Source organism: Thunnus albacares, chromosome 20 (genome assembly GCF_914725855.1).
Source record: "Thunnus albacares chromosome 20, fThuAlb1.1, whole genome shotgun sequence".
In the NCBI taxonomy this organism is placed as follows: domain Eukaryota; kingdom Metazoa; phylum Chordata; class Actinopteri; order Scombriformes; family Scombridae; genus Thunnus; species Thunnus albacares.
Genome location: NC_058125.1, coordinates 7,757,128 through 7,829,216, shown reverse-complemented (window position 1 = coordinate 7,829,216; position 72,089 = coordinate 7,757,128). Strand labels below are relative to the sequence as shown.

Sequence of the window (72,089 nt, the reverse complement as noted above, 5' to 3'; positions counted from 1 at the left end):
TCCTAGTTTCTGTTCTGACATGGTGCTGACACAAGTTAAGGTGCATGTCTGAACACCAGTTGTGCAAAGATTACATTCATTCATCACACATATGATGATGTGGCAAGAGGAAAAATTGGATACAGCATCTTTTCACCTGTTAACAGAGAGGCTAGAACATGTACATTTACATTTATATATACATTTATACACTGTAGTTGTTATGTTGTTGTTTGTTTGGTGTGTATTAAAGTGAGTGAGATTTTAGATCATTTGCCTTTTATATGCATGGTTGTATTTTCCATGTAGTCATACTACACCTACACAGTTTCTTTCCTTCTGTGGTTGTTTCTCTCTTTTATTAAATTTCAATTGTTCCTGTTTTTCTCTCTGGACATTCAGGCCACAGTCACTGATAATATATACAGAATATATCTAGAGAGTACTAATTACTCTTGTTTCAACAGCATTTGAATGATTACTTTCCCCTCTACTATACAATAGACAGTTATCTAAACAAAGCTGAAACAGTCATATAACCCAGAGATTCCTCATTACATCCACAAATCCACAACTGTTAAATGCCAGATGAAATTTCATGAGGCAGTGAGTTCTCCTCCATTTATTTTCTATGAGAAATGAATAAGCATGATAATAGGGTAGGGGGATTAATTCAAACCAGGCCTGCAACACACCTAGAAAACTTGGAAAAATGTGTTTGCACATGAGTACAAAAGTGGAGACTGTGGGTGTCCTGGCTGCTCAGATGGCTGAGGTACCCACCATTTTAATGTCAGATTTGCATCCGGTCCTGGAGTCTGGTCACGTCATGCCCTGACTGTCTCTGCTTGTGTCTCCTGTGTCCTGAGGCGCCACAAGCTCCTTCCACAACTCAAAAAAGCTGCAGACTGTTGGTCTTCTTTGGGTATTACAGCTGGAGAAGTCTGAAAACTCTTTAGGGACTGTACAAAAACTATTAGGTGGGGGAGTGCTGGTCAGAAAAGGGGGACGGTTATATATATTTTTTTCTTCTGGCTGATTTATTATTTGGAATTCATGATAAGGCAACAAAGATTGTGCAGCTTAAACCTATCAGCAGCTTCAGAGTTGGTATGTTTGCCATAATTTTCATTTCCACTTCTAATGTGTGATTTGGCAGCTCTGTGAAAATTATTGTTCTATTAAAATATTAAAATTTAAACATGGGGACACATCTTGAATTCTATATGTACCTTTAGTTATTAATCATAAAATGGACTGTACCAACGCGGGGAGGGCCTTGCTTTTTGCTAAAGTGAAACATACAATTCAGCCCCCCTCCCTGCTGTGTATTTTTTGCTTTTTGTGGTTGGTGATGGTATTTGACTGTCACTGCAGCAACGATGTAGAATTCATGCAGTCTGAATTTGCTTGTGTTTCTTGGCCGTACACCAAGGTGACATCTTAGTAAAATCAGTAAAATGGAAGGACTTGTAAGGGTTAGTTTTGGATCACTTCCTGAATTGCTTTACGCTTGTGTGCTCTACAAGAAACCTAAAAATGTTGAGAGCTCTCCACAGTTATTTTACTGCATTTGTTCACACATCAGATTTCTGTACATTTTTACTGGAGTGTTTTACACAGAATCAGTCCTGGTTCCTGTTCTGACATGGTGCTGACACAGCTAATTGATTTTCAGGTTAAGTTGCACGTCTGAACACCAGTCGTGCAAAGATTACATTCATTCATCAAACATTTGATGACGTGGCAAGAGGAAAAATTGGATACAGCATTTTTTCAGCTGTTAACAGAGGGGCTAGAACATGAGTACAGTACAGCACAGAAACAACAGAGATGGTATTCATTTCTTATAAACAGTAGATTTATACATTGTACTTTAATATATTGTTCTTTGTTTGGTGTGTGTTAAAGTGATTGACATTTTAGATCATTTGCTTTGTATATGAGTGAGTGTATTTTCCATGCAGTCATACTACACCTACACATTTTCTTTCCCTCTGTGGTTGTTCCCTTTTCTTAAATGTCAGTTGTTTTTTCTTGATTGTTCAGGCTACATTCACTAAATATATATATATATAGAAAGAGTACTAGTTACTCTTGTCTCTTCCCCTTTATTATACAATAGACCATTATCAGTGGTGGACTCAGACTGTCTGAGGAGCAGGGGTGAAAAAATATAAAGGGCACCTGATACATTTTTAGAATTTGCTGTTTTGGGCAGTCTTTTCAGGGAAGTGAGAAACAAGATTGGTGAAATAAAAGGAGAATTCATTTGGCCATGAGTTTGTGAGTGTTAATGACCTTGTATGGTCAGTTGGGACGTCCCTCTCAATGGACAACAGCAGAAGATCTGAAAGCATCTGTTTCTAAGCTGGGTCTTGATCAGCTTCGATTTGGAGAATGAGCACTCGACTGAAGCAGTTGTCACTTGCAATATAGCATTTATTTTGAGGAGTTTTTTCAGCTTTGGGAAGACTGTGTCCACATCATTTTCTTTAAGGCATGTAAGCGTAGCTTGGACAATGCTGATAGGGAGAGCACAGGAAGAGTGGAACACTTTAAGTTCAGTGACAATACTGTCTTCCTGCGTGTCATGGAATTGGCAAACACCCTTGACAGATTAGGCAGCCTTGTCATTTGTCATGCCTGTCCTGTTATTTGGGGTGGTAAGGCACTGAAATACAGCACTAGAACTGCACTAGTAGGGTATGTTTTTATCCTGACCAAAGAAGTTGTTTTCACTCCTTAATGTTTGTTTGTCTGTTAGCAGGGTTACTCAAAGGGTTTTCTTCCAGATTTCATGACAGGATAGATTTTTAAAACTTTTTAACATGCCTAGACAGAGGTTTAAGTTCTACTGGACATCCTTCTAATTGCTAATGGATAATGCAAATGTACCTTTATCTTTCTCATCTCCTCCTTTGCTGTCTCTAGCTGCATTTTGTAGATCCCTTTGTATTGTCTCTTCTTGGTATTCTGTAGTCATAGGGTAACCCAATGCTAATCTCCCTCTCTACAAGTGCAAGTTAATCCAAGCTAAAGGGTAGTAAACACATTTGCATAAAGAATACCCCAATGACTACCTTGTAGCCTTGTATCCACCCTTTTTTTTTGGAATTTTCACCCATATGAATAACAATAACTAGGACATGCTTTATGCCAGAACTATACAAATCACCACATATCTTCTACATCTTGTCAACCACACCTGTATAAAATTTCAGACCTCTAGGCCTAACCTTAGGGGTTTTTTTTAGTTTGTGGTGTCACTGGTGTCCCTGAACCTCTCCAAAACGTCTCCAAGTAGCCAAATTGCGCCAATTGCTTTTACTCATTATTGCGTGATGCTAAGCTGCTTACAACTGGCTTAAGTGGGTTGCTGATGACCCGGTGATTGTTAAGAGGTTAAGGTTTTACTACACCACATTGATTTCCAGTTTGTACCAAGTATTTAGATATCTAGCTAGCTAGCTACTATCCATCTAGCACATTGTTTAGCATGTTATACAGCTTTGGTCAGGCCTAAACATAAAACCAACTTTAAAAATACAGTCTACATACAATAGTAATGCATCCTTAATCATATTTAATCCATACACTCATTTCAATTGCAAAAAAGCCTTGTTATGTGACCTACCTCACAAATTGTTGTAAGATGAAGGTTACAGCTTAGACTGCACTGACCCAAACAATCTAAAGGGAGTATGACTGAGCAAACTAGTGAGTAGTACTGTACTAAATCAAATGAATGGAATAATGTCAGTTACAATAACTACAACATGTTTTTAAGGGTGCTTTATTTTCCTAATGGTCAGCCTACATAGAGGATACATTCATTTCTAGCATAATGGCCAGTTTACTCCATCATAAAGGCATCTTATAGAGCAAAGTATCTTGTGTTCTTCAAAGGAAAGGCACTTCATTTAAGGGGGACTGAATTCTGCACTTCAATATGTTAGACTTTGGGGAACCCTAAATTGCACTTTTTCCATTTGTTCACTATAGAAGGGCACCCATACAAAACCTCCAGCTCACCCCATTACAACGGCATCATAGGACACTGTATTACATCCTATTTAAGGGCACATCATGTTTTCTCGTTTCTGGGGGTTCTTTACAATCCTATTTTCTTCCACTGAAAGGGCCCATGAGGGCAATTAATTCCAGATTGTCACATATAGAGGCCCTCTATAAGGATATTTAATCCTAATTTACCCATAACTAGATAGTCATTACAGAACTTTGGTATGTTTTCTCCTTTGTGCAGCCACCTTAGAGGCCATTTTAACATACTGCATACCGAGTCCACCAATGACAGTTATTTAAACACAGCTGAAACAGTCATATAACCCAGAGATTCCTCATTACATCCACAAATCCACAACTGTTAAATGCCAGATGAAATTTCATGAAGCAAAGAGTTCTCCATTTATTTTCTATGAGAAATGAATAAGCATGATAATGGGGTAGGGGGATTAATTCAAACCAGGCCTGCAACACACCTAGAAAACTTGGAAAAATGTGTTTGCACATGAGCACAAAAGTGGAGACTGTGGGTGTCCTGGCTGCTCAGAAGGCTGAGGCACCCACCATGTTAATGTGAAATTTGCATCCGGTCCTGGAGTCTGGTCACGTCATGCCCTGACTGTCTCTGCTTGTGTCTCCTGTGTCCTGAGGCGCCACAAGCTCCTTCCACAACTCAAAAAAGCTGCAGACTGTTGGTCTTCTTTGGGTATTACAGCTGGAGAAGTCTGAAAACTCTTTAGGGACTGTATAAAAACTATTAGGTGGGGGAGTGCTGGTCACAAAAGGGGGAGTTTTATATTTTTTTTTCCTCTGGCTGATTTATTATTTGGAATTCATGATAAGGCAACAAAGATTGTGTATCTTAAACCTATCAGCAGCTTCAGAGTTGGTATGTTTGCCATAATTTGTCATTCCTACTTCTAATGTGTGATTTGCACTGTGAAAATTATTGTTCCATTAAAATATTAAAATTTAAACATGGGGACACAACTTAAAACTTTATGTACTTTTAGTTATTAATCATAAAATGAACTGAACCAACTCAGACAGAGCCTTGCTTTTTTCTAAAGTGAAACATACAGTTCAGCCCCCCTCCCTGCCCCAATAATTTTCATACAACCCCTGAAAGACTGCAGTTATATCAGATTGTTGGATTAGCTGTCCCGAATCACATATAATAGCTGTAGTGAAGCAACATTTTAGATGATATTCTCCATATACTGCATATATTTATGATTTGGGCCTATGTATGACTGAAACAAACAAATGGAAAAGCTAAAATCCAAATCAGGCCTCCACAGACAGAGAAACATCTTCAAGAAACAACTTCTGATGGAACAACAAGACGTTATTTTCTTAGTCTGAATGTACTTTAGCTTTATCTCCTGTGTACTTTGTTCTGTTTTTCTCTCTTTAAACCAGGCCACCCTTATTTCTCTTGTTCCCTGCGAACCAGCTCTGTGTGTGTGTGTGTGTGTCTATGTGTTCGTGTGGGGGTTTTGGAACAGGCCTTGATCTCTGTTTATCTTTCTTGTCTTCCCACTTCCTGGTTAGGGGGTTGCACAGCAATAAAAGTTTTAAGGTACACCCATGTTTACTAGAGACAATCTGGGTCAAACTGAACTTAACCTGGACAACTGTCAGTGTTTCTCAACAAAATATTCCAGTTACTAATCATTTGGCAGTACAGCAGAGAACAATGTTGTTTTCCCAGTGTAGTGCTCTGGAGAACCATTTTAGAGAGTTCAAATAGCTTTTGACAGATTTGTTATGGTGCTATGAAGAAATCATGACGTGAGCTGGACTGGCACTAAGTGATAGTGAATATATGTCACTGTATAGTCATTAAGGAGCTGAATATGTAATATAGAGTAGATGTGAGGTGAAGAAAGGATGAAGAGGAGGTGGGGAAGAGGATTCTGTGCCACACAAGTTGCCCCTGGGGCCTGAGTGGTCACGTTGGCTTTGGCAGGAAAAGGGAGGAAAGAGGGAGAAGGGGTGTGTGTGTGTGTGCGTGTGTGTGTGTGTGTGTGTGTGTGTGTGGAGAGGGGGTGGGGGGCTGTTGAAGGCAGCTCCTGGTGCCACGTTTGCATCACAGAACTGTAATTCCTTTCACCGCTGAGCAAAGCAGAGCTGGCACCATGGCTGCTATACTTTTTTTTAACCCTTTTTGACCGGTTGCTGTTACACAGACGCACAAAGAGTGACATGATTATGACGCGGTGTGGGTTTAACTTCCATAGTATTTGCCATTTACCGTTACTCATGTTGCTTTCTGATCTTGCACAAGGCATGCAGTTTCCAGAGAAACAGATTAATCAACTGAAATTCTTGGGAACAATCTGCTTTAGACAGAAGTAAACAAAAGCAGGCTTCTCTTTCTAGTTAACAACAATCACTAGCACATTTAATCATTTGTATATGTGGTGAGTTTGTCTGAGGTTACTGGAGTGTAAACTACTCTAAATCCAAAAGAAGAGGACAGAGTTGCTAATGTTACCCTAAACTCTATACTCTATTCTAAAGCTAGTTGACACGTAGTTAATAAGTCTGTCCAGACATAAGTTTTTTCTAACGTAACCTGTACATTAATAACATAATAACATAGTTATCTAAAGATGTGCTGCATGGCTTTGGATGTAACGCTTGGTTACTCATGTAGGCAGTGAGCTAGTTAGCCAGGTATGCTAATGTTTGTAGCTTATGCTAGAGCAGACCAACACAGAGTTTAATCCATTCCTTACACCTTTGCTGTTGCGTTTCTAGTTTAGAGAAGGTGATAAAAAACACAACCATTCAAACTCTTTAAATGCAGACTATCACTCTTACAGCCGCCACAAATAAACCATTTCAACATGTGGAAAAATTGACTGTGTGTAATCGAGCCCAAGGTAGGAAATTAGCACCAGCAACCAGCCAAATGCTGGTAAAATATGAAAGTGTCTGGTAGATTTCAGACACAAAATGATGATATTGATTTACTATTGAGTCGTTGGTGAATTTGGTGGTTAGTAGTTAGTTGGTTTAAAAAGTTAGTTTCCTACCCTGATCTCACGTTCTGTCTGAACACACAGTGGTGGTTACTAGCTATCACTGGACAATCGCTGTATGGAGGAGGTTTGATGAACAGACATCTGACATTTAAGTATATCATTTACAGACAAAGTTGAAGTTGTGACAAAAGTGTGTTGGAAATAGTTTTGGGTTATTAGATTTGACAAAAACCCCTTAATACGATGTCACACTACTAATTTTGCTGTCAATGACAAAAACAAAAACCACAGATCTCACACACAGACAGACAAATAAACACACAAACAACATGCTGACAGCAACTGGCACAAAGACACACACACATACACACACTGAAAATAACCCAACAGCCCAACTGTTGTCAACATCTCTGCCTGTTGATGCTATGACACTGTTTGTGCATCTCAAGATTCATGAGTTGAGGAAATCGCCTGAGATCAAGTTTAATTGGGCCCATGCAGACACGTCAGGCAACATGTCTGTAATTGTCACATCTGTGTTTTTGCTGGCAGGAATGTGTCTTGATTTTTTTTATCCTTGTTTTTGACCGTCTAACCGGAATATTGTGTTGTCAGATACCAAGGAATCGTCTGTGCTATTGCTCAAGGATCTTTGCATGCAAGTAGAGTATGACAAAACTGGAAATAAAAGTAATATAAAATTTAAGCATGAAATGCCTTTTAAATAAACAGGAATTAAGAAAAATGATTTAAGAAATAGAGTTGTTTTATTGTTTTAGTCTTTTGCCAGCTGCTACTGTGAAATAATTGCCACTATATACATAAAACAGCCCACTCCAAACAACACTCCACTCAGCCATGTCCATCAATAAAACATTAAAACATAAATTAAAACAAAAACTGAAAAAGCTGTAAAATCAGACTAATGCTGGCACACACACACACACTGTTTACAGCACTGTGAGTCAGCAATATGGACGATTTGGTTGGCGTCTGTGCCACTCGGGGGTTTCCAAAGTCCACAACATCATCTGTGTTGGAAAATTACTGAAGAGCAGCAAATGTTTTGGTTCAGAGTTGACAGCCAGGTGGAATGAATTCGCCCTATCTGTGAAAAGGCCTGTTTTCAACAAGACCACTGAGATGTGTTGCAACCCATACTCTCACACCAAATACACAGATTGTGTGAAATCAATGGGGTGTATAGCTCAATAACTCAGAAATTCAGTAGTGTTTCCAGCATGATTCATGTTTATTTTTGTTTTCCCTGCACGAACTTAGTCAGTCCACAGTTTTCATTGCTAAAAAGGGGGGAGGGAGCGATGTTGGGAAGAACAGAAAACAACAACAACAGCAGAAAAACAGCATCAAGAATCATCTCGTGTTAATCTTGTAGGTGAATTTATCTGCCATCACTAGACTGACAAGCTTATAATGGATAAAAAGAGCCAGATGAATGTGCAAGGTTTTCCCATGTAGCAGTATATAGAGGGTTCAGAAACAGTGAGTATGGTCGTATAAACTCAGCTTTAACTATGAAAAAACCACCACCGTGCTTACAGGACAGCTTTCCATCTTTCCAGCCGGCTGTTTGCACTCGAGCTAGTTACTGTGGATACCAGGGGCATCAAAATACAGGCACAATGACAAATACCAGCATCTGTGTGTGTGTGTGTGTGTGTGTGTGTGTGCGTGCATGCGTGTGTGTGTGTGTGTGTGTGTGTGTATGTGTATGTGTGTATGTTGGGTCAGTGAGGTTCAGTCTGGGCGGTAATGTGAGACCAAGATGAAACACTCAGCCATCAGCACATTCCTATGGGCCTCGGTTTTCTTCAGTCCAGGAGAGAGAGAGAGAGAGAGAGAGAGAGAGAGAGAGAGAGAGAGAGGCAGAGATAGAAAAGAAAGAAAGGAAGAAAGAAAAAAAAGAAAGAAAGAAAGAAAGAAAGAAAGAAAGAAAGAAAGAAAGAAAGACAGAAAGAAAGACAGAAAGAAAGAAAAGAGAACAAAAAGTGATGAAAGAGGAAAAGATAGAAAGAAAGAAAACACAAATATTACAGAAGGAGAAAACCAAGCAACAGTAAACATGTCGTCCACTCTAAATGATACAGTTGCCTCATGGGCCATTCAGTAACAGTTATAATCACACAGCAATATCTCCTCCTCTCATTAGAACAGCATGTATAAGTGTGTATATTGTTGTAGACTTTATATAATGACATGTTTCACGGAGGCTTTGCACAAATCTCCCTGCAGCCTCGCTTGCTTCATGATGGTGGTTAAAGGAGGAATTCACTCCCCACAAATATTGTCTGAATATCTGTGAACCAGACTAAAAAACAGAGAGCTGAAAATGCCTGTTGTGATGTGGCTGTAGAACCATTTAATAACCACTTATAATCACGCGTTGCCAGACCTTTGTTTGTGAAAATAAATTAAGATCCGAACAACTTAAAAAATCCACAGCCTGCCATTCAAGCCAGCTGTCAGATGCTAGAAACAACACACGTGATTCTTTCAATGGAGTTTTTTTTCTCATACAGGCAACAAGTTTTCAGCTGGTAAGTTGCTTCTTAGGACAGTAAAACAGTGTGAGACAGTGACACATATTTATAAAAGACAAGTCCACCCACTGCAACTCCTCTGCTCACCACAACCCCCACGATCTATCACAATGAATGTAATTATTGAATCATGCACATACAAATGCCCACATGGACTTGTCATCAAAAGGACTGTTGCAGTGGTGAAACATTGGTCAGACAAGAACAGCATAAGATTTTATAAGCCATCAAGAGGAACTCATCGGAAAAAAACCTTTTTTTTTTACCAAAAAAGGTAACATTTACCAAAAAAGTATAGTCCTTAAATCAATATATAATGGACAATAAAACATGACATGGACTTCATATTCAGTCTCACCAATATCACACAACAAACAAAGTCTTGATGGCTACAAGTCTTGATGGCTAAAATGAATGTAATGAATGAAAGTAAATGCAGAGATTATACACCGACAACTGAATGACACACATTACTATTCTCGCATTAACTCAAATCCTTTGGAAAACATGAAATGTCAACTGATGGAAATTCTGAATAAGGTAAAAGCAGAACAGTGGATTACAGAGAAAGAGTATGCCTTCCTACTAGAAAAAAAGACTGCCTTGTTTCTACATGTTGCCAAAGATTCATAAAAATCTGTCAAATCCGCCTGGCAGACCATCATCAGTGGAAATGTCTCAATTCTGGAACCAATCTCAAAATTCACTGAATGCCACATCAAACCTTTTCTTCCAAACCTGCAGTCTTACATCCAGGACACTACTCAAGGTTTAAACCAAACTGATGAAATCAAAAACATGGGAGATACATACATGATTACAATGCTGTAATTATTGTACACAATTGATCATGAAGAAGGTTTACAAGCTATGCAACATTTCCTACAAATGAGAGATGAGCCAGGTCACCCAGCAGATTTTATTGTTGAAATCACAAGATGGACATTGGAGAATAATGTATTTGTCTTTCAGGAACAGCTGTACAGATGGTCGAGGGGCACAGCAATGGGTGTGACCTATGCCCCTTCCTATGCCAACCTGTTTCTAGGAGTGTGGGAGGAGAAATTCATTCAGAGCTCATACAACCCTTACTTGGACAAAATAAAATGGTTTGGACGCTACATAGACCATCTAATATTCTTTATGCAATGTGAAGAACATGTAGTACTTGAATTTCATAAATATCTGAACACCACCAATAATAGCCTACAACTATCTTTGGAATACAGCAAAAAGGAAATTTCCTAGATGTGAAAATCACAAAAACAGATGATGGGGATTTACATACTCTGATCCATCGAAAAACCACTGATCGAAATATAATCTTCAGGGCCGACAGTTTCCATCCAAAGACTCTTATAGACAACATTTCATTTGGTCAGTTCCAATGATTAAGACGAGTATGTGACACAGAGGAAGAGTTTGATGACGAGGTTACAGACATGACAAACCACTTCACTGAACCAGGATACAAAAGAAATACAGTGAATAAATCACTTCAAAGAGCCAAGTCCTTAAATAGAAAACAGTTACTTGAAACCAAAAAGAAACCACACCAGTTTTCAAAAACATATTTTATGACACAATATAGTAAACAAGCATCTCAAATAAGAAACATCATTAAACACAATTGGAGCATTCTTCAGAACAATGTATCTCTCCAACCACTGTTCACAGAACCACCTGTATTCTTATTCAGATGTGCACTGACCCCGAGAGACAAGGTGGTACGGAGCTGTTTTCCCCCTCCCACACAAACAACATGGCTGCAAAAACCCTGTGGAACTTTTAAAGCCACTGGAAACCCAAATGCACAATAGCTTTCTATCTATGTAGTTTAGGGTCTTATGTGCATAATAGTAATCATCTAAAATGTATTAGAAATTAGTTTCAATCCAAATTCAAAATATTGACATGTAAGTTTTTGTAATACTTTCCTGATATTGGGTTTGGATTGGGTATGGTTATTCTCAGACATTTATTACGAAAATTCCGCAATAAATTCTGCAAACCAATCATAAATGACTTGACATACTGTGGTAAGTGTATTGTCTCATTTCCTGTTGCTGGAGTTTCTGTGTTACTGGTAGTATTTCTGCATCTCAACCCAGTTAATTGTGCTATATTCTTCATTACTGCGGCTAATTAGCTGCTGTACATTTAAACATATACTAGTTTTGCTCAAGCACTCTTAGTTCTCTCCTTATTTTAGTGACTTTCTCGCAAGTTACACAGTTGTTTACACGCTTTTCAGATCTGCTAGTTACTTTGGTGTTATAAAAATTATGATTACACTGTGTATGTGTGTTACTATTTTAACCTGATCATGATGAATTGTTCCTGTCTTGTACTGCAACTCTGCAACATCAGCAGACTCATCAGCTAAGGTTAAAGGAAGTTCAGCATTATATTTGTAAAGAGGAAGATGTAGAAATTAAAATTCGTTGGGAACAGGGTGAGACATGTCATCTGGGGGTGAATTGGGTAGGATGGCTCCTGGACAGGGGAACTGAAAACGGCTTATGTTATGTTCTATTATAAGCGCTCCTGGGAGCCTTTTTCTTTGTAACCTCATCCTGTGTGTTGCACTGCGAAACGTTCCTTCTTGTACAAGAAAATAAATTCTGTTAAGTTTTGATACTTTGGCTCCGGTCTCTATTTTCATTGATCGAAGACATTCTTTTAACATTTAGCCTAGCAGTTAGCAAGGGCTTTCCTCTCGCTCTTCTGCTTTGAAGTTATCTGTATGTAACTCCAGTTCATACAGATAACAATTAGCTGTGTGTAGCTAATTGTTATCTGTATATCTCAAATTGAAGTCAAAAAGTTATGATGTGGAATATGATTAAGTATTGTGGTGGGGCTATCAATGTGTGAAATCAGATGCTGAACTATATCAAAACAAGGGGTTGCTTTCAACCCCTTATAAATCCAGCTTTAAAGGTGCAGTGTGTAGAATTTAGTGACATCCAGCGGAACGGACCTGGCAGAAATTGAGTATAAGTAGTTTTAAGTAGTGCATAATCACCTGAAAATAAGAATCGTCATGTTTTCGTTACCTTAGAATGAGCCCTTTATATCTACATAGGGGGTGGGTCCTCTTCCCCGGAGGCTGCCATGTTGCACTGCCATGTTTCTACAGGAGCCCAGAATGGACAAACCAAACACTGGCTCTACAGAGGGCCTTTCATGTTTTTCAGAAGTTTTGCGGCCACCATAGGTTCTCCTACACACTTGGAAAGGGAGGGGGAGGGGAGGTATTCAGTTGGTTGCAATCTGCAACCTGACCTCTAGATGCCACTAAATTCTACACACCGGTCCTTTAATGTCTTCAGCACTACTGTATTTTCTGCTCTGAAACACTCTTGAGTTACAGCCTGATAAGAATAAGCTTATTTTAAACATGGACAAGCTGTGTGCTCATTTAGAAAATTAATGGTTCAACAGGCACTCAATCAAGGACAACACCTGACATGGAGAAGGGATGTAGGAAATATGGTTTGTTAAATTTTTAAATGTTGACCTGGAACTGTAGTGCCTCACTTTGGGCAAATTGGAATAAATATATAAACACTTGAATGTGTCACAACTTACACTGTACTGTACATTATCCCCCCAAAACATTACAAGTAATGTCTGAAATATTGTGAATGGATGAATGCCTGCACTGCAGTTCAACACATTTTGAAAAAAACCCAACAAGAATGTGCTGAGTTTGTGGCATAAATATATTTGCACCAAAAAAATTTCACACTTTTGGAAAATGAATGCTTTCAGAAAACAGTGCAGCCAGTGAAACTGCTACTGACAGCATCTCAAATATCATCATGAGCCTGCATTTCCATAGATTTTTACACCACACTCTTTTAATATCTGTTGCAAATATTCAGCGGGATTGACCACACACAAAAAGATTTTAATGACTTGTTTCACATTTCACAATAAAATTTGTAACCATAAAGAAATGACTGAGATTTGAGTGGTTGTGACCCATGTGACATTTTGTCTTTTGGTAACCAATGGTAACTATGCATACATTCCTCCATCGCATCATGTCAAGTCATCATAGCGTCACGGTCAAAGAGTGCCACTTCAGAGAGCTGCAGTTATAAACAAACACTGTTTGTCTGGAACCTTTGTACAGTGTATAATGTAGGCAAGCAGGGTCCACCCTGGAGGTATAATAATTAATGGATTTTGTTATTGTTGGAAAAAAACGAAAAAAAAACGAGGTTTTGTTTTTATGTCATTTTTTTGTTGTTTTTTTTCAGTTGAATTTCTCCATCCAACCAGTCCAATCTTCATCCTTCCTTTTTATTTTATTTTATTTAATCAATCATCATTCATTTTCATTTCCACCTCTGGGTCACGCCTCCCTGCCCCAACACCCCTGCATTGGCCTACCCACAGCTGAACCCAGTATCCACTGGTCACTAGACAGGGGCCTGCATATCAGCCGCTGCCAAACTAGACTGTTATATATTATTAATGAATACTTTAGCACCTTATAACTGATCAAGATCAGAATTACTAAGCCTGCCTAAGGCTTGCTATATTACAAATATGTCTCAAAATAAATCTTTTTATAAATTTTTTTACTCTGTTCATAAAGGCTTTGATAACTTGTGAACAGATTTATTACTAACAAAGTAAAGATATAACCTTCAAACCAAAAGGTTAATAAAATAAACCAAAAGTCAGGCAAAATTGAAGCAGAATGAAGACAGAGGAGGAGCTGGGGTTTGTGAAGGTGATGGAACTGCGAGGCAGAGTCACAGCTGCTGTTATTCTTGCTTTTTGCTTTGTTCAGCTCCCTCCCTCGTCCAGCGTGTCTGTTTAAAGGACTGACTTCTTGTCTGCCTCATTTTCTCCATTCTCTTCTCTATTTTTCTCATTCAGCCCACCCCGTTCAACATCCCACATCCTTCTCTCCTCTGCATGTGGAGGGGAAAAACGCAGACTCCACAGTAATTATCCAGCTGGAACTGCTCAGGAGGGGCGATTCTGGCTGTATTAAATTCATTACCAACCAGAGAAATAGATTTTGAATAATCCCTGAGCACATACAAGTGGTTTTATATGCATTAGGTTATTAATGTAACACTTTGATTGTTGGCTAAAGGAGTTGTGTCATGTTTGGATACACTGCAGCAAATGGACCTAAATTTAAAGTCCAGTAGTTACATCATTTCCTACCTACTAGCTGTCTCTTGGTGATTTGGGAGGTACAGGTCAAAAGGTTAGCATTAAGCTTGTGACCGGATGATAGCCTGTGGTGAACCCAGCCCAGCCGTGGCAAGAAGTATTTGGGGAAATTCACTGGATAGAGCTCTTCCCTCCATTAGCAAAGAAGAGGAGGAGGATAAAAGGCTTTAGAAAATCCCCCAAAGCGACACCGCTTTCCTGGTTCTGTCTTCCATAAGTGGAACTTAGTGAATGGAACTCATTACAGCACAGTGCAGTATATTTGTGTCCCTGGCTAACTTCACATGCTTTCACAACTCATGTTGCTTTGGGCTGCTGCTCAAAGTAATCACTCAGATGCAGTAACCCAGTTAAATAGAACGTATGATACTGAACTTTCTTAGGATGTGAACTTGACCATGACATCAATGAGCAAACATCTTACTTTCACTTCTGTTTTTCACCTTCTGTAAACTCAGATTTGGACACAGATTCTTTAAACTTTTAGATATACAGCAATACTCTTTTAGCCTCTTTTAATAACTCTCTTAATACTTTTTTAGCCATGTTAGCAACAATGTTCTAATGCCATCAACAGCTATGGGATGGATTGACATGAAAAATTGGCACTAACACTCATGTCCCCCTAAGCTGAATTATAATCACTTTGATGATCATCAGGTCAAAATTTGTCCAATACATAGTTTATGGCTAAATATCTGGAGTTTCCACTCAGTTGTACTTATTTTATGCTAATTAGCAGATGTTAACATGATAACATGCTAAACTAAAAGGGCAGTGTTTCCCCTATAATTGTACAGGCCTGGCTGGCAGCCAGACCAACATGGACTCCCACCAGGCCAATGCAAAAAATAACGCCAAATATCCATTCATTTGGAGATAGCATTTGGGAGCTTCTGTGCAGCGCTGTTCTGAAACTAGAACCAACCTCTGTGTCATTGCCTGGGAAACTGTTGTTGGGGTAGCTGCTTTTAAGTAATAGAGCAGTGTGTAATATGTGTATGTGTAGCGAGTGAGTGGTTGAATGAGAGAGCAAGCAGCAGAAAAGTGATGGTGAATGCAAACAGAGAAGAGGAAAAAGTTAGCTGAAAGTTGTCAATCTCACAGCAAATGTACAATAAAGACAATAGTGTGTCAGTTAATAAATGCTGCAGCTTCTCAAGACCAAGAAAAGTCATGTCTGTTGTTTCCCCAACTGCTGGAAAAGTGAAGGGGGTTAGCTCCAACATTAGCAACAAGGGCTTAGCCTAACCTGACAACGCTAAACAGAGAAATAGAGAACGGGAAAATTTGTGCTGCTGAATCTCCCGAGTTTTGCTCAGCGTCCCGCAACACACTGGCTCCATATGCATTTCTCTTTTATTTAGATGATGTTTCAGTCCTCAGGCCTTCTTCAAGATCACAGCACTGATGAACAAACATACACACAGTCGTAAGTGGTGCATACACTTTTGTCAATTGCTCCTTTCAAATGGCTGATATTATAAGTAGCCAAACACAGGTGTAACTAATTAAAATCAATATGTCTGTATCCCATGGAGGTGTTCTTGTTACAGGGCATGCTAGCTGGCTCACTCTTCAGGATGCCTGAAACCTAAATTTAACACACCTAGTCATTAATGTTAATTAGTAAATAGTTAAACCTGTGCTTTTCTTGCTATGTCTGTTAACGTGCATTCTTGGAAAAGGGGAGACTCAGTTGCAGGTATAAGAGTTTAATGTGAATAAGTTATGCTGAATATGATCTCAAAGGCCCTGAACACCAACACAGCTGTTTTCAGTCATTTTTAATTCCACAGACTGAAGTTAGGTGGAGCTATGCTTGGAAATACGTGAGGTCACCAAACTCAATGTACCAGTAAGAATTATACACAGTCCTGAGAAGGAGTTTAATCACGCAGTTAAAATGTCTGTGTGTGTGGACTGTGAGAGTTTAAGACCTTTAGCTGGAGCATGGCCAGGTCATTCTGTGCCTATGAGGTTAGCTAAAATGTGTGTGTGTGGGCTGTGTACAGGGATAACCATGAATGGTACAGTTATCCACTGTCCAAACCTGCAAGGGTGGAGCTGTAAACGGGAAATCAGACACTGGATCCTGTATTGCACATGGCTCAAAGCAGAAATCACACACATAAACTTTCTGGTAGAAGCTTGGAAGTCAACCTTTATTGATACTGTTTAAAAAAAGTCATGTCAACCAACAAAGAAAATCATATACGTCTTTCATATTTGCTTCAGTACTGCTGTTTATACATGTAAAGACATTGATTAACATAATGCATCTCATCTCTGTTTGGTAGGCACTGCGAAAGTTCCCCTTAAAGCACTGATCTTGCATTTATGCAGCATTTAAACTGTCATCGGTGAACTGAATTAGCTCTTACAATAATTCTTTGAAGCCTTATAAGTTCAATAATTTTGTGCTGTACTTATATTGCTTTTCCACTGCATGGTATAGCTTGAATCGACTCTACTCGCTTGGAACTGTTCTTTTTTGATTTTCCATGGGTAAAAGTTGTGGATAGTACCAGATACTTTTTTTGGTATCACCTCTGTCGAGGTTCCAAGCAAGCTGAGCCGCTACTAAAAGGTGAAAACACTGCAAACCACTGATTGGTCAGAGAGAATTGTCACTAGAATCATCACTTGTGTGACACGGGACATCCTGCACAAACCCGCCATTTTTAAATAGCCAAGCTACAATAGCGGCTGCAATTTTTATTCACTGGACTACCTGAAACACAAAACTCTTCTGTTTTTTTCAGCAGTTTTTTGTCTTGCTGCCTTCAGCCTCTTCTGAAACAAAGCATCTCTCCTTGCTGTGACAAACAGCCATATACCGAGAATAAAGAACACCATCGCTTCAATATCCTCCATTGTTCCTTTGTGTGTCGCGATGATGACGACATCACAGCAGTTTCATGTGGCATCACTATGATGACCAGCTACATTAAGGAGGTACTATCTGCAGTGGTAAACGAAATCCAGAGTAGTACCAAAAGCGAGTAGAGTCGAGCCGAGCCAGTACCATGTAGCGGAAACACTGCATAAGTGGAACATCTACACCAGACACCATCTATTTGTTCTGATCAGAGCAGACAGTTCAAACAAAGATATATCCACTGATGAGGCCAGGATAACATTGTTTTGCATCTCTAGCCAAGCTCTAAATTGAGTAAGTGTTGATGTGTATTTCACAAATGAAATACATCTGTTTCTCCTTTCTCACTTCCATGGTGTCACCAATAAATGTAAACTGAGGTGATGACATCTGCTTTTGTTTTGCTTCCTAGAAAGCTTAGATTCCTCAGCAACTTAGATGCAGTTTGATATTGCAACAAATTTCAATGCAACACAATAAAACTGTGTTTCTTGGTTTGGAAATCTGTCTGACTTTTCTAAGACACAATCAAACTTACCTGTACCGACTGACAATCAGATATGAATATCAAGATTATAAAATGCTGTGTAAGAGTTGCGACATGTTTTAACTTCATGAAGTGATGCCAAATACATGAGATCTATCACATTAGTATAATTACTATGAACACAAGACTGAACACTGTCTTGCCCAAGTGTCTAATTTTGTTCATGGTAATTATACCAATGCATCATAATTATTTAATGATTGCTACATGTAGCTCCTTGTCATTATAAGTTGTTTCAGCTAGGATATAGGTGACATTAAAAGGCATTTTGAGTGAAATGAAACTTTGTGTGATGGTTGTACTTTCCTTTAGCTAGCTCAGCAGTGAAACAGCTTTAAGGCACTGTGACCGATTATGAATGCATGTTGTAACACAACGGTACAGGACATAACTGAATGACGTACATTAAAATGAAAGGTAAAAAAACAAACACAAAGAAAAATCCAGAAGGCGCTGGATATAGAAGAAATACCAGCATTTTTCAACCCCTTTTCTACACCATGAAGTCAAAATCTCATTTGTCTTTTCTCTCTTGTTCATTTTTTGTTTTTATTTTCTCTAAATTAGCATGTGGTCACTGCTAACATTGTCATTGTTAGCAGTTGTTGTTATCGCTAGCTGCGTCTCTTTTCCTGCTAGTGAGGAGCTTCAGAGTGCATAACGCACAATTACATCCACACAATTTCTAGTGTTTTTTTCAATTTACACAACATAAAATGTAACTAGATCACTTTCAGTGTCAACAAAGGTTTTTTTAAGTGTAGCTGAGGGGATGGAAAAAGCTGGTAGGCCTTATTTGACTTTTAGCTGGCTAGCCGTTGTGTTTCTAAATTCTGCGCACAGTGTCCGTCTTGGTGGTTGGACACCTTGTCGATATTCAAGTACTCTCCTCTGTTTCTCTCGGGGAGTAAAATAAATTAGATGCTCTTTGAACTGCCCTGCAGTTGCAATGTGACCGGTGATAAAACTGAAGACATAAAACACACATAATGGTATCAAAGTACAGTATCAGGATTGTGAATAAAACGTGAGGAGAGACGTTGAGAACCTGATTTATGGCTGCTTGATTTGATGAGTTTCAATGTCCATATGCTAACAAAAACAAATACATACTGTAGTTGCCCAGCAGTCTATGTGCGCAGATACCAAAAAAACAAAAAAACAAAAAATATATATGGCTGTATTCTAAATTCAACTACATGAAAAGGTGGTTAAGGACAAATCCAAAGCCTCAAATATATCAACCAACGTAGCATTCAAAAACGCATCTTGAACATATATTGTAAAAACATAACTTCCATAAAACATCTGTACACTTCCCTGTCACTGAATGGTACAAAAACTGGACCACAAATCGTGTAACTTCATAATTTTGCTAATTTCTGTATCAAAGGGTTGGAATTTGTTGGCTTTGCATGTTGTTGGATACAAGAAACATCACAAAAAGGTACAAAAAGTTGAGAACATAAGTAACAAGCTCCAAAATGCAATTTCCAAAATGCAAAATTTCAGCAAAATCAGACGTGTTTCATCTTAGTTACTCAACCCAATCCATTCTCCAAAACTTTTTCATCTCAGATTTTCATGTACTACCTACTTTTCACCTTAATTCTTGATCACAATGGCATAACTCAGTAGTTGATAAAGACAACAAAGAAATTTCATCCATTGCAGTATTCTTCTGTGGACTTTTGTCCCTACATGCTTTGCTGTCCAGCAACAATCCTCCCCGATCTCACAAATGCCAACACTAAGTAAAATATTTCCCCTAATTACCCCATTCACTCTGTATGAGACAGATTGTCAAGTCAAACAGCTTGTCAAAGTCATGAAGCAGAGAGCACTGAGGTTAGCAAAAATACATTTTTCATGAGAAGTTTCTCTGCTATCTTTACACTTTTGTCCTCCAGAATTTACCATGTGAAGTGGCAACATGTACTGGTCAGTGGATTACACTGTATGTACAAACCACTCAAAGGTGACAAAAAGCAAAAATTGTTCTTGAAAAAGCCTCAAATCATGTCATATGAGTGACCTACCTTTCCTAATATACAAAGTGCAGATTTCAGCTTGAAGTTTGACTTGACAGTCTCTCCAATACAAGAAGTTAGAAACAGAGAACGACACAAACCAGGGATTCAAAATACTGCTGATCTTTGGCTTATAGCAGGAGAATCTTTGGCAGCGAGGACCACAACCTTCAAACTGAAAGAGCTGGTCAACAGAGGAGTAAGTCTGTGATATATCGAAGCGGGTCCGTGGGGGATGGGAGGGGTTTGTCTGTGTAATTCATGGTCGGAGGCTGGGTGGTGGGCGTGATGGCGGTGGACAGGGGAGCCCAGGGGGTGTACGGGCTGGTGGTGGTCCTGGGGGTAGCTGACCTGATGGGGGTGATCTGGCAGGAGGACTGGAGGTGGTGGGAGATGGGGTGCGGGTCTCAGGCTGGTAGTCCGGTGGCGGTGGCGGTGGAGAGGGTGTATGGATCGGGGTGCGAGGTGGGGCCTTGGCTGCTGCTGACTCCTCTTTCACTCTTGTGAAGTTGATGCATCGACCCTGAAGGAAAGGAAAGAGACATGTAAGACTAAAAAAAAGTTTGGGTTCAAAACTGCAGTTGATTTGATGTAGTTTTTAGCCAGTTTTGGTCCAGATTGAGATAATGTCAATGTGTACTGGATGGACTGCCATGGCATTTTGTACAGATAAACCTACTAAACATCTGCATGTTAGCATTGTTATTGTGAGCAAGTTAGCATTTAGTACACTAATGTACTATTCCCTATACTTATATTAGACACTCAATAGTTTTTTAAATACTGAGCAGTAAACTGAGATTGTGGACACTTCAGTCATTTTGCATCATTGCACATATTGCATCCATAAAATGTGAAACATTGCAGTGAGCTAAATATAGTGATTTTGGACACAGTCAGATTATAAACAAAAAGAATAAAATTAAAACTAGGTACTGTACGTGTATGACATGAAACCACAAAATATGACATGAAATGAATATGAATTCCTATGGATGTGGTATGAGAGAGGAGAATACATCGAAGTTAAAATACAGTGTGCATGCAAGTTTAGGCAGTATATAATAGCTGGATTGTATTAATGTAGAACTGGGTTAGCTTTAGAAAACTAATTCAAATCTAGAGCAAAATGCACACACATATACACTCTTTCAGGTACAGACACACATACACACACACGCAGGTGTCTAATCCAAAGTACATCTGGGCTAAGAAGGTGTTGACATCAGTCAACCTCAGGTCGTGGTAGGTACAGTCACTGCTCTTTGTACGTATGTCTGTATGTCTATGTCTGTGTGTTTGTGTGTGTGTGTGTGTGTGTCTGGCCAGCTGGTGTTCCAGATTACATTTAAATCCCCTCTTTGACACCCCCACTCCAAATTATCCCGGTTAGTCTAATGTTCTGTACCGGGAACTGCAACACTGTGTCTCATTTACAAAAGTTCCCCTAGTCATGATGAGACCACATGGAGAAGAAAGGTATAGGGAAGGATTGGGGTTGCAAGGTGTGACTGCTGCACAGGCATGCTTGTGTGTGTGTGTGTGTGTGTGTGTGTGTGTGTGTGTGTGTGTGTGTGTGTGTGTGCGCGTGTGTGTGGTGGGGATAGGAAGGGATGAAAGGTTAGATATCGGTTGGAACCATACACCAGTGTAAATTTGACTTATCAGACTGTAAAACAACCAAACTTCTGGAATAAGTCACGTTTCACTCATAAGCTACTTGTAAAATATCACATTAACAGAGGTTGCTGTTACTATAGAAACTCCACCCTTTCCTTTTGCATGCGGTTGGCTGCCACTGGAGTGAAGTAATGTTAATCTGCTAATGACCAGTATCAGTGATTGGAGCCACGGGACCATGGTTTTACAGAGTGGAAAATAAGGGAACGGAAATTGATGTCACTCATAAAGCTGTGAGGAAGGCAGTTCATTCCATCTTAAAAATAACCTTCGGCACAAAGTAAAAGAACGGAGCTGGAGAAGAGAAAACAATACCAGAAAGAAAAATGTATTGAGGCAATTCTCTAATATCCCACTCTAAACTTTTGCCCTCTACTTCAGCTGACCAATCCTGTCTTCTTCCATTTAGCTGAACATCTCTAAATCTACCGCAAACATGTCTGCAACACTGAAGCTGAACTTCAACTCACTTCTCATCCGGTCAAATACAGATTACAGCCACTGGTGTAATCCGCAGAAGTTGGATAATCAAAATGTATGACTAAAGCTGAGCGACTACATGTAGAATGTGCTGAGACATGCATTAATACACTGTCTCTCTCTCTCTCACATGAACACACACTCGTATACACGGTATATATAGTCACACAGAAGCAACATTGGCAGAAAACCAATAAAAACAGTCACAGAGGACACATTCCATTAATCCAAACTGGTAAATTAGCTGCTGAAAGCTAAACAAAAAAAATATGAATAAACAGAGGAGAAATAGGACAAGAATTTAGCAGCAACCACCAGTTTCTGGTCTGTTACCACTAATCCAGTCTGGCATTCCTAGACATGTGAGCAAAAAGCATGTGTGCAAATCTCCTCAAATTCTTAAAACTATTTTCTTGCCTCATGGATATCCAGGGGGAGATGTCTAGAGACTGATTTCTTTTTGTTACAGCTTATATATGTATTCTTTGAACTACTGCTGCACTTTGGCTCCATCCAAGTGAGGAATTGTTGAGAAGCAAATTAACTTTTTGTCTTTTTTTTGTTTCCAGCTGTTAAAGATTATAGCTGGTCTGGTAAACTAGTTGACCCAGAGTTCTGTGTCATACAAATCATTCAGCACCACAGAACAAGTTGCAGTGCTAATTTCATCCTCTGAATATTATGAAGCTCTGTTGTTTGCATTAAAGCAATAATTCAACATTTTGGGAAATGTCATTAATCATTGGCATTCTTGTCTATCTGTCTGTTAAAGCTACAGCCAGCAGCTGGTTAGCTTAGCTTAGCACAAAGACCGGACACAAGAGGAAACATTTAGCCTGGCTGAATACCAGCACCACAAAAGCTAACTAAATAATATGTTGTATGTTATTTGTTTAATCTATGCAAAAACAGAGGTGTAAAAATTACTATTTGCCATTTTATTGGGGATTATGGGCAAGGGTAGAAATGCTGGCAGGCAGAAATGTTACCTCCTGACACAGCTAGCTGTTTCCAGTCTCTCTATATTTAACAGACAGACATGAGAATGGTATCTGTCTTCTCATCTAAGTAACCTCCAGAAAATGAATAGACATACTTCCCGTTGTCAAACTATTCTTTTTAAGTGGTTTTTCACTCAACAATAAAGACTATACAGCACATATTCTTCAGTAAGCAACTCGCTAGTGTTGCTGTTTGTTTCATGAAGTTAAAGTAAGATGTAAAGTGTGTTTTGAGACTACATGCAGGTTTTTCAGAAAACATCACAAAAACTAAGATAAAGGCAAGTATAGAACTGAGAAATGTATATGCATATGTAGTGACCTTTTTAAAAAATCTATCTTCGCCTTATGTATACATCGTTCTGTTAGCGCCTGGCAGTGGTTTGAGTCTCTAAACAGTTTCCTGGATTAGAGAAAGCCACACTCGCTCGTTCTTTCTCGCTGACCTCCTCCACTGTCTACAGTCTCACCAAGGTCATAAAATTGTCTCGGCCTGGTCAAAACATGTTGGTGTGTGTGTGAGAAGTGGTCAGTCAGTTGGTGGAGACAGCCCTGGCAGTCATCTGCCTTAGGTATTACCTCATGTCCTTTAGCCAGCTAACTGCTTCCCGGGGGAGGCACGTGTTTATGTGAATGAGAGAGAGAGAGAGCAAGACTACAGTGTGTATAAGAACTTCAGCAACTGTGTATGTGTGTGTGTGTGCGTGTGTGTGTGTGTGAGTGTGTGTGGACTAGCTCTACCTCATACTGTACACTCTGACGTCAGTATAATGGATGTGGTTTGGTGACACACATGCAGAGGGGGTTACTGGGTTTATTGCTAGGGGAGAGAAAAGGAGTTTGTGTGTGTCTGTGTGTGTGTGTGTGTGTGTGCGTGTGTGTGTGCCTGTGTGTGTAGTCAGTACAGTGCATGAACACCACAAGAGAGGAGCTTAGGAATCATTGATAAGAACTACCCACATTACTAACTAAAGCAACAGAGATCACAGATCGACTGTGTGTTCACTAAACCATCGTTACACTTGGTTTGTGATTTTGTGATTTTACTTTAATGACTTCTTGTAGACAAATTGTTAAAATAACGCAGCAGTAAGCAGCGACATAAATGAATAACCATTGTACAGGATTGTAGCCAGGCTGATCCCAGGGGTGACATTCAGCTGTTGCTGTGGCAAACGGCATGGCGATGAAAAACGCGCTATGGCAACAGAACGACCAATTAAGAATCCAGGCTGAACTCTGCCAACTTGGCCTCACCTAGAGTGTGTGCTCCTATTACAGTTTTTTTTCGACCGCTTACACACTATAACTGGACCTATTAACTAAACATCCAAAACCATGACGCCATCTACCAAAAGACAGACCCATTTCCCAAAACCATAAACACCATTCCCATGTTTTCACTCGTGCCCATTTAGAAAGCACTGCCATTCAATATCCTTAACTCAAGTCATCACAGCTGGAACCCAATTAACACACAATTCTCCAGGTGGAAACACTAATCAGAACAAATTGTTCACACACCAATCAGAACTTTTTGAACATTTATGTGTTGTGTCTTTATATTGTGTTCATCATGTAAAGAGGTTGTTCTGGGGGAAAACCATTAGGGCCATTATTGATTGCAGTGACAGGTTTTTACGGTAGTGTTTTGAATTGATCTCACCAGGGTGTAATGGCTATTTTGTAGTGTTTGTGTATTTGATGGCTTTTGTGTGCTGTCTGAAGGTAAAGCTTGGTTTAGATATAAGATTACATGGTTTTGAGTGGATAGTTGGGTTTTGGAAGTTTGAAGTTTGTGAAGATGAGCGTGTAGTTAAACATTTGTGTTTAGAGTTTCTGGAAAATGGAGCATAATTTCAAGAAATGTGTCTTAGCATTTGAGGAAAAACTGTAATTTGAAAGTCTGCCAGATTTGGAGTGTGGGACGTTGCTCTATAAGGTCTGTTCAGAGTAGGACTGAGGCACGAGCAGGAAATTTAAAACGAAATACACTTCAGGTAACACTTAAAGCAAGGAAAGAGGTGTCCAATGCTTGTTTCCACTCTTTCCTCTGTGAAATAAAACATTACACTCCCTGGAAATGAGCCGGCCTGCTGGCCTGGGAGATGTTTCTGCTGCTTCATAATGAACCAACAATGACTTGAGTGGAAAGAGAGACATGATTTCTTCAAGAAAATTAACATTGTGTCATGCAGAGGTTACCTATACAGCAATCACTAAAAGCTTCCCCAGGTGAGAGAGATTTGTTGATGAAGGAAATTAAATCCATAATCTTATTTATCTGGCTACCAGTTTGCTTTGGTAAAGATGTAATCATAAGCTTATGGTGACTTGTTTGTCTCAAAGGGCTGAAAGCGTATCTTGCGGCAATTCGTGTGTCTGTACCTGTTTCTGGTGCCAAGAAAACACTCTTAAATGTGGAATTCCTGTTAAAAAAGGATTATTGGAACGCTTTCTGCTATTGAGGCATAATTTTAACTAGCGCTTGGGATGGGGCCTGATTAGCGGTATTAGTGGTCTGGAAGAAAGTGAAAAATAGAAGTTAATGAATGATGATGAAGATTATCATATTGTTTCATCTGACCTGCATCAAAAACCAAACAACCTAAAATAATTCACCACTGACAGGATCACCAGAGCACTTTAAACATTAAATTGTCAGAGGGATTTATACATCCGCTTTCTAAACCCTAGGGCTTTTTGATACAAAGACTCAGGGCATTAAAACTAAGCCATGTGGCTGATCTGAGAAGAGGAGAGAATTTTTACCAGCTTACACACATGGACATCAGAAAACACCCCTATCAAGCTATGAGGATGTGTCTGAGTGCGAGCTGCGGCTCTGCTTTCTATCTGATTTATGGTGACTAATGTGAAGCAGGTGTGAAAACGAGTCTGGCTCAATGGGATGGAGACGGGCCAGCTGAGGTGTTAGCCAACACAGGAACACCAGGAGTGAATAAAGATGGAGAAACAGATAGAGGGCGGGATGACTAATCTCTACAGATGACTGAGGCAGTTTTAAAAGTTTTAGTCCCTCAGACATGAGTTTTCTCACCCTACTGTGGATTTTCACACACTTGACTATATAACTGAAAAATCCTTCTGTTACTTGATTCATATTAAATGACACAACCTCAAAATGTAAGAGCTCTACCATGTATGTGTATTATTATGCACATAAACTGCTGTTAGTGTGATGCTACTTTATGTGAATGTAGGCTAATGTTAGCTGGTCTGTCCTGCTCTATTGGATTTGGGGACGTTTGCACTCCCAACAACTCCTTATTCAAGATAACGTTACTTTCACCAATTGTATAGGTTAATCCTCATTCTAAAAGCCTTTTCTTTTGTAAGAAGTGAAAAAAAAGTGAAAATATACTGTTTGAAAATATGAGCAATAAAGCTTAAAGTTGAGATGAAATTTAAAAAATGCCTTTTTAAACCTTTTCGATCACATCCCCGGTCATATTATGCACCTATTTCACAATATATGCCAAAACAATACAAAAACATCCATTTCTTGGTATTCTCATATCAAAATGCAGTCATGTTTTCTTCCTTTAAAACAGAATGATGATGTGTGCTTATGTAGGCTTGAATAAACCAATTTCAACCAATAATATCAAGACATCCACCCATCAGTCAATCTTCAACTTTTAGTGGCACAGAGCTGAGATTCGTTGTCAATGTTATGTCCCGCCTGTCTATCCTGTTTCACTCGGAAATACATCACGATACGGAAGTTAGATACTGTCCAAATGCCATTTCATCTAACCTCTGTCTAGCTTGTTAAAATATGTGAGCTAAGTAGCCGAACACTGTTAGGCTAGAATGAAATATTAATTTGACTTTACATTTTTCTTTATCAAACTTATGACACTAGGACTACACTGCATAACAAGAAAGATGCTGTTTCGTTATTCCCAGCTTCAGGTTTGTAGCATGGTGTAGCGATTAATTGCTTATTTAATACCGTTTTACAGGGTTCCCATATCAAAGTGAATCAGCTAGAAACTTTAAAAAGTCACTTGGAGACGACATTTTCAACCAACTCATAACTACAGCTAATAAAATCTGCTGGCAACAGTTGTCAATTTAGCCGTCAAAATCGATGGTTGTTGACTAGAATTGAGAAACTGCTTTTGTCTACCTCTGTTTGAAATTAAGTACTCATTGTTTAAAAAATTACTAAGAATTTTGAGTGGTAGAGAACGGAAAGCTTGACAGGCATAGCGACAGTAATTAAGGGGGTGAGGCTTAGTAAATGCTCAATTGGATTAATTCTGTGTTCAGTTGTGAGACATAGGAAAATAAGGTCAATTTACATATTATCTCCCTTATTGTTGGCCAGAAAACAAAGCAACTTTTGATCCTAGTTACACAGTGAACTCAACAAAATGTCAAAAACAAAAGGAAAAAAATGATATATGAGATACAGGAGGTTGACAGAAAGGAAGGAGAGGGTGTTACAGCTGTGGGTCAACGCAGGTATAAAACACTGCAGGAGGGAGGAAACGCAGGCAGAAAATGTGGAAGTGAATGCGAGTGGGTGTGAGTGAAAGCATTTGATGAAATGAAATATTTCCATGGTGCACTGCTGAGATACTCACATGATCCCCAGGCTGGGGTCTCATCAGAGAGACCTGGTCGTACCCGCGGCGAAACAGAGCCCAGATAGCATCCAGTTTACCCTGAACAGAAGACAGAAAAGAGGGAGCGATTTAACAGCAGGCCACATCTGGACACCAAACCTATTCATATTGTTTCTACTGTATCAGCAAACTTTCGGTCTGTGGCCTCAACTGTGTACCATCAAAGCCAAGACTCGGCAGGTTTTAATCCCATCCAAACTCTGCAGCAGCTGATTTCACTGATTAGTTCCTTCCTCTCTGGTTGAAATTTTGCTGATTATTTATTATAGTTACATAAAGACTACTGGTCATATTTTATTTCTGGTCAGAATAAGTTATGAACACATGAACCTTTAATTCCCTTTAAATAAGTTTCTCTGCTGTCACAAATAAAGCAGTCAGTTTTGATTTTTTTTTTTTTTTTTTTTTTTTTTTTTACAAATAATACGATCTTCCAGGGAGGAAAAAAAAATGATAAAAAGGTTTGGCAACTGCATGGCAGCTTAGTTTTAATACACAGGAAAGACATGTTGATCCCAACAATAACAGTTACAGTAACCCTGGATACATATTGCAACGAGACCTCTAAAAATACTGAAACTCATATAACTTTTGACTGAGCTACAGGTCATGTCACAAGTTGAGCCAAAATTTGGTGATAACTGGATAAAGAAGAAAATTCTCCTTCCTTAAATAAGTTTTGTACAGTCAGTAGTTGACTGGTCAGTGTGTACTTTTCCTGCACTGACTGTGAACAGTGTTGAGTTTCAGGATAGCAGTAAGTACAGCTACTATATGAAAGGCCAGTGTTGTTACACAGAGCTGTATTGTATAGTGATAAAAGCACAAATAGTACTGACGCCAAGTCTAATAATGTCTCACTGCCTGGAGTAGATGTTATAGTAGTAGATATATATTCCTTTGGTTACGTGTTCACCTTGATAGCTGGTGAATTTTGTGTTTATGTAACTAATTATCCTACATAAACATGATGAGAACATACTTTATTCCTCCCTGCTGTCTTGTGAAAACTTTGCAGCTCTAGTCTTGGTGCTTTTCATTTTTTAATGTCAGCTGAAGGATTTCAGGCTTCTCTGTGGGTTGAGAGATTTCTGCCACCCTCAGTTATTTGAAACTCACTGGGCACAAGCTCAAAAATGCACAGTGGTCAAACTGTAAGGACAGTATAATGCAATCACACACATGAACACACTCTAAGATGCTTCCACAGATTCTGTCTAAATAAGTCTAATAAATGCTGTTATATTAGCTGTCTATAAGAGTTGTGGGTACAAGTATTTTTAACTCTACAGTGCCCCATTGTCTGTTGGGTCCTGAGGGAAACTGAGTTTCTGTTTACCCGAATGGGTGTGTACCACTTCCGGCTCTGAGGCGGCTTCTTGTTGTGAGACTTCTTAGGTTTGGGCTCGAAGGGTTCGTACTCCTGCTCCGGCATTTTCACCACAGCGTTCTTCGGCTTCTCCAGTTTTGCCCCCTCCTCGGTCGAGCCCTTCCCTCCCCAGCGCACCTACAAAATCAAAGTAGAAGCAGTGAAAATAAACTAAAGTGGTCTAATTTCCATCGGTTGTTTGGGGTTGCAGATTTAGTGATGATTGTCTGTTAGCGATATGCATGTGAATTTGTCATTTTGTCACCTCCATCCTCTTGATCCCTCCGATTCCTCTTCCTCCGTAATATGAGGCATCCACAGTGGGCCACTTCTTCTTGGGCAAACCGTCTTCATCGTCAGACTCCTAAAACACAAATAATTACACAAAAACTGACTTTTTCCCCTCTCTAATAGACTTTCTAACATACAGATTCAGAGGATGTTGTCATAAACTTTTGAACATACTGACTACAAGTCATTTAAAAGTGTCAAACTTTGCTAAATACTACTTACTGAGGAGAGATCTGTATATAAACTGGAATTATCCATTACTAGTTTATATAACCTTTGTTATGTGTAAGTACTACAGATAGTTATGGAAACACAGAGATATAGTCATGACTTTTTACACCCATTCTTGCAAAATTGATTGTATATTGGATTTTTGAGCGCTTTTTAACTCTCTATCAGACACACATTCCCATTCAGGCTTTCTGGTGGGTAAATGTGCGTGTGTGTGTTTTAACTCACAGGCTCAGGAGGAGGTGGAGGAGGTGGTTCTTTGATCACCTGTGAAAGAATAAGAGACATGACGCGTTCATGAGCGGTGGAAACAACAGGTATCGTTTAGCTTTTCACAAACACATAAATCATGTCAGCTCCTCACATGGAGCTCTCAGAGGAACTCTTAAGGGTTTTTATGTTTTGTTTTTTTTGTGTGGGGACCTCTAAGTTGCTTATTGGCCCTTTGGAGCTCTGGATAATTTTAATTTAAGTGTTGCTGTTAAAAATTGACCACTTTGTGAATGTAGTTTGTGTTTCTTACCACAGTGCAGCAGAGAGGCCAGAACCACCACATGAAGAGCAGGGCTAGCAGGAGGAACAACACCAGCAGGGTGATCAGGAGGATGGTGCCATCAAACTGGGAAACACACACACACACACACACACACAGTTGTACATTACTACACTACCACATGTACAGAACCTGGATACTATCTACCCAGAGATGGCTGATGGCTGTCACTGTTAATAATCATGTTTTTTGTTTTTCTCGATGACAGTGGTTGATGTAAGTTGTGTGATCCACGAATGAATCCGTCAGATACATTGCTTATTTTCAACGAGGCAGGCGTCCATGAGCCAAACATGGTTCTCATTACAGACCACAGATGAGGATCACATGTGGTTAGACTTTCCCCTATCTATCTTGTGGCAAAGACACTGGGGTATTTATCTGAACTCAGCGGTGGGGTCCATCCCAGAAAGCCCAACACTGGAATCAAATTACTACGTCTTAGAAATCTCCTGATCAGCAAGTTTGTGATTTTTTTAAACTTTCTGTAGGCCGGTAAAATTTGTGAAGTAATGGTTTAGCAAACAATGCAGAAAATTTAAACAGCGGCCACATCTCTTGCACATATAATGTGTATGTGTTTTCCCATGATATATGGGTGTATTTTGTGGACTAACAACAAAGGCTGGAATCCTTCAGTGAAGCACTTTGGGAGGATTTGGGGAGGGGACGCAGGAGTTTGTTGGGTTTGTTGAGTTTGTTTTTAACCTCAACTGTTTTCATAGGCTTTAATATACTTATTTTCATAGACTAGCTTGTGTGTTGTTTATTGAACAAGACCTACCAATCTTAAGTTAGCAACTTGTCGTGACTTCTTAACTCTGGTGTGACTTCAGCCTACATGGTTTAGTTTAGTGGCGAGAGGCAGCTAATTACAATGGTATGTATGATTGAGCTCTATATATCATGAACCACAACACAGAAGTTTGAATTCAATGTTTTCATGGATATGATGGCACATGGACTGAGGTTGAGTGGCTTCAAAGAGCATGTCTTCTCGGTTGGGTGGGAAGGCGCTGTGGCTCCAGCCCATGTGTTCAAACATACGCGTTTTATTTATAAAATTGCTTTAAATTGTCTTAAATTGCATCTTGTTTAATTTTGTTTTTTAGGAAATGAAGCCCCGCCCTGCTTCACATTCGAACAATTGCATACATTCATATAACTTGGAGCTACAAGAGTCTCTCAACTCAGCTCTACTTGAGGAACTGATCTGTAAGTGCCTTGCTCAAAGGATACTTTAGATATGTCTGCATGCTTCTACTTTTAGTTCAGTTTCCGAAACGTCCAGCATTGAACTGGTAGCTTTACGGTCATGAACATGTTTCTCAAACATCTTGTCTCCTGCTACCCCTGGGTAGGGGGTTTGGGGGGCCTTTTTTGGGTGTATTGCCACTCCAAACCCCTGTGGTTTGGCTCCAGAAAAAAAGGGGAAAACAACAAAATTGAAAAAGGGAAGATGAAAGAGATAAAGGGAGTAAGGAAACTCACTGCAGAGAACAAAACAACAGACTTCTAGGAAAAGAAATGTGGTTGGAGAGGACAGACGAAGAAGAAGGTGGAAGAGTGGAAACTGCAAGCAATAGATGAAGATATGGAAAACAAGATAGAATCCATAATTTTATTTTTGGAGAAACTGTCAACTCCAAACAAACACAATGTTCAAAGTCACTGTAATGTAAAGACATTCAGGTACAAAGAAGACACTTTTAGAGGAAACTCTTAATTTAGTTTTTTTGTTTTTAACATGTACATTTCACACTATGCTGTATTTTTCTGCATCCCAGAGAAGAACTGTACAGAACAAAAAGTTTGGTTGGTTTCAGCCATCAGGCATTTTCAGGGATGGTCAAAACTTCAAAAAACCACAGATGTTTTGATTTAAGATGATCTAATATGATTCTACTGAACCACACATTGAATAATCTGCAGTACTAGTATGGGTTAAGTACACAAATAGAAAACTTTCACAATAGCCACAGCTGTATAAGAAATGGTCACTTACACACTCTGTGGTGGTGATGTGCACATTGCTGCTGATGAAAGACAGACCACCATTCATGCTCACTTGAAGATAAATCACCCTGAAACAAAACAACAGACACAAACACAGACAAGCGTGTATCTTAATTTTGGGATGTAACATTACAGTCCACACCAAGCATGTTTGGGGCGGTCTATTTAGGCTGAAGCATTTCCCCCTCAAGCTCAGTTTGTTTGACCAGGATGATGTCATTTGAACTTGGGTTCAAACCAAATGATGCCACCAAACCGCCTGACTCTCAATTCTCAAGAAAACAAACCAGAGAACTGTGACGTGTGGTTCGTTACAGGCGAGTATGTAATCTGAACCGAGAGGAAACGACCACTAAATACAAAGGATTATGAAGTTCTTATGCTCAGAAAGTCAAGTAGAACAAAGTGATGTCTGCACTGTTCAGCTTACAGAAAATGGAACTGAATTAGTTTTGAGTCTTTGTAGCTGCCAACCTGGCAGACGGACACGTTACCAAAACTATGTCCAATAAACGAACTACTTGTGAATCGTGTGACTTTTGTTTACGAGCCCTGTTTACTTGTAAATGAGCAATTTAAACGTAAATGAACCAAATGCAAAAGTACAACAAACTTTTCCACTGTGGTTGAAAACCAGAGAAAACAAACTGCAGGTGTGATCGTGTGACCCACTGAGCAGCACAACAGGCATCGAGGCCAAGGTAAGGATAGATGAAGTTAAACAAAATGGAAAAAAAGACAACCTGCCAATTCAGATTGTGTTTTTATAGTTGTGGGCAGGTTGTGTATTTTTCCAAGACATAACAGCATACTAATTGCAGCCTAAGGAATGACAGCAATCTGTAACAGCCGCCCTCTTTACAGTCTATGATCTCATGGAGCTGCAAAAGGGTTTGTGAAGAGTGAGAAAATATGGCATGTGAAAAACAACACCCAATGTAGTAACATCTTCAAGGGAAAGGCAAGGTACAGTTTTTAAAGGTCAAAAACACTCTCAAAATAAAACAAAAACAATGGATAAACATGCTTCTGCTCATTCCAGTCCAATCCAAACCTCATCCATCTTATGACTTCTTTCGGGATTTCATAGCCTCTAAGGGGTTTTTTTGGAACTACAAGAGTCTTTCATGACGGTCTGAATCCCTTCCTCCTCCAAGTGGGAAAAACAATTCTGAGAATTTCAAGGGGCCTCCGGTTGACCCGCTTTGGAGCCTGTTCTTGTTCAGTTCTTAAAAACATGTGGATGAAAGGCATGCTTTTTAAACACTCCCCCCTCCCCTCCTTTCCACAGTTCTTATTTGGTAGAGAACCAGGTGGATATGAATGAAGTCTGGCAGATGGAAAACAGGCCATTTGACCGATAAACCTGTCTTTACTCAGACTCAGAGAGCTGTCTGGGTTAAGAGACTGAGGGTAGAGAGAGAGAAGAGAAGAGATGGGTTAGTGGGTGAAGTTCATGATCAACAACATGCTGCACATACCTCGCTGACAACAAACAGCTGAGCATGAGCATGTGCATTTGATTTGTTTGTTTGTTTGATGCATCTATGTTTGTGTGATTGAAACTGATTGTATGTGTGTTGAATGTCAGAATGCACACATATAATGACAGAACTAGGTTAGGGTTTAAGTGTAGGCAAATAAAGTCCATGTGTTAAGGTAAGAGTTTGGTATAATTAGCAATTAGAAATAATCCACACATGCATCCTGCCCAGTCTCAATGGTACAGACTGATGGTTGTAGTCAAATAACATTTCTCAGTGAACTTCAGATTTCTTCAGTATTCTTTTATTTTCTGCCAGTTGGCTCTTTTAACACAGCATTGACATGTTATCACTATAAAATCTGACTTTATAAAATCAGTGTTATTTGCTTATTTACACATCCAGCAGACCTGGTGAAATAGCATTTATTTGGAGTCATTTGGAGTTTGTGGCCACCTGACAAAAGTCCAATATTCACTCTCCTTTTACCTTTTCTGGTCTGTTAAAATGCTTAATATGAGCGGTAAAGCTGAGCTAATTCAGTAAAACCAAAACAATAAGGTAAAAGACACTAAAATGCTCAGTAAAGCTGAGAAGAACTGCAGATTTAGGTGATAATTCTTTGTTGATTTATCACTACAAGCAACCCCTACCACACCGCACTTAGTCATTGGACCAATTCATAATAAAAAAATGTTGATTTGTGCAGCTTTAATACCAATTCAGCATTAATTAAACTGAACACTGTTGCAAAATACATTGAAGTTGATTAAAGGTACCCAGTGGGTTTTTGACTTCTAGTAGCGCTATGGAGCAGTTTCTTTATGAGTGGGTCCCCTTTTTGGTTGCCTCATTCGCACACACAAAAGGATTAAAACAAGACCAGATATGAGAGCCTGAAAAGTTGTCCAGGAGGAAAAGTGTACAATGTATTGAATTAAGTATTATATGAATTTAAAACTGCTCTATGCTTGAAATCAGGTGTGGTGCCTGAGAACTTAAAACGCTGCACACATGCTCATACATGTGAACACAGGTGATACAAAAACATTCCTAGGAATGGTTTCACATGATTCTACTGATTTACAGGTGGTGATAACCCGCCAAGATATTCAGGCAGTAAAGAAGCAAGTAAACATGAATGTAAACAATGCATTATTGAAAATACCCTATTAGAAAACTCCAAAGGACACATTTAATTTGACTTCTCCCAGTGTCTGGCTACTGACGATTAAAGGAAGAGAAAGGATGATACTAAAAGGAAAAGATGATGAGAAAAGGAAACCGACCATTTGAAGATGTGACGGGACCAAAGCTGTAGGGCGGAAATGTCGGGTGTAGAGCACAATGTCAGACTATTGTTATAAAAGGAAATGAAAGAGACAGGGAAAACAGCCAAAGCATGAACAGACATGCTTGCATAAGACAGGACAGACACAACAGTTTGTTTGCCATTCATTAGATGGAGTGGGTCTTCCTGCCTCAAAGGAAAAATCTACTTTAAAACACTTTAACAGGTAGCGTGACATAGACTGCTTCGCTATTTACTCTTCTTCTTCCTGTGTATAACTGGCCAAACATAGATGGCATGATGTAACGTCCAGATATTTCCAGCTGGATATATTTAAGCGATCTAAAACATCAGTGGTACAGTAAATGCCTGGTTTTGGCATCACTAACTCAGAATAAAAGAGCAAAGGCTTCTTTCTAGAATTGACTATTTGAACCAACATTTACAGAAAAAAAACACTTTTCACACAATTCAATTTAGCAACAAGATAGGCTGGGTTTTGAGTAAAGTGACAACAAAATAGTCAAAATCACAATTTCATGATATTAAGAGCTGCTTATCAGTCAAAAAACAACTTCATTTAGTCTGGATTTCAGAGGAGCAGTCTTAAAAGCTCTCCCAGAGGATTTTCCACCCTGTCGAGAATCAAGCTGCATACAAACACACATGGCCACACACTTGAAAGACCAGGCTAGCTGCTACCCGGCTTTGATCAGCCAAACTGGACAAGCAGACAGTTGAAAGAGAGTGGGAGACTGACAGGGGATGAAAGAAGGAGTTTCTGTGTGACACACACAAATAAAAGAGAGAGAAAGAAAAATGAGCGGACAGGCAGGCAGAGAGGGTTTAGGGACTGGAAAAACAACCCGGCGAGCTGGTGAAAAGAGCCACTGTGGCGCCAAAAGTAAAGACAGAGGTGGAGAAAAAGGGGGAAGGGGAGGGGGAAAAAGATAAGTGCGGGATAGGAGAGTCGTGAGGTTAAGTGTTGAGGCATAAAGGGATGGAAAGTTTGAGAGACCTAAGGCAAGAGCAGAAACGATTTAAATGGTAAGCTCGCTTCTTTGTAAGTCAGTGAAACACACGACGTAACCTCAGTTTTACGACCCTTCTGCCAAGGTATTGATTAAAGCTTTAGAGTGCGAGTCAAGAGTCCAGGTTGTTTAAATCTTTCCCCACTGCAATCCTTCTCCTTCCACACCAATGCCAGTGCAAATATGAACTGTAAATTGAATTTATAACTGCCATGGGAGAATAAAATGGAGGAATTTGTATCATAATTACATGAGTACGCTATCGCCAAAGGTCAAGAACGTAAGTAAAGCGTGGCTCTAATATTGGTTGACAGGCCTTCTCCTCTCACCTCTTTGTCTCTCTGTGTAGTTCTAGTCTTTTACCACCGTCCACTGAACCTTCTAGTCTGTGGCCTGCTGTACTTTTCTTCCCATAAAGAGTTAGGTTAGAGAGGTTTGTGGATTGTTGATGTTGGAACATGGCTGGACTCTAAAAGGAGAATGGGGCCAGCTGACGAAGAGCAATTCTGGCCACTGCTAGGGTTACACCAGAAAATTGTGTGACCGTCGTGTGGTGAATGTTCGAGTAAGCTAACCTCAGTTGTCTTAGTTTTCACATCCCGCCACCTCCCCCTTTTAAACATTGAAGTAATTGAAGCTCTTTTTAAGGCATATGTCAAATATAATCGACTATAATCAAATTTTCTCAGTCTAAATATGAGAATCTCAAACTACACAAGCACAAATGTTAATAAATGTAAATAAAATGCACAGAGCAACAACCTCAGTTGTGATGATGGTTCAACCAGGATACAATGATGGCTGTACCATCATCACAACTGAGGTTGTGTTGGTGTGTTCTCACAGTGTGGAAGGTTTTCAATCATAGAAGCAATGCACTGGGTTTTGATTAGAATAGAATTTTTCATACAATCCTGTTGTTGACAATACAAGCAACCAATATTATACTTTGAGGTATTAAATCCACAAACATTCTCCAAAATAAAGCAAGGTACAGGTACCAAGGACATTGTCATATTTGACAGTAGTTTGAAAGCCTTTGAAGCCACAATATTAGTAAATACAAGTAAAGCTCCAGTATCAAAACCCACCAGTGCATTGAATTGAGTAAGGGTGTGTGGAAGAATGTATGACTTCTTATGTGAGAAGTTACATAGCCTCACTTTAAAGCAGCACAATCTGTAAACACAATATGTTAACAATGCTAAGGTGTATATAGTTGCTTATTTACACATCCAGTTGACACAGAGCAACATTAACAATCATTCGGAGTATTTTTCCTGACCACAGGACAAATACAAGTTCAACATCTACTCTCCTTCTTGCACTGTTTTGGTCTCCACTAACTCCTGGGGAAACATCTGGCTCTTTAGTTGCTAAATGCTCCACAATGTTCACGAGCTAGTTGCTAACTTTGTCTACTGTTTAGTGCTGGAGAGTTAGCATATAGTGAGTTTATCAGAGCTTTTTAGCAGGAAACTGCTACCTGCCACAAATGCTGATCTGAGCAGTGAGAGTGAACCAAAACATTAAAGCCACCGGCCATAAAACCAAAACAAAAAGGTGAAAGACACTAAAATGTTCTTTGGCTGAGGGGAATTGCACAGTGGGGTGATAATTATCTGGGTTTGTATGAGAGACCCCTATCGAGAGACCCCTATCACATTACACATAATCAACTGATCCATTGTTGAAACAAAGAAAATTAACAGTGTAGCTTTAAGAACATTTTTTAATACATGCTGAACTGTTTGCTCCACTTCTCTAAAATGAGGTCAATGAAAAAAACCCATCAACATTGATTCCTTTCTTTTTTTGTCATCAGAATTCAAAGCCAATGACTAAGCTCATTGACTGAGTCACATGAAATTTGTAAGTTTCTAGTCTTGACTCACTGTAATTTCTATGTAAGTCAAGAGAGAAGTGTCTGCAGTTGTTTTTACTTCTCTGTTCTAATTCAGGACAGAAGCAGGACAAATGCACGAAGGGTTTACCACTCTATGCGCTGGCAAAGCTACAGAGCCCCTTATATTTTGCTAAGCTGTACTGGGATCTAGAAAAGAAGAATGTGGCCTCGGATAGGGATCATAAAAAGAGCTAATGCATGGCAGGCTTCTTATGGTCTGTGTGCATATACAGTACACACACACACACACACGTGTATGCATACACGTGTTTCTTGTTTTTGACGCAAGTAACGTGATATAAGATGCACGTGGTTGCCACTTCGTGTGAAATATAAGCACTTTTCCTTGAGACAGAGTTAAAAGAAGATTTCTGAGAACAGATGAAATCCTAAAGTCGTTAAAAAAAGGCACTTACTTCCCAACTTCATCGATGACAGGAGCTGGACACAGTAAAAATGTGTTTTCTACACCGGCTGGCTTTTCATCTAGAAGACAAATTTTAAAAAAAATTGATAAAAGTACATTCCTCCTAAAGTACACTCTTTGGGTGACTATTTTGCTATGTATAACTATAGATAGTATACAGAAAGATACTCGTGGAAGGGTGCCAGCTGGAGTTTGATCAATATGGGCTTTTTTTTGTGCCAGTACTTTGCACATTTAAATTTGACCATGTCCCTTCCATAAGTATCATGAAATTTCCAAAGGAGAAAACACAGGTTCATGCACTGACAAAAAAGACTGAAAATGACCCCATAACACTGGGAAAAACCCTGTCACAGATCAGGGGGGTTTCCATTAAAAGGAAAGAGCAACCAAAGTGTAGGTCTACTTACTGACTGTATTGGTATCATTGATCTTAAAGCTGCAGAGCACCTGGTCGATGTTCCTGGCATGGAGAAAACCGTTCCCCCTCACCACCACTTGGAAAGACTCTGGTTACACAACACATACATTTTCACATTAAGACTTTGCCAAACAAAATGACATTTGATACTACATTGTACATGAAGCTTGTTTTCATGTCATACTACACAGTTGCTGTGGGGGTACTTGAACTCTGAAGTGTGAACTTTGAAGTGTTTCCACAAGCAGTTCGGTTTATTTGTTCAGATGAGAATGGTGTTTTTTTTTAACTCTGGTATCGCCAAATATAATGGATCCGAGCTGTGTGAAAATATGAGCCTCTATATGAGTCCTGTAATCAAATAACTGTGGTGTGGTTCGTTAGAAGTGAGAACATGATCGTGTTAGTTACTAAAATGCAAAGACAACAAGAGAGAAAAGAGAAAGTCTCTAATCTCTAATCTGGCATGGTAACAGGTTGTTAGAACTTGCTACTTGTGAGTCATGTGACCTTTATTTATGAGCCCTGACTTGCCAATACAGTAATTGAGCAGTGAGAATCTGAATTAACTAAATACAAAAATACAACAAAGTCAGCTTTTCAATTCTCTAACTGAGCGGCTCAGCAGATGAGTTGTAATATCTGTACATTTACTTCAATAGTTACTATGTCACCTACAATACAGGAAAAATACTGTTATGAATGAGATTGAAACTGCAGGACTGAAATAAATGGTACTGACTGGCCTGCAGCTACAGTGAGTACTATTTAGTTTCAGGTCAAATACTTTTCTTCTTTAGGGGATAAAGCAATTCACTGCTTAATAAAAGGCAAAAGCAGATGTGAAAAACAGTAAAAGTTGTTCTGCTTTTGCCAAAAGTTTTTAATCAACTCATGCTTTTATCTATTCATATTTGCTTTTTAATGTCCATTTAATGTTGCTTTAACTGTCATAATCTTTCTCTTGGCAGGACACTAAAGAATGTTGTCTACTACTAGGTTTCAGCTGCAGCCAATCTTACCACCGCCTCTCTCTCTCACGGTCAATCCTTTTAATAAGACCCTGTAATATTATTCTCACTGAGTATTCTGCCCCTGTAGATTTCCTGTAAGTGACCTGGATGCCCATGTATGATTGTTTTTCAGCCTGGGATTGTCATTACTGAAGTGTGTCACGGTGCAGGCCTGTGGAGGATCCAGTAATGAAATTAACATAGTTCAAGGAATGATGGGAGACTGGCATCGTTGTAGATGACTCAGGAGGGACCCTGAGCAGTTTGTGTGTGTGTGTGTGTGTGTGTGTGTGTGTGTGTGTGTGTGTGTGTGTGTGTGTGTGTGTGTGTGTGTGTGTGTATGAGCGTGTGTGTTCCCAGCTCCCCACCTCCTGCACACACACTGGAGGGCTCAGCTGCCAAAATCTCAATGCAGGATTTCTTGATGATCTAGAGGGGAAAAGAAGAGAAAAATACAACAGTTGTTACATGCACTCCTACTCTGTTGGTATCATTTGACAAGCAGGTATTTCAAAATTTAATATAATAATAGTGCCAAGCTCTATAAAAAGTTCTAGGGCTGTCTGAGAATGAAGTCATTTCCTCATTCATATTGTATCACTCTGTGTCTCACCCTTGAAAAGTTTCTTCCTCTTGCAGTGCTCATTTGCAACATTATACTATCATTAGCTATTCAAATCAAATTGACTGTGTGCATGTTACTTCCAAGGCCAAGGCCCATATCATTAACTAAGTAGGTTACATTAGTGAGTGGAGTAACAGGTTATGTTAAAAAAAGACTGTAGTGATTCCCATCTGTGTTCCTGGACGCTATCAGAGTTTATGGTAACATTAGTGGCTCCATTCTGTTCTTTGAATGTGGGGAGGTTTACACTCCAGCAACCCCAACCAATGTTATATGAGATAAGGTCACTTTTTGGTCAGTTCCCTTTTTTTTTGTAATGTTAAAAGTAAAAAAATACTGTTTGAAAATACAAACAAGTATGTACTGACTAATGGAGCAAACCTTAGCATACTTAGCTAACTAGCTACAGCTGCTAAAATCTGCAAAAAAACAGTCATTTCAGCTGGCAAAATCAACGGCAGTCAGGTAGTAATGAAAAGCCTGCTTTTGTCTACATCTGTCTGAAATCAGCGACCTATTTTTTAAAAAATTTCTGGGAATTTCAAGTGGTAAATCTGCCACTGTTATTATTGTTAACTGCTGTGTGAGAATGGAAAGCTTGACAGCCGTAGCGTCAGTAAAGGGGGCAGGACTTGGAGGATTATATGACAGAAAAAGAATGAACCATTTAACATTAACAAACTGGTGAAAATATGCCCTCCTTTCACCTTTGTTGGCTGTGAAACTGGGCAATTCTGCCTGTACTGTATCTCTCAATATGTGAGTGTGTTTCATGAAACCTGTATGCACAAAGAGTTACAGTTCTGCCTGCTGCATGGCAAAAATAAAGAGCAAGGTCTGTCTGAGTTGAAACTTTAACTAAAACAGTGAGAGACGGCAATAAGTCATCACTTTGAGCTCTAACATTGTGAAAGTTGCTTCCTACTGTACCATGTAACTCACATTGAAGGAGTAAAAAGGAAATGTATTAAGAGACAGATTCAAGATAAATACACAAATGTGGATGTCTGCTACCCTGTTTGTGAGATTCAGCCACAGGAACGCTTCCATGCACAGACAAGATTTTATTTACCGAATCGATGACTCCCCGGAGGGCGTGGAAGCCGCCCAGGACAGGAAACACATGCTCGATGGTGTCTGCAATGGTGGCCAGCTATAATGGAAAGGAGAAGGAGGACACAGATGTGAATGCAAGAAAGAAGGGAAGAAGAATTAATTAACACAGGATGGTTATTCTGTAAATGTGTTTAAAGAGGAACCTCCAACATTCAGAGATGATTAACACTGAAGGGTTTGATATTTCGTAAAAAGCCAAATTTAGTCTCTACTGTCCTGGTGTGACACAATTTCAGACAGTGTAAACAGGAAGTATGAACTCCACAAAGGGCTATAAACATGCACTTCAAACAGGAGAATGGGTCTATTTACGTCAGTAAAATGGGGTTTGAACTAAACTGGAGTGAGAACATGTCTTATTATAAAGTGGCGACCAGCCGTCGTGAGAAAATAATATCAGTCATATTAAATACAGGAACCTGAATCATCCTCATCATAATGTCGAGTATTAGTCAAGTTACAGATAGGTTCTCAAGAGGCAACTGGATTGGTTCTCAGGAAATTTAAAATTATGGGTTTGCCAAATTGCACAGGGGCCACCGAATACACACTATGCAAAAATGCAGTTAACAGCATTTTGGATGTTGCAACTTTATATTCCTCTGCACATATGGTACTTTATACTGTATTCTGGGAATTCTTTTTTATTTCAAACCAGATATATAACATGTATGGAATATAAGTGTAAACCTGTCAAATAGATTATACATTTATTACCCTGGCATTACCTGTGTCTCATTGAAGTCTTTCACACCGACACAGTACACAATAGCTCCAAGAGACCTGGCTCTCTCTGCCTGTTGGAAGATAAAGGTAATAAATTGATTACTTCCAGAAAAGTTCCAGTCAAGCAGTGTGAGTATTCCAGCCTCCAGAGCAGCCCTGTCACTTGAGCTGTGAGCGTTGCTACCTCTTGCTGTGCAGTGATAAGCTGATGTTCCTGCAGCTCCCCATCTGTCAGTGCAATAATCACGCTGGCCGTGCCTGGAAAATACAAAGAGCCATGCTATAACCTCAGGGTAATTCAACTCAGCTTTAAGATAAGAATGAGTCATTCACTGCTTACCAAAGTTCTCCTGGTATATCTGCTCATTCGCCTTCAAAAAAGAAGACAATTTCATGGTCAGAATTTCCAGAGTTGCTGATTTAAACAACTAATTCAACAGTCTTTGATTTGCTCTTGGCCAAAAACTTTGATTCAAGTGTAAAAAACCAGAACATATTATTCCAAAGGCTTACCCTCTGCAATCCAAGGTGCATGAAGGTGTCTCCACCTGGAATCTCTCTTTTTAGAGCATTCAGCCCCTTTCTGATGTCCACTCTGCATACAGGAAACATAGCAAAGTGGGTTTGGACAAAGACTCATGTAAACTTGTCATTGTGGAAACTGATACATCTCCTTGTCATTACAATGACCCCTCTGTTGACTTGGGAAGTGTTTTGATTTGTTTTCATATTTGAGTGTGATGCCTCTCAATGAATTAATCCAATATGATGATCCCAGTGCAGATAGATGATTTAAAACAAGTTTACTTTTATCATCTTCTACAAAGAGCAAAAACATTTGAGTTTTATGCAGTAACAGTTACATGGTGACAGGCTGATTTTCAGCTGAATTTCAATATAGAGAACATCTGCTTTCACTTTGCTGTAATGGTTTGAGTTAAGTTTGCAGCTGATTGTTTCTTTTGCGTGAGAGCTTTCAGTACTAGAATGACATCTGTTTATAAAGTGAGGTCATCGCAGTCAGTTGCTGAATTGCATTAATCAGCAGATATCAGTATCTGCCTTCATTTAACCTACCTGTTCTCAGTCAGTTTCATGATGGTGGATGCTCTGGAGGAGAATGTTATAAAAGACATCCTCAGCATGGGACTGGAACAGAAAAAAAGAGAAAAAACCCATCATCATACCTATAATTAATCTGTCCACACAGCTAGCCAGTTTGGTTTGTGGAATATACAATGTGGAAATCCCACAGAATAACCAGTGACTAATGATACTGCATGTGGTAAATATGGTAACTGCAAGACGAAATTCAACAGAATCTGGCTGATGATTGAAAATATCTCGCCTTGCACAACAATTACAACCACAGATTCAGTAGACAATAGTTTTATTATGTGAACTGCACTTAGTCACAGTAATAGCAAGATGTATTGCGACATGATCAATTCTTCAGAAACATATAGTAACTGGCAGTAACCCATCATGTGCTTTCCTGTCATGCAGCATTTAGTTCATCAAAGTAAGGGCCATTATACTTGAACAATGAATATCTCATTGAGGACAAACTACTTCATTTCCTTTGAGGTTCCTCCAACAGTCTGTGTAGGAATTGTTTCTTGAATGCAGCCCATTAACAAACACTCTAAGACACATGGGACATATGTGACACTGTGCAGGATATGAGCTCTCTGTGCGTGACAGTGATTTAGATGTCAGTGTTCAAATTAAGTAACTGATCCTCAGATGTGGAAATGTTTGTTATTTTTGTTCATTGATAAAAAACTATATTTAGAAAGTAATAACATGCATGTCAACATGCACACATGCACAACAATTTGAAGTAAAAAATGTGTTGCTTGTGAGAGAAAGTAGGTTAATGCAGATTTGCGCTGTTTGGAACTTTCTCATGTTTGTTTAAAACTGCAATTTTGACAAGGGTCTGTTCTTTGCAATGGCTGAACCACACAGCACAGGTGTTGTTGTGGTTTTCAAGCAGTACAGATAAAACAATACCACCCATGAGCTGAAGGACAGATGTGGTCATTGTTTGAAATATTGCATTTTACTGCACACTTATTTTAGAGCTACATTGTTACATTGTGTCTATGAAGAGGGAAGTATTTAGAAAGTCAATATTCAATAAACTCTAGCCAGGGCTGAATTTTCTTTCCCAGTACACCCTGGTGAAGTCTCAGTTTTTTATACTGTTTGACTGTGTGATATTGGTACATCAACATATTTACAACTCATACAGCATGACATACACACCGTAGAGTTGTTACTAAAATACTAAAACTGTGGCTGATTAATAATAAACCGTGGCGGTCTATTTATGCATCAATTATGGGCTGTAAGCCACTGATACCATGAACCATAATAGCCCATGGTGTGTTATATCGGTTTGCTTCATCCATCCTGGATTTAAAAATGTTTCTACAACATAAAGAGGCTACACTTGATTAATGCACTTTGTGAACTGCTTCTTCAGTTTATTATTAGAGGCAATCATGTTGGAGTAGAGTACTGCAAGATTTGAAAATCATTTTAATGTAATAACAAGAGAACCATATTTCATTTGTTTTTCAAAATCCATAAAATATTTCTAGAATGTTCCTATAATGGCCATAAAGACCTATTTTACTTACAACACTGACATACATTTTTCCTATAATAACAATGAATTTTATTGTTTGCACTGATTTATAACATATCATATTTGAGTAATATCTGGGGAGAACGATCTGAACTGGGACACTGTCAGCTGCAGTGATACAATGGTTTTGTCAGTCTTGTCCATTTAAAGCCTCCATCTCTTTGTCCTCCTCTTCCACTCAAGTCACATACATAGGCCTTCCAGCCTGTAGTTATTGCTGCTAAGCTCACTGCAACCAGACATCAGCTCAGTTCCTGTAGAGACTGATTGAAACATCAGCCTGGATGCTGAGTGACTTAACACATGGTCAGTTGTAGCGCAAGGGAAATATTTTATTTTACTTCACCGTGGTGACTGCTGTGTGTGTTTCTCTTTAGGGATCCGCATCTTGGGGCTCCAGGAAGTCAAGTACAAAAGGCAACAAGACTGTTTAGTATCTACAGACCTATAGTTGTGAAACTTTTCCAGTGTTACAGTATATAGTCCACTTGAACTGTTTGGGAGAAACCTTTGCAATACATTACATACATTACATTACCAGTGGCTGTAGTGTGGTAGTGGTACATTGCAGTACTTGCATGTTTACATATATGTATTTCTGAATAGTCTCTTACCTTTTAAATTTCTCAGCTAAATTCTCCACAAAGTAGTAGATCTCCTCCCAATGATTCTTCACACTGCCAGACCTAAGAGACAGAAACAGGGAACACCAATGAAATAATCCAAATAAAACAGAAATTATGCCTTAAAAAGTCTTCTTCAGCGTGTCTGTGGGTACACCAACTTCCCTGTAACATCTTGAGTAGCGTCATGAGCTTAAAATAAAAGTTATGAACCCACATACAGTGACTGAAATACTTTCTTCCAAGTACACAATAAAAACAGGAGGAAGTGCTTCTGTTAGCATAAAAGCAGTGTAGCACATTGGCGTTATTAGCATGGTTGGAGGATAACATAGCTTGAGTGACTAGCAGTTGTAAAATATGTTTTCTGTATGTATCTGTGTGTTAAGAATGATTTGTTCAGCAAGAACTCAAAGAAATGCTTAAGCTATCTATCAGACACACACTAACCTCCATATGGTAGAGCATTCAAACAAGAAAAATACAGCGGTGCCAGCCAAAATCAACAGGGGATAAAATCGTTAGCACCATGACATGAAGAACAAGCTGTATGTTGGGCAAAACACAACTCCTTATCTTGTTACAGTAACTTTACTATCTATCGCAAGTATCTGTAAAAAAAGAGGCTTTATTTCCTAAAATATGAGTAAAATTACTTTCATTGCATAGCTGTTGTCTATAGCTAGCATGCTAATTATCTCTCTTACTAACAGCAGATAGATAGCTAAACCTTGGAGGAAAGGATTTAAAGTGTAAATTTTGTAGGAACATGAACCTTCTCATTTATGTAACATGAATGCTGTTAGACGAATAACTCAAAACAATTAGCCAGCTCAATTCATTAGGGAGCCAGTAGGTGTACTGGTGAGATTAAAGGAGCTACTGTTGTGGTCTGGTGTGTAATTTAGCACCCTCCTGCATCCTGAATGAGTGCCTGAAGGCTGAGGAAATGGGTCCTGGTCTCCCCAGGGGAACTGCCATAAAACTGGACTGTTATTAAAAAAACACTCCCCATGGAGATACCTTCATTTCCTCTGGGCAGACTGTGTGCGTGTCAGTGTGTGTCTATGTGTATTTGTGGCAATTTTATTAAGTGCGAGCATTAAGGAAAAGGGCACGATGTGACCAGTCAGCGGGTCATCCGTTAGCTAACGGGTGAGCCAGAGAGATGACACATGGGAAATGAGCTAATTGACTGTGGTAAAACTGGAGGCCTGTTTAGAGGATGAAGCTTACTTAGAATAATGTGCCAAGCAGACTGAATGTTATTCTAGGTGCCGACTAACTGATGTAACGGTATTAGACACACGGGAACTGGCCAGGATTGATTATGTTGCAGTTTCTCTTTGTATGGGAGAGAATGTCAACACGGTTTATTTCCCACAGGGATCGGTGGGGTTTTAAGTTACCAAACTGCTTTAATTTAGTAATACATCTAGTCCACTGAGAAGGGCTTTTTTTCTGCAAAATTTGAACTTATGAATGGGACTTTTTTTAGATCTATTCTAAAAAAAGTCACTTTAACAAATGACTAAATATAATTTTATAAGTTGACATACAATTCAGAAATGACCTCAAGTCATGATTTAGGAGGCTTGTATATTCAACACTTCATTAAATTGGCAAATTTTGCTTTAAAAATATCGTCAGTTTTACATCTCTTCTGTACGAAGTCAGCAAGATTAAACAGTGTAGCAGTGGGAGTAAACAGGAACCAGACTAAACAGTGACTCTGTTATCCTAGTTTACGTTTGAGTTGCATTAGTTCCCAGCACACAGGAGATTCAAAAGTCTGCTTGAGAATCATGGCCAGACATAATAAATAAACTTTTTCTTGCACATGGGCCTTTCATACCTTTGGCTGAGAGTTTTTTTTAGATAAATGAAAATTATTTACAGAGACAAGAAAGGGGATGAGAAAACATTTGTTCAATAAATGGGATTACTATGATCGTGATTTATTTTTTGTAGAATGATTCTGGTTATTTGATGTTCTTAAAGATACAATGCCTGAGCTTTATTCTCTTCTACAATTATAGTTATTTTGGATAACAGCACCAGCAACATGGCCAAAACTTAAAATGGAAATGAATTGTGACTCATGTTATTCGTCTGCAATTGAGTGTCACTGAGGTTTTACCCCATAGTGTTTTTGTATTATATTTTGGCAGCGGAGGGGTAATTATTTGGCCAGGCTGGGAGAGAGACAAAGCCAGGGAATACCAGGGACTTTCCCATCATGCCTCAGTCTTTGATGGCTCTCCATTCTGCCAAACCGGACTCCTGATCTGTATTAAATGCTCTTTGGTAGGTCTAACATTGAGCAGACAAGCTTTTCTACTCAAAATGCTTATATAAAATCTGAAGAGGTTAATAGAGTTGTTGATCAGTGATTACTTTTGCAGATGCAGATATTTCTGGCTTTCAAAACTCAAAACAAACAAAAACTCAGTAGCTACAGCCTTTTCAAGGAGAACCAGCATGAGCAACAGTAGCCGTCATAGATGAAAAGAGAGCCAGCTCATACTTCATCAACGGAAAATCCAAGGAAAAACAAACAGAGTGATTGCTTAAAAGAAGGCGATCTGCTAAAGGAAACGCAACTGAGCATAGGCAAGACGGAGCACTAACACTACCATGGCTAGAGGATCAGGTTTGGGTTCCCTCTCAGGCCACCCATGCTGGAAATATATACTCCAAATACAATAAAAGCATCCACAGTAACATAAATGCATTATGTAAGTTTCAATGTTTTCACTCATTTAGTCTAAATGGGGATACAAATGCTGGTCAACTAAATATTCAACCTAAGCATTTTCTCTGGGATGTTGTTGTTCTGATGACACATCTTGTTCCTCCACATCAAGGATTCACATTCCCGTGGGGCTGACTGTGCAAAGAAAGAGGACAAGACCTTACAAGATAAACAAAATCCTCCCAAAATCAAAAAAGCTTGAGGTGGAGGAGGAGAGGTGTTTAGTTTGGATGTTCAACAAAATGTGCAGCGCAAACAGAAATAGTCACACAAGGATTGCGCACACACAGAGAGAGAAAGCCTCTGACCCGAATGAACGGCAGGAGCCAATTCCTTGTGCAGATTTTTCCATTACAGCAACAGAGGAAGGGAAAAAAAGAGTATAAAGTCTGGTGAAACTTTCCCATTTTCCTGCAGCAAACAGTCATGTAGAGGTGTAGGGATCATTTTTGAGTATTTATTTAACATCAGGGTGAATCTGAGGACTCCTGCGTTTGGTTTTCAACTGCTTATCTTTATTTCTGAACCACAATTGCTCTTGTTTGTCTTGGAACAGGTCTATTGTCTGAGGTGGCTGCAGTCGTGGGACCGAGGCCTAGCTTGCAGTTTCACTCACCTGTCCAAACAGCGTTGGGAAAGGAAGTGGGCCATTTTATTCTATGACTCTTGATTAAACAATTTTATTCAGAGCGTTTTTCCCCCTCAATCCTTTGATCTAATTTTAATGGTCTGAGTTAAGCCCTGAAGCGGTTTGAGGTTTGGAAACAGAAAACAAAGGTTTTGAGAGGTAAGGGGCGTTAAAATTTGCCGACAAAGTGATTGAGCCCAACATCAGTTTGAAGTTATGTCATAGCAAATCGTCAAAGCCGGGCGACAGTGTTTTCTCGATTGGACAGATTCTCTGAGCAAGATGAGGAGCATGTGTCTGGCCATCTGCCACCTGAGAGCGCAGGGAAAAAGAAACAAAAGAAAGAAAGAGGAAGGAAAAAGCAAGGGAAAGATGAAGAGCCTTATCTGTGAGACTACATTCAATTCAACTGACAGAGTGAGATAATGTGAACAATCTGTTGGCTCTGTCACAAGATGTGTCTGCCAGAGGAAATATGGCAATGATTTGATGAAAACTTCAACTGCAAGGCCAAGATATTCTCCAACCTGCTTCAGTCTGCTTCAGCCGACACAGCTGGCAAACAAGTAAAAACAGCCCGCAGCAGCAACACTGCCAGACAGCCAAAGCGAGGCACAAGAGGGTCTGCAAACCATCGATGTGTGTGGTTCACTTATTTTAAAGGCATATTGATCAAATTCAGAACACATACAAGCAAGCAAAGGATTGAAAGCCAAAACAAGAAAAAGTATAGGAGAGCACAGAATCATTCAGGCAGTGAGCATAACATGGAGAACAGTGCGGTAGGCAGTTGATACAACAACACATTAGCTGACGCAATCATGAGACGATGGGGAAAACATCCGTTGAGTCAGTGATGTCAAAAGGACCTAAAGGATATAATCCAGCAAACAAGGTTACGTCAGGCAGATGAGGACAGACAAAGCCAGCCAGAGATTATACTTTTGTAACAAAGATGTATTCAGAGAAATTGAAAAACTGTGAAAATTGAAAACATTCCAAATCTAGGAAGCTCTAACTTTAAAGGCCGCCTTAGCCAAGGAATTTTTTCCTACTCTTGTCATCGATCTGGTTTATCTGTCTTTAGCATTTTTCTGAATTATGAAGTTCTGATAGTGGAGATACCATGATATCATGAAGGAGTTTGCATATTAATCAAGTATCATGGAATCAGCTAAAAATGTCATGGGAGTATGGGAGTAGCTAGGTTTATTGTCCAGGATTAGGGTTATCAGTTTTATCACTGGCATGAATAATAAAACTAGAAAGCTACGCAAACTGCAGTTTATATTGAAAAAAAGCCCTCCACTGATTGAGTTGAGACTGTGTGTCCACTACTGAACCACTGCTGCAGCTATAAGAAGACTCCAGAAAGGTCAAGCTTTAGTTCTCGAGTCTAATCTGAAGAGTATTTGTGCTTCCTTAGATTGGTCCTCTCGCAGCCACTTGTACACTGATTTTATATCAATCCTAATTACTAAGTTTTTGGATGTTTATAATACAGTATATATCACCTGTAGATAGATCTACATATCACCTTATCTTTTAAAGAAACTGTGACCATTATTTTCCAATTCTGGTCCTCTCTGCCTACATTTATCTCAGTCATCCAGGTAGTAATTCCAAACAAAGGTTAGAACCATCCACACTAGGAAGGACAAAGTGCCTGTCATCCCATAATCTGTCAATGAGTCTGTCCTAAAAAAGTCTTTGGCGAATCCTTTCTGAAATGAGCCAAGGTTTCCAACTGTCTTTTCTAAAGGAACCTGTTGGAAACCCCTTTGCGATTATACCTCCAGATAATAGATGATCCTTTGAAATCCAAGAGGATTTGAGACGATTCACAATGTGCACCGTCTCTTCCAACATGTCTAAATACTCAACATTTAGAAGTACTCACAGTGCTCTGCTGCTAAATCAATATATCAATAAATGAGGAACACTGAGGAGCACAGAGTACAAAGAGAGGTAATATGCATCATTACTGTTCAGCGATACTAAGCAGACCCTGTCAAGAGGAAGCAGGAATTTGCTAGATGTCCCCCACGGGTCCAAGAAGATCTGAAGAATAAAAACATCTTCAATCATCTTTAATATTGCTTTTTTCTGCTGACTGGATGAAATTGTTATGGCTGTGTGTTTGGTGGGGAAAAAACTAAGTTCAGCTGGAGGTGGGAAGAGGATGTTGAAGACAAAATAACAGTCAGACAGAGACAAAAAGCAGAGTAGATAAATAGCAACAGTAGCAAGAGGAAGAAAAACAAGCAGAGACACTGAAAGGGTATACCACAGAATATACATCAACCAGGCAGAACAGTCATTAAAGGACCATACAATGACAGTGTGTTTCCAAATATTAGACTAGGTCCTAAATTACAAGTAATGTGTACTTTATATGCTGATCATTTTCAAATACAGGGTAATGAGTTATAGTGTTGTGGATGTTCTTTTTCCAACTTTTCAGACATCCATTGCATTCCATTTATTTCCATAAAGTATGTAAATCAATTTGCAGCTAGTAGCTTGAAAGTAGCTTGAACTGTGCATCACATTGTGATCTTACATAATAGTGAAGAAAATCTGAATGAATGTTTGCAAATGTTACATTATTGTTGCTTGGTAATACAGTTTAAGTGAAGATTGACTGACAAAGTTGCATTGCATTTCCTCCCAATGGTACTGTACTGTAACTTTGACAACAAAGAATGCAAACTTCATGTTCACTGTAATGGATTACAAAACTCAAGCAAGTTTCTCACTCAAGGAAGCATCTGCTAAATGATTGTCATATAAAACAAGACAAAGAGTCTATAGCTACACTAGTGGCTCTCTGGAGCATTACACAGTGGTGCTTTGAGCTTGTTTGAGCTGTTAACATGCTGACATTTAGGAGGCAATGTTTAGTTTAGTGTGTCAGACAGCTAACGTTTGATAATTGTAGCACTAAACACAAAGTACAGCTTATGGGTTGAGATATTGTTGATATTTGAACCAAAGTGTTGGACTGACTGACCAACTGACTAACACTGTCATCCCTAGGGCCACGCTACTAGCATGGTTAAAAGACTGCTTGGAATAGTAGAAGGCACACATCCGCATTTTAAAACACAGCAGCAAGGTTAGCAAAATGGTTAGTAATAAGTAAGTGATTTGCAGTAAATTGTCTAAAACATACAAAACTACTGGTATGGGCCTTTTCCAACTCACTTATCATTGGATGCGTGACAAAAGAGTGGCTGTTAAAAACATCTGCCACTCTAAATGCGTTTAGTATCACAAATATCTTACTTTATTTTTACACAATTTGAATGAATGAGTTCCTTAAGATCTTTAATGTGCTGGAGATGAGATTCCTTTAGAGTAGAACCTTAAGGTGCCTATCAGATGTTTCAAATAAGGCTGATTAGGGGTCCTGCAGAGGCCATTTTGGATCTCAGGGAACTGTTGACTGTGCCTGCAATTCTGTAACTCTACCAAAGGAAATTACAGCTGAAATGTTTGTTTGGCTGATATTAAGGCTTTGACAATTTGCTTTTTCTTCTTTCCTTAGTCCAGTCTCAGCTACCCGAGAAGCACTTCTCTCCCATAGGACAATGGGATGACGGCATGTGGGAAAAAGCTGCATCAGTCTGTGGGCTTAGTGATTCTCAGCTTTGTTCTCACGGTTCAAAGTGTTGAAGAGGGAAAAATAAAATTTAAAAAAACCCTAACTGCACTAAGGAGGCTGTCTGCCATTCCAGCTGGGCCTACCCACACCACCCCAGCCTGCAGCCAATGATGGTGCTCCAATTTAACTGACTGGGCACAAGGATTTGTTTGTTTAAAACCACTAACCTACTTTTACAGCCATTGCTGAAGTTGAAGTCTTTACTGCGTGATTGCTGAGCTAATGCTGCATGTCTATTCCAAAACCGAGAGGAATTGTTTGGAAAAAGCTATTGGATAACTAGCTGGTGGAGAGGCATTTGAGATGTGTTTCCAAAAGATACAGATTTTTCTAATTCTGTCTCTATCTTACCATCTAAGAATGTACTTTGTAATGCACTTTTTTCTGTAAACTGAGCCAGAGTCATACATCAAATATTACCAGGAGGTTTGGATTAGTTTGAGTGGCATTTATCCACTTCCTCTTGTCTTGTTTTCGTCCCTCAGTGCTAGAGGGCCTTCAGGCAGCATGATAACATTTAACAAGACATTTTATCCTGTTAAAAAAACCCAAAGCAACACACTGCAGGAGACAAAATGACAAAACACAGAGTCATTCCACAGTTAGAACGTATTCCACAGCTAGACATTTTGAAAATATTTATGGACTACAGCTGCAGTTTGGGTTTTCCACTGCTTTGCCTGGTTCCAGGCAGCATGTTCCAACGCCCAACTTGAGCATCAACTTGCAACTACATCATCAACAACAATAAAAACATTTAGCAGCCATGATTAGCATTCTCCAAATTTTAAACAAGATGAAAAAATAGCTGTAATATGGTCAGGACTTACAAGAGAGAGATCAGTAGTATTAATAGCATCACAGAACTGATTTTAGGCAAGTTTGTCTCTAGATCTTACAACAACAATACCGCAGTAAGAGTAAGTAGGGCAATGAAGAGTGTGGAGTCAAGGGGTAATGTGAGTCTATTGGTAAGAAGAGAGAGATGCATGGAAATCCAGTGGAAAGAATGGCAGAAAAGCTACAACTTGTAAGGTGTCATGATCATATTAATAAAATACAACTACATTTTGAGGCTATGTCATTATGTTTCATTATATTTGTCACATGTTTGACATCATGGGAAATACACTTATTTGTTTCTGACCCAGAGAGAGAGAGGAGAATATCAATACCACACTAATTTCCGTCCTCTAAATATGATGCTACAGCCAGCGGCTGGTTACCTTAGCTTAGCCTGAGGGCTGGAATCAGGGGTTAACAAAAGGTTACGAAAGCTGCCTACTAGAACCTCTGAATCTCACTCATTAACACTTTATTTCTCTTTTTTATCTGTACAAAAACCAAAGTGTAAGATATGACAAGTAGTGGTTTTAAGAGTGTTCATGTGCCATTAAACTATTCCTTTAACTTTTACATGTGTTTGCTGATACCCATAATTCAACAGTGACAGCAATACTGTCAGATTATCATGTGTAAGATGTGCTGCAGCATATTAATATGCACTTTATTGCCTAATCATTCAAATCCAGATGGTAGCAGTAAGTATGCAGCAAGAGGGGAACATAAACACAGCATTTGGCCTATAGGTAAATTCCTTTATCTACCATATGAACACACCCAAAACCATTCCTATGCTGTGCTGCATATAAAACAGCAGGCTGTGGCCCAGCTGCTCTAAATCAGCAAATATACATCCTAGTATGCACACATGCAGCAATATGAGGCTTAAGTTATACACTGTATGCTCACAGAACTTATTTTAAGGCTTACAGTTTCATAATTTGACAGCTAAAGCAAGCAAAGCTCCTAAAAATTTTGTGCATAATTTCAAATATGCCAAAAAGCCCTCAATTATGCAGCCTTCATGTCCATGGAGTTCTGGGTGGAAGACTAAATCAGAGACTGGCTAATGTTTGTTGCATTATTTTTGATGCCAGGGTCAGTCTCTTGGTCAGTTGGTTGGTCTGTCTGTCGATCCATGACTTTGGTTCAGACTGAAATATTTAAACAACTACTGGATGGACTGCCATGAAATTTGGTATAGACATCCATAGTCCCCAGAGGATGAATCCTACTTACTCTGGTGATTCGCTGACCTCTCCTCTAACATCACCATGAGTTTGACATCTGTAGTTTGGAGTGAAATGTATAGACAACTATTGGATGGACTGCCATGAAATTGCATAAAGCCATTCATCCCTCCCTAAACTTTGGTGTCCCATCTAGTACCATAGTCAGGTAACAATTTGAACTTTGGTTAATGATCAAGTATGTGCAAAAGTAGTTACATTCACATCAGCCTCTGCTGTACTTTGTGTTTAGTGCTAATTAGCAAATGTTAACATGCGGACACAGTAAACTACGATGGTGAACATGGTAAACATCATACCTGCTAAACATCAGCATTGTCACTATAAGCATGTTAGCATGCTAACATTAGCATTTAGCAGAGACATTCTCTTGGCTTTAGACTCATAGTCTTGTTTCTGTGTAACATTAATTTTGGTTTCGGTAGTGGATAAATCAGTTAATTGCTGTTTTAAATTAAGAACCATATACCATTCACCACAACACAGTGATATGATGTCACCATTGACAGAGGGTGGTGAGGCGTGGCTAGAGCCCACATGTTCCCACATTTTACTTAATTAAAACATGATTTTCTTTAACATTTATTTGCCAAAGGGCTGGAACGGTCCATACTTTTTCAATCAACACTTTGTTACGTGAATTTTATTTGGAGAATTTTATGTGTATATTGTGTCTCTTTAATACAGTTTTTGTTCCACACGTGACCATCAGATGTGCCAACAGTCTCCTGTTTGTGCCAACAGCTGTGTCTTATTAGTTGGTTGATGCATCAACATTTTAATGAGTGTATTAAAGCCAGATTTACACCTGTATGCTGCTCAAAATTGAAGGACCAAAAACTCCACCTTTATTTGGTTGCAACTTTTTAGTTCTGTCACATCAATCATGTCACTGCTGCGGCTCCTCACCCCTTTGACCGCTAGTTGGTAATGGAGCAACCCTGCTTTCCTCTAGGAAATCGTTCTGCACACCACTTCGCAGTTGGGGACATGTGTAACCTTAAAGCTCAAATTTTCCCAGCCAGTCCCAGATGTCCCAGATTCAAACCAAACTGTCATTAGCCATTTTCGTTACCCTTCAGACTGCAGTCACCCATTTGTTTTAAAGAGCACTGTCCTACATGTTCCAGTCATGATGTGACATCATCTTCCCGAGTGTGCAATAAATGCCTTTGGAGTCAACTTTATGAGCCAACACAGCAGTATCTTTCCTCATTACTGTGAAACTCATGACCATCTTCTCCACCTACAACACTCTCCCCTCAGCATGTTTCATGTCTTTAGAGTTTCTTTCCAGCTAAAAACTACCAGCTTAACCTCAAGATACAATGTTGATGTAGGATAGGATCCAGCAAGGCCTGAGATTTTGTTTGATGATGTTTTTGAATGTTTTCATTAATTATTCCTACAGGTATGGATCAGGCTTTACTTTTCATCTCACTAAATAAAGGGAAAACTGCTTCCAGCAGGGGCACTGCAGGTTGGCATTGGAACTAGATCATGTGCTGCAGGATTGTCCAATATAAATTTAATTCCTACAAGACCTCACACTACAGCAGCAGATGTCAGAGAGGAGGGGCTAGTGGTGACATCATCTGTGGTAGGCAGCTGCGAGAACCCCTTGCTTCTCTATGGCTTATAGTTGACTTGCACCATAAAACTCCCAGTCTTGTGTTCCCTCTGCTGAACCCTAAAGACCTCAGAATACTCTAACCAAAGTGCTTGTTGGAAAACAGTGTCTAAAACCCCCGTGCCATATTGACAATGCATTTGGGGACGCTGCGTCTGACAGTTTCTGTAACTTTCCCAAACCTTACAATCTGGCATGTACACCCACTTCATGTAGCGATTGGCTATTGTTTGGTCATTGTTTACACTGTTTTCTGTCTTTTTGTGTGTACAACCAAGTGCAACACTATGAATGCCTTCCAAGAAAGACTCTGAAAATGTGTATCACCCTGCTTTACTCCGCTCTCCAGTGTGGTCACTGGGAACACCTTTTCCTTCCATTATGGTTGGATGACATGCCATACAAAGTGGTTCTTTTCAAGCATACCCCCACCTTAATTCTCTGATGTGCTACTGACTGTAAATTAGCTTCCTTCCTATCTTGTCTCTGGAGTTTGGACCATTTACTCACCTTATTCAGAATCTGATGAAAGACTGGCAACAAATTCCTCTCTGTCTTTTGTTTTTGCTTTAAAACACAATATGTTTACCACCCTTTGGTGATTTATAAATGTATGAAAATATTGTGGGAGATCTATGGCTGAGTGTTTCCAGCTACACAGCCTTGCAGGTAACTTTGAACCTCAGTTCAAGTGTCCAAAAATGACTTTTGTGTATTCATGAAGGCCTGATGAAAGCCTGTCAGCATTTTAATGCCCTACATTCTCTGTTCCTCTGCCTGCTGCAACTTTCCATATGGATCGACCAGGGCATCGAGTTCACACTGTGTCTCATAAAACCAGTTCAGGCCTGGGGGATGGGGTTTGGGGGTCGCTGTAGGAGGGCTGGGACAGGTTGCTAATGAGCTTCCTCTTGTTTGAAGTCCCAAACTGATGTCTAAACCTTGTTAGTCACCCCTACAGTGGGCACCAAAGCACACAGGAGTGCTAACAATAGCATCTGACATTCCTCATTTGCCGCATGTGTCAGTGTTTACCGAACAGCACAAGCCAAAAGCAGCCCTCCACATCTGGGGAGCAGTCCCATGTTTCAGGTCCATTTCTGCTTGGCATTCAAATGCCAAAAACGATGTCAAAGGTTTAGTAAAGTTCAGTGGGTACAGCACAGAACTTACACTGTCAATACAGAAAGATTTATTCCCAATAAGGACCTGCGAAGAAAAAATTTGTTTGGATAAAACCATCCATTCAGTGGCATATGAGATGTTGGTGTGAAGCTGCCTGAGACGACTCATATCTCTCTTTCACCATTTCACAAAGGACACCAAAAAACAGGCCTTTAGAAGGTGCTGCGTGCAACATTTTGTGCTCCAAATTAAGACCACATTTTCCATAAATACTGTTGCTTCCTGTCCTTGCTTATTCCCCCTCCCAATTCCTGGCATTGCTCTATCAGCAAAAGAGGAAGAATAAGAGCTGATACAGCAATATGCTTTGAGTCTATGTAAACTAATCTCAAGAAAACATTTATGAAGCTGAATTTAAGTTTTGTATTGCTCACAATAAATGTCTTATAATTCAAAACATTTTGTCTGTGAATTCTCGTGGATAGTGAGTCACAATATGGCACAGATTCCTTTGTATGAGTTTTATATTATCAGAAAACATAAGTTACTGCATTTGAATGTGTCTAAACCTCTGTTATGAACAGTGAAAAATGGAGGAGCAGGCCCTCCAGAAGTTTCTTCTGCTTTTTTCTCTGACATTTGATTTTCTCCCCGGCAGTCTGAGCTCAGCTGCTGAAGTCCAGCACTAAGATGTCACATAACCACAACATTTTTCCTATGTGGGCGTGCAGAGAGTGGAAATGAAAGAGTGAAGGGTGAGCAGACACTGAGCTCAAATCTCTTTGTTCCTCAGTTTTACCTGATGAAGTTCTAAAGACTGAAATGTTGTATCTTTAATAAAGTTTATTGCAAGTAAAAGGACAGTATGAGAGAATTCACTCTTCTCTTGCCTATGAACAGCCACTGAGCAAAGAGCAAAAAAAGTCCCTTATAGGATGATAGCAAAAGCCCCATTTGCCCTTGATAATTTTAAGTTTCTTTGTTTTTCTTTTTCAGGGGAACAGAAAGAGGCAATGTTTTTTTTTTACTTGGAGAGCGAGAGAGATAAATCATTCTTGTAGCATCCAAATCGTCACTCCAATTTCTGCTTATTCAGCAAACTGTAGTACAATGCAAGTCAGCCTCCTCTCCAGCGTCATCACACACGCGCACGCACACGCGCAAGCACAGATGCGGCGGTGCTAATGAGCCAATCTAAACCAGATAAACGGTTTTATTCCCTACATGTTACAATCACTGGTATCATTCACCTAATCTTTGGAAAATAAGCTGCAATATTATCCAGTATGGCACGAAATAGGCCAATAAAAGCCTTAATAGCAACACAAAAAGTGAATGCAGATGTTTTGATGTTGTGCCAACTTTTTTTTCAGTGGAGAAACTGCAATTGCATCCCAATGTTATTCCTAATATGTCTTTATGAAAAGAAGATAGTGCCAAACTGCTTCCACTTACTTATCAAGCACAAAATACAGGTCAAAAGCGCCCTGACAGGAACTCTCCTCCTCCTCTTCGTCCTGCACCTCCGGCTCGGCTCTGGCGGATGGAGATGAGAGCAAAAATAATCCGAACAAAACCAGAAGAAGAGGCATGTTTAACAAAAATCTCGCCATAATTTCTCCTTGGAGGGGTGGGAAAAAGTTAGTTCCTTTTGTGGATAAAAAGAAAAAAACATACAAAAATACTTCAGTGGCTTCTTACATCCCAGAGGCAGTTAAGTAAATGGGGAGAGATGCAACAAAGACAAAAGAAAGGATGCAGGCGATGCTTCCCTTTTATTTTGAGCTCAGTTTAGCAGTCACAGTGCCGGCCGGCTGGGTGCTTTCTCTCAACGGGAATGATTGCAATATAAAAGTTTCGGATAGTTCAGGATCCACTGCAGTTTGCAAGGGGGAAAAAAGCGTTTTAAAAATAAGTATTGAAGAAATCCAAACCCGGGTCAGTGGATGGATAAAATGATGAATATGGGTGGTTCATAAGAAAAAATGGATAAAAGTTTCCTGTCAAAGTGTCAAAACTGTTTTAAGTCTGAAGAAGCCAAATGAAGCTGGGTAATGCAGAGCAGTGTTGGCGCTGGAGGAACTGGGAGCCCGGGGGACAGACTTGGCTGAAATGGACCAGGTTTCATATTTCATCTTGAGGAGGAGAGAGAAAGAGGGAAAATGGGTCAAGATCCTTTTTTGCGCCTCCCTCACGTGGCAGACTGGCGCATTTTGCGGAGATTGGACGCAGGGCAGGATGGGATGATCATTAAGAGCTATAAAGTGTCACCGCTGAACTCTCCACCCTTGTCACTGTAGTCTTTTCACCATAAACCAACGTCTGCATTTATCTAGTTTCCCAGCATTTATCCTCATTAATCACTAGAAGTTTGTTTGCTTTCTCTGAGCTGCGGCAACCAGTTAATTACAGCAGCGGGAGCATCATCTGTAATTAAACCTTCATAAAGCAGAGACTGTAATGAGAGTGTGGCAAAATATGCCATTTAACACATTTACAGGGTAGAACAAACTTATACACAATGGGTTTGTTGTTGTCCATCAAACACATGAAGGTGACCCAAACACTGCTTATCTCCTCCTAAGTATAATAAAGGGTGAAGTTGGGAGGATAGACTGGATTATAGAATTGGTTTTTAGAAGTGAAGTATTACTCATGACCTGGTTTGTCTTATGATTTTTAATATTTCCAGAGATCATCTGTGTTCTTAATTCTTATAAAATCTGATCTGATACATACAGCAAATTACTTACACCCATGCTAATTACTAAGCATGGGTGGACTAAACTGCTAAAGGGCTCCGGACAAAAAAATTAACTGCTGGCCCCCTAATAATCCCTAGTTCCTCTCACCCATTCTGTCCATTTTCTACAGTACTTCTAGCTGAAATACCACATACACAAATCGGTACCACTTACTGATAAGGTACCCTTTATAAAGGGTTTATAAGCATTAATTAATGGCCTAAATGATGGCTAGTAAATAATTTACTAATACTTTATAAATAATTTAAGTCATTAATAAGCATCATTTTTGGGGTGCCAGGTTGTGCACCATAACATTTGCTTTATCTAATTCTTTAGGAAGAAAACCAATTTACCTTCTGGAAAAGGCTGCAGGGCATCCAGATGAAAATCCACTTATTAACAATTTATTAACATTTATAACTGCAGAATTTCATTATTTTCATTAATGACTTATTAAATACAACTGCAGACCTGATGACTTAGAGAAAGTAAAACACTAACTCTTCAATAATAATGTTTAAGACCTGATGACTTATCAGAAAGTGTGAGACATTTAACCCTTTATTAATGATCCATAATCATTTGTAAGTGCAGGACTGATCAAATCTGTATCTGCTTAATTAATAAATAATAAAGTTTTTAAAACTAGATATTGACACAGGGTCCCTTTTAAAGACGGAATCTTTGACATCAGGTAAGAGGACCCACCTGAAGTCCTTTATGATGTGTTATTGTGCAGAGTATATTTCCATATTTCCAAACAAGTTTAAAATGAATCCAATCACCAAAACCAAATTTCAGACACTGGACCTTGCCCTTTTGAGGTCACCTGGGTAATCTAGCCTTGTTTCTAAGAGAAACATTCTACCTACAGAAGATACTAAAGGTTATGGCTAGTCTGAGCTGGCAATGGAAAACTTAGCCAGAAAAAAAAAGGTTCTTTGTAACCACCTCCTGAGGTTTCCTCCTCCAGAATCACTCCTCTTCTGAGAAATACTTGTATAACTAACACACAATCTGCTATTGTGTCACTTCTACACAAACCAGGCAGTTGTCATGTGTTGATTTACAAATCCTGTTTCCCAGAGTACCAGAGTCTTGCCCTTCTGCCTCACATCCACTTATATCCACTCATAAACCCTTACGCCCACTTATATATTCAAATGCAACACAACCATTAACAATCGAACTTGTATACACTCAAATACACTCATTCACAAAAATAGAAGTCACCTCAGTCTTTTTTTTTTTTTTTTTTCCAGAGTATAAAACCAGTTTCTTCTCACAGTCAATCTAGTGCAGCTTGTCCTGGTAATATTCAATCAGTCACACTCATAAGTGTTGAGTACAAAACAGAAAGGCCCATACACAGCAAATATGTATAATATAGTCAAGTGCTAAAAATTTAAAGCCAAAAAGTTTGACATAAAAATGTATGATTTAAAGCAAATTTAGATTTACACCTGTGTGTAATGTTTAGACTCTATTTTGATATTTAACATGTGAAGAAGAGGGTCCAGTCCTCTCTCTGTGGTGTCTTTTTCTTTCTGAAACAGAAGGTCAGGGAGGCAAAAGCAATCATTTTTGACAGAATTTAGGTCTGAAATGAGGGAATGTTAGTCACCACCATCAAGACCATGTGGTGATGTATGTAAATATAGTTATTAGGGCAGATTTTTGGTCTGATAGTGCCATTACAAAGGACATAACCCACGAAAACCGCCGATGGTGTCACACATCATGGACTAACATGTTCCTGTAGTCTTTGACATAATAGTCCTTAAACACAGTGTAATCTTCAAAATTGCAATTTTTCACTGACAAAAAACAAGGTTTGAAAAGCTGCACAACACCCCCTAAAGCTGATTCTGCTTGTGGTATACTTCACATTCAATTATGATGAAATTATCTGTTGCTTTTCTGTTGGATGACTCCTTAAATGCTGAGAATGTGTTTACTGTAAAGTACAGATGTAGCCATTGTAGAAGTCTATATTTTTTACTGTTGGTGAACTGCATCATAAAGAGAAATCTTGTAACAATCAGTTTTAGAGATACCAAGTGTTATGGTTATAGTTTTACAGTATAAAATTTAAAAAAGACTGCATGTCCAGTATAGTGTACAGTAGATACAGGACACATTTATAAATTGACTTATGTAGCGGTAAAACCATTTCTGTTGCTGTAAAACATGACCAACACACACTTTTGTTTTGTATTTCTTTTGGCTTTTTATTGTGTCTCACCACTGGAATTGATACAACCCAAGTAGGTCCACACTGCATGAAGTTCACTGCATAATGGGCATACAGCATTGCCAATACACAATGTGGACATCACATGTGATGTTTTCTGAACAGAGTAGTGGATTACTTTACAGAGGCCCCAACTTAGTGTATACTTTTGTTGTTACAAAAGTGACTTCTCAAAAATTTAATTTTTGAAAGGTGTTTTGATGATGCAACTGACACAGACATCTTCATACCCAATTCACAAAATAACCAGTTTTTCATCTTCATTTACCTTCAGCCAGAGTAGCATTCAACAGAAATAAAAACTAGAAGTAAATCCTGCTTTAGAACCTTTGCTCTACATTGCAAACAGGCTAAAAAGGCTTATGTATTGCAAGAACAAATAACAGATTACACTCTGGATTTTGTGCTTAACCTACATTCTTCACTTCTTGAACAAGTCTAGATTCTAAATCTTGAAACCATTTGGCTGCCAAAGCATAAGTGACTGTTGAAACCCCCTGGCTCTGTTTAAGACATGTTTTACTTCTGGCCTGCAAAGTGCTTGTTGAAGATGCCCTTGGCGGTCCCAAGAGCAGCATCAGCTGAGACGGGTATGTGAGGTGCGATTCCAGCTCCCTCCCAGGCTGGCCCAGCGGCAGTGTCGGAGTGGACAGTGGGGATGCTGAGGAAGATGTCGGTCTCACCAACACGGAATGTCTTGGGTGGGTGGGAGCCTCCGGCGGTGGTCTCTCCGACGATCATAGCGCGGCCAAGCTTCTTCATGATGTAAACAAACTCCTCTGCTGCACCGGCAGTCGCTCCGCTGGTCAGGATGATCAGGCTCTTCTTGGAGCCATACCTTATGCCTGAAAGTGAGGGTAAAATGGATTTAGAATGAGGTTAAAATGTGAGGCAGATGAGGTAGAGAAGTGATGAATGGTTGAAAATAAAAAGAGTTGAGGGAATAGGAGGAGAAAAGGAATGGGCAAGGGGTCCTGGATGAAGGCATAGGGCAGGACTGAGGGCACAGCTACAGTATAATTCCTAAACAAAACATGTAGAAGATATAAATAAATAAAATAAATCTCACTTGCTAAACAAAGATGCATTCAATAATGACTTTACTAGCCAGGGACTAGCCAGACCCACCACAATTTTTTTTTCATCTAAAAGTAGGGGCCAGAGATATCACACAGTGATAGTAAAGGTTGTTACAATGAATAAAATTCAATGGCTTGATCTCTTTTTCAATTACCAGTGAGCTCAGGCAGGGTCTGGAGCTCTGTGGTGGTGCCAGATGGTCTGTCGTACAGCTTGTCCAGCACAATTTGCTTGTCGGCATCAAAGAAGTAAGAGCAGAAGCCTGAGATGGCTGTTGTTGGGCCGCCAAGATTGTTCCTGCAAATGCAGTTACAGAAATCTTTGCATTGATAAAGGTCAACCTGCATTATCTCATCTTGGCTGAGGTGAGGTAACATATAGCGAGATGTTTTTAAGCAAGAAGTTATGATCAAGTGACTTTATTGAGCAACTAATCTGCAAAATGATCCCGTCTTCCTTTTATTCCCAGGCTTCCAAAATTGTATATTAAACTCTGTGCATTCAGTTAATCCTCTAGAAATATAGAAATATCCATTAGCAGTAAATAAATCAATCCTCATACAATCATTACCCCACTTTTACTGACTTAATCCTCTATATTTAGACATAGACTGATGAGCTTTAGCAGCTTTGGTTAATGATTTGTTTTCAAAAATGGACACATAGCATTTTGAATGGAAGCTTTGCCTCGCGCTGTGAGCAGGATAACCCACCTGAGGTCGATGATCATAGCATCAGTGTTGACAACTTTGTTCCAGACATGCTCAACAATAATTTGGGCAATGGCCTTCACCTCCTCGAAGTCTCCGAACATGTCAAAACGCAGGTAGCCAATGTTGTTCTCAAATATGTCAGTGTGGAAGGAGACTTTGATCAGCTCAATGTACATCTCTGGAGAATAGTCCTGTGGGAGAAAGACAAGCAAGATTTACAGATTTGCACTGAGAGCATGGTGAAGGTTTTTTTTATTCATATGGTATATTGCATAATTTAATCATATTATTGATAGAGACTTTAATTTCATTCATTAGGATTCCCCTTAGCTCAATTAAAACACAGGCTATACATACATACATTTTATCCACTGAACTGCAAAATCACTGGATGTACATTTTTCTATGTCCAAATAAAAGTTCTAAGTGCTGAAAATGGAAAAAGGACTTTTAAAAAGAAAGTAACAACTGACAAGGACAATTACTATCTCAACCAAAAATCAATGTAGAAGGGTCTTACCATTGGTGGCAGGACTGGGGTGTTGCTTGTGGTCTTCAGACTCTTGTCCCCAGATAGTGTCTTCAGGTCAGCGGACAGTTTAGCCTCCAGACTGGCCTTGGAGACAACCATGCTGTACTCACTGTTTGCTAGGAGCCCTTTCAGCTTTGCTGCAACATCAGCACCGACATCCTCGAAGGCATAGTTGTCAGCAATCAGGGTTGCTGACTCCTCAATGATGGTTGGAACTTGGGCACGGAGGTTGACAATCTTGATGGCGGTAGCAAGGGCGTCCTCTGCATTGACTTCAACATCAGGGGTCACACCTGTAACCTCCCAGGTGGAGCCGGTGATGGGATTGATGGACTTTGCAGTTGGCACGGTAACGTAGAAGTCAGTGTCTCCCACTTTGATTTTATCGACTTTCACTGAGCCCCCAGCTGTCTTCTCGCCCACAATAGAGGCCCTCTTCAGATTACGGAGGCAGTAGGCAACATCTTCGGCAATGCCCTTGGTGTTTTTACTGGTGAGGATGATGAGGGGTTTGGTTATACCATATCTCTCCCCCAGAAGTGTGGACATAGTCAACAGCTTTGTGGTGGTGTTTGAGGGACGGTCATACACGCTGTCAATGTGAACCAAAGGCTCAGCTTCGGTGAAGTAAGACACAATGTAGGGGACTCCTGAGATGTCCCCGCTGCTGGTATAACGCAAGTCAAAGATCAGAGCTGAAGTCGGCAGGATTTTATTCCAGACCAGGTCTAGGAGCAAAGGGCCAACCTTTTCAGCGACCTCCTCCCCGAGGATGTGATCGATCCTCAAGTAGCCAATGTTGCCCTCCAGGATGTCGAGTTTGATTGAAGTCTGGAGGACAGCGATGAGCTGCTCAGGGGGCAAGGGAGGCATCTGCGGGACAACCACAGGGACGTAGTTTGGCTCATAGGAGACCTTCAGGCGTGGGTCACTGATTGTGGTCTGGACTCCACCGCTGAGGATATTAGCCAAAGATTCAGCATCAGGGATGTTGAGAACCTCTGTGTTGCTGCTGGCTGCTTCAATTGCCTCCTTCATTCCTTGGAGCTTCTCTGGGGAGCAGTAATTGTCCATGACAATCTTTGCCATGTCTACGATGAGACTGGGATCAAACGAAGCATGGATAAAGACAACATTTCCCAAAACTAGCATAGATGCTAGGAGAAAGAGAGCCTTTGCCATTTTCCTCAGTTTAGTCAGACAAAGGGTGAGTGGATGGCAAGTGGTTGCTGATGAGACGAACCTCCTTCTGCGAAGAGGTTCTTTGTCAAATGGCACTGTTTTGGCTGCAAGGGTTCTGTTAACACACTTGTAAGAGGATTTACCCCACAATAAACCTCTAATCGTATTATCCTGAGTCCTTCTGTAAGGCAATAACAACCCCGCCAAGTAGGTGTAGTAACCAGAAGGTGTTTCCAAAGATACTGGTCTTAAATTTACACAAGGTATTTTGAACAACTATTTAAAGCTACCTGTGTCATGTAAGGTCAGCTTTGTAAGTAACAAATATCTAGAAAAGGATTAAGGTCTGGTGAAAATACTCTACCCTGCTAGGGTAAGTGACTGTTAATTATTAAGCCCCTTGGTGTCAGTATACAAGTGGAAAATTCCTTTTGTTTTCGAAGATGAAAACACTAGACTCTAGAGAATGTTGTAAAAACTGTTAAAATTCATGACTGCCATATAACTCAACACAAAACTTAAAGTTTATGACTGCTCAATATTTCCTTCATAGTCATACAGGAATATAGGAAAGCATTTTTAAAATAAGAAGGACCACTAAATTATTTATTGTTTCATAAATGGTACACATTTAATGGCAGCACTTCAGCTTAGTTGGTGATTGAGTGTGTCTCCTTTGGATGTGAACAGCAAGATTCATTTTAGGTTTGTTTGGTACGTGCTCCCTCTGCTGGTCAGTTGTGCAGTTAGGAAATAAAACAAGCTCAGACATCATTACACCAGACTGAAAAAACAGTGCAAAGCAAAAAGCAAAGAATCACAGGAATTCAAAGACATTTACCAAAAATCAAATCAAAACAAAACAAACAAACAAACAAAAAACAACACATTATCCAACATAATGAAATACATTAACATACATCTATATAATGATCCAATCATTTTTCATCCATAAATATGGGCTGACAGAATATTTACCTCACAATGCATTATATTTAAAATGTAATCAAAGGAAATAACACACATAATAATAATGATTTTTGAAAACAAAAGAGAAAAACTTAACATAATGTGAATGAAATTATACAGGTGGGGTTATACTGTATGTCATCGTATAAATGAAAAAGTTTAATGTAATTTAAATACTGATGTTTGGTGGATATTTATAAACCTGAAAGTTGTTTGATTCACAATACTTATTCACTTGTTCACACTGAAATGAGGCAATTGTAATGTAAATGGATTATCAGACATATCCTCTATAGTGTTTTTAATGGATAATAAATAGATGTAAGGTTTGATCCTATCCACAACTTATAAGTGCCTTGCTGTAATGAGATATACACTGAATCCATACATACTCATTCACTGCAAGTCTCTCTGCATGCAGGCAGGGAGACTTAAATGTAAAATTAATTAAGACCTTAAATGTAAAAGTAAATGTCATAGCAGAGGCAGCTGTTTGATCTTGGAACAAATACATTTTTGTATGAATGCTACCCATGTAAAAATGCTATCCATGTTAAAGAAAAAAAAAATCAAAATATTCTTTTTTTTTTACTACTACTGTAGGCTTCTGAAACCATGTGACGCTAAAACCAAAACCAGACAAATGAGATTCTTCTTGCGTTGACAGCTCTCTTATACAAGGTGACCTCCCCTTTAATTACACAGTAGGGAAGGTTCTGGGACACATTACTGACTTTAAATGAAGGATCAATCGGCAAAACATTACTCAATGATTAAATTTCATTACAGGTTTAAGTCTGTTTTATATACTGTAGCTGTGGTCGGTGGACCACATCATTGGTTTGTGTGCAACATTAACTACAAGGCTGCTAACAAATTCAGCTTTTAAAAACTGGACTCTCATTGAAGTAGTGTTAAACACAGGACAAAATGAAGGAATCATTTTTAAAGGAAATGAGAATACAATGTGAGAAACTATGCCCCTTGGTCTGTCTTTAACAGCCTTGCTGCAATAATCCTCTGTGCTACAGGAAGAGCATTATTTGCCTGGGCAAAAACATGAGGCTCAACCCCTGCAAGGCTCCACACTTTCCCAGTGATGGCACTCAAAACAATCTGGTTAGGGATGGAAGCGTACAGAACGCTGTCCCCGATCTGATAGGTTCCACTTGATAAAGACCCTCCAATTGTTGGCTCCCCAATGATTGTGGCCCGATTCAGGTCCTTCATAGTGCGGGTGAACACTTCAGCTGCTGACCCGGTCATATGACTGGTGAGGATGTAGACGTCCTTGGAGGACCCATACCTTTGACCTCTGACCTGAGGCAATGTCATGACCTCTGTCATGGTGGTTGTGGTGCGGTCGAAAACAGTGTAAAGATGCCGCAAAGGTTCAGTATCAAAGAAATAGGTGCACAAGAGGGGGATGGCTGTTGAATAACCACCAGTGTTGTACCTCATGTCAATTATGAGGGCATCTGTGTTCAATATCTTGCTCCACACAGACGTTATCAGCTGAGGCCCAATGGCTTTTACCACCTCTACATCTGCCATCATGTCAAACCTTAGATAGCCAACATTACCTGGCAGAAGCTCAGTTTTAAACAGAGCGTTGATTATATATCCCACTTCTTCTGCTGTAGGGATCTTTGGGACTTCATGAAGTGACTCAGGCTCAACATCACAATGGAAGATGTGGAGGCGGTGATCGCCTGAAGTCTCTTGGAGGTCTGCTGTCAGCTGAGATGCCAGAGATTCAAAGTCAACCACAGACCAGTAAAAACCTTCAGCCCATTTACTCAGCAGCACCTTGCTGACCTTTAGTGCAACTTCATGGATTGCATAGTGCTTTTCTAACAATTTCCCTGTTTCCTCTATGAGGGACCTGAGCCCATGGTGAAAATCTGCAATCTCATGAACGTGGTCCACAGCTTCCTCGGCTAATACAATGGAATCAGGGACCACACCACCTCCCAGCCAGCATTCCCCATTGTTGTCTATGAAGTTTATGAAGGGCACAGTGATGGTAATATATGTTTCCTCTATTTGAAATGTCTTTGAGTGCATCAGGGTACCTGATGTGATTTCCCCAATGACTGTGCCACGATGTAGGGACTGCATCAGGTAAGCAAACTCCTCCCCAACGCTTGCTGTGTAGTAGCTGGTCAACACGTAAACCCCACGTTTGGAGCCATAGGTTGGGCCTGTAATTTTGGGCAGAGAGCCATGTTCTGTTGTTGTGTTCTGAATTCGGTCATATATTGTGAAAAAATTATAGTTCTGGGCGGAATCCTGCAGATAAGACAGTATAAGTGCAAGAGAGGTAGAGGATCCACCAGTGTTATAGCGCAGATCAATAATCAGGTTATTAGTATCTTTGAGGGGCTCCCACACCTTTTTGGCCATGAGCTCATCAAATTTATCCACTGCAGACAACTTGACAAACTTGTCAAAACGCAGATATCCAGTATTACCAGGGAGAATTTCCACTTTGAACATTTTATCAACCATTGCTTGTAATAACTGTGGATCTTCTGGGACTTTGTAAAGCTCAGCATCCTCCTCTACAATGGCAGCATTGTTTTGCATGTATTTAATGATTAGTCGTGGATCTTCAGACACAGTCTGGAGGTCCTGGTTGAGACAGACTGCAAGGTCCTCCTCAGATACAATAGAGAATAAGTCTGTAGATAGCAAATGTTGAAGAAGAGCTGGAACTCTGTCAGTGAAAGCATAGAACCTCCCGATTATGTCGGAGATATGTTGTACAGCTTTAGGAATGGCACCCCTTACAGCCAGAAGGGACTTGGCTTTTGTAACAGCTTCCTTGGAATTGACGTTGACTGTCGGGGAAACACCACTCACTTCCCAGCTCTGGCCTGTGATTGGACTGACAGATCTTGCCACAGGAACTGTTATGTAGAACTCTGACTGGGCGATCCTAATCTTTTTGACTTTTACTGACCCACCAGCCGACCTTTCTCCAACTATGATGGCCCTCTTTAGGTGTTTTAGTGTATATGCCACTGCTTCAGCCGCCCCAATGGTACGCTTACTGGTCAAGATAATCACGTCCTTCTTCTTTCCATATCTTTCTGCCATTATCGACGGAATGGTCCACAACTCCCTGGTTGTATTTGAAGGCCTGTCATACACAGTGTCAATATGAACGAGGGGCTCAGAGTCCGAGAAATAGGAGATTATAAAGGGAACTCCAGACTGTTCTCCTGCTGTGCTGTACCTCAGGTCAAAGATCAGTGAGGATGTGTGAGCAACTTTGTCCCAGATGTTTTCCCTCAGCAAAGAGCCAAGCTTTGCTGCTGTCTCCTCACCAATGATCCGATCTATCCGCAAGTAGCCAATGTTATTTTCAAGGATATCCAGCTTGACAGAGTTCTTCACCAGCCGGATCAGTTGCTCTATTGGAAGAGATGGCAGCATCAGTGGCATCACTGGGACAAAATTGGGCTCATATGAAACAGTCAACCGCGGATCGTTCAGTGCCCCTTGTACTCCGACTGTCAGCACAGCTGCCAGGGTCTTTCTGTCTGAAATCTGCAGGATTTCTCCGCTGTTGATGGCTTGTTGGATGGCTTCCTGCATCCCAACCAGGTTCTCAGGGAAGCAGTAGTTTTCCAGCAGAATCTTAGCCATTTCTAACACCAGAGCTGGCTGGAATGATGAGCTGGCAGAAAGGGTACATAAGAGAAGCATCACTAGCAGTGGTGGTGTGTGTTGCGCCATCACTGACAGAAAGAGAACTATTCTGTCCTCTCTTTCACTGGGTTGTGTTAGTTCATTTGTCTGTGTAGAGAGATGGTGGGTTTTGTAGGAGGGAACACTGTCATTGTCATAGTTTTTTTTGGACAACAACATCAACATAAGAGGCTTTTGGCCCCAATAAACCTTTAATCGCATTATCTGTGGTGCTTCAGCCAGCAGACAATAGCAGACAGAATAAAAATCGGTGAATCAGAGGTGCAGTTTCTAACCTTTTCTCATGCAAACAAAATACATGTTTGGGTTCTTACTTTTATTTAACTTATACGGTTGCTTTGTCTTTGTCCAAGACTTATTAATGTAATTGACACATTTACTATTACTTACAATTACATTATAGTCTTGTAAGTAATAGTAAATGGCTTGAATTACAGTCCACCATTTACCGAATTTACCGTGTTAAAATATTTATCCTATATTTGACAACTTCTACGTTTCTTTTAGATACAAAATTCGAGGGATGACAGGTAAGAAATATGTCCAGGGTGGGCAGATAATTGCGAATGCCTGATCAAAAACTCTCACACTCCTTCTCCCTCCCTCCCTCTCACTCTCTCTCTCAATGGTCTGTTATGAAGGCTTATAGTGGTGTATTTTGGTGCTGTTGGTAGCTTTAGGGGTCATGTCTGGGTCACTTCACTGATGACATGATTACACAGTTTGTGGTCACGTGGCAAAGCCGCCTTAAAACACTCCGGATCAGAATTGGGTATAAAAAAAAAATCACTCCCACACTCTGGATACAGGAACAAAAGGTTGATTGGAAAGTCTTTATCTGGATAGAATGCTGAATTATTTGCTTACTTCCCTCTTTCCCCTGCTTTGCTATTTTTTCCACATTATTGTTTTGCCTAGTTTCTTGTATTTTTTAATCAATAATTTTATCTTTTCACTGGGTGGATTGTGGAACAACAAAAAGTATCCCTCTGAATTGTATGTACCAAGATGACAAGTTTTCACTCTTTCATTTAATTCATATGATATATTTGCTGAAGAGTTAGATCTGTGCAATGAACTTGAACCTGACATCAATAATGTGGTCAGCTCAGGACCCTGTAAGACGCTGATCCAGACATTTTTGCAGCTCAGAATTATGCAGCCAGACGTCATATGC

General features: G+C 39.6%; 2 protein-coding genes across 4 annotated transcripts; both read right to left on the bottom strand.

The window, feature by feature from the left end:
• Positions 1-16,910: 16,910 nt before the first annotated feature.
• antxr1c (ANTXR cell adhesion molecule 1c) lies at positions 16,911-59,833 on the bottom strand. 2 transcript variants are annotated; one of them, XM_044337871.1, is made up of 18 exons: positions 59,174-59,833; positions 45,812-45,883; positions 43,619-43,690; positions 43,055-43,136; positions 42,882-42,912; positions 42,726-42,799; positions 42,544-42,612; positions 41,772-41,852; positions 40,443-40,503; positions 39,051-39,149; positions 38,630-38,699; positions 32,491-32,569; positions 30,456-30,551; positions 30,161-30,199; positions 29,676-29,774; positions 29,381-29,548; positions 28,000-28,080; positions 16,911-20,745 (listed from the first exon to the last, which is right to left on the bottom strand). In XM_044337871.1, the coding sequence occupies exons 1-18, from the start codon at positions 59,329-59,331 to the stop codon at positions 20,482-20,484; spliced, it is 1,695 nt and encodes a 564-aa protein (XP_044193806.1). In that variant the 5' UTR covers positions 59,332-59,833; the 3' UTR covers positions 16,911-20,481. The 2 variants fall into 2 exon arrangements, with proteins under 2 accessions (XP_044193806.1, XP_044193807.1); XM_044337872.1 differs by lacking the exon at positions 59,174-59,833 and adding an exon at positions 46,271-46,761.
• Positions 59,834-62,670: 2,837 nt separating this feature from the next.
• Positions 62,671-70,990, bottom strand: rbp3 (retinol binding protein 3). Of its 2 annotated transcripts, XM_044338682.1 has the most exons (5): positions 68,204-70,990; positions 65,033-65,281; positions 64,513-64,703; positions 63,954-64,096; positions 62,671-63,564 (listed from the first exon to the last, which is right to left on the bottom strand). In XM_044338682.1, the coding sequence occupies exons 1-5, from the start codon at positions 70,937-70,939 to the stop codon at positions 63,239-63,241; spliced, it is 3,645 nt and encodes a 1,214-aa protein (XP_044194617.1). In that variant the 5' UTR covers positions 70,940-70,990; the 3' UTR covers positions 62,671-63,238. The 2 variants fall into 2 exon arrangements, with proteins under 2 accessions (XP_044194617.1, XP_044194616.1); XM_044338681.1 differs by lacking the exon at positions 68,204-70,990 and having other exon boundaries at positions 65,033-66,370.
• Positions 70,991-72,089: the final 1,099 nt, after the last annotated feature.

What these genes read in the sequence shown, in the direction of transcription:
- antxr1c (XM_044337871.1), bottom strand. Translation starts at nt 59,331, where the DNA reads ATGGCGAGATTTTTGTTAAACATGCCTCTTCTTCTGGTTTTGTTCGGA. An exon ending in ATGAAACTGACTGAGAACAG is followed by an intron (nt 43,137 to 43,618) that starts GTAGGTTAAATG and finishes TCCTGTATGCAG; the next exon opens with AGTGGACATCAGAAAGGGGC. An exon ending in GAGGGATCAAGAGGATGGAG is followed by an intron (nt 29,549 to 29,675) that starts GTGACAAAATGA and finishes TTGATTTTGTAG; the next exon opens with GTGCGCTGGGGAGGGAAGGG.
- rbp3 (XM_044338682.1), bottom strand. Translation starts at nt 70,939, where the DNA reads ATGGCGCAACACACACCACCACTGCTAGTGATGCTTCTCTTATGTACC. An exon ending in GCTATGATCATCGACCTCAG is followed by an intron (nt 64,097 to 64,512) that starts GTGGGTTATCCT and finishes CTGCATTTGCAG; the next exon opens with GAACAATCTTGGCGGCCCAA. An exon ending in GACCCTGCCTGAGCTCACTG is followed by an intron (nt 63,565 to 63,953) that starts GTAATTGAAAAA and finishes CCTCACTTTCAG; the next exon opens with GCATAAGGTATGGCTCCAAG.